The sequence below is a fragment of the Oncorhynchus keta genome, chromosome 19, assembly GCF_023373465.1.
Source record: "Oncorhynchus keta strain PuntledgeMale-10-30-2019 chromosome 19, Oket_V2, whole genome shotgun sequence".
Lineage (NCBI taxonomy): Eukaryota > Metazoa > Chordata > Actinopteri > Salmoniformes > Salmonidae > Oncorhynchus > Oncorhynchus keta.
The window spans coordinates 85,059,870-85,131,958 of record NC_068439.1 but is presented as its reverse complement, the minus strand read 5'-3'; the positions used below and the strand labels follow the sequence as shown (position 1 = coordinate 85,131,958).

The 72,089-nt window shown below is 43.0% G+C and overlaps 2 protein-coding genes across 3 annotated transcripts in view; one reads left to right on the top strand and one right to left on the bottom strand.

The window, feature by feature from the left end:
- The window catches only part of LOC118374790 (kinesin-like protein KIF3C), a 32,728-nt gene extending 20,915 nt beyond the window's left edge, over positions 1-11,813 (bottom strand). The window contains exon 1 of one of the 2 annotated variants that reach the window (XM_052471680.1): positions 9,335-11,813. In XM_052471680.1, the coding sequence (XP_052327640.1) occupies positions 9,335-10,762 (1,428 nt within the window). In that variant the 5' untranslated portion in view covers positions 10,763-11,813. The remainder of the gene's footprint in view (positions 1-9,334) is intronic. The other variant, XM_052471679.1, reaches the window with a different exon arrangement.
- Positions 11,814-22,304: 10,491 nt separating this feature from the next.
- Positions 22,305-67,928, top strand: LOC118397922 (ras-related protein Rab-10). The gene is made up of 6 exons (XM_052471681.1): positions 22,305-23,122; positions 44,589-44,649; positions 57,384-57,522; positions 58,006-58,095; positions 66,743-66,844; positions 66,930-67,928. Exons 1-6 carry the CDS (start codon positions 22,996-22,998, stop codon positions 67,014-67,016), a joined length of 606 nt encoding a protein of 201 aa, XP_052327641.1. The 5' UTR covers positions 22,305-22,995; the 3' UTR covers positions 67,017-67,928.
- Positions 67,929-72,089: the final 4,161 nt, after the last annotated feature.

Below are 72,089 nucleotides of genomic sequence, written 5' to 3'. Positions count from 1 at the left end.
CTGACCCCTACATTCTAAATACTGACCCCTACATTCTACATACTGACCCCTACATTCTACATACTGACCCCTACATACTGAGCCATATATTCCATCTACTGACCCCTACATTCTACATACTGACCCCTACATTATATTTTCTGACCCCTACATTATCTATACTGACCCCTACATTCTACATACAGACCCCTACATTCTACATACTGACCCCTACATTCTAAATACTGACCCCTACATACTACATACTGACCCCTACATTCTACATACTGACCCCTACATTCTATGTACTGACCCCTACATACTGACCCCTACATTCTATAAACTGACCCCTACATTCTACATACTGACCCCTACATACTACATACTGACCCCTACATTCTATGTACTGACCCCTACATACTGACCCCTACATTCTACATACTGACCCCTACATTCTACATACTGACCCCAGCATTCTACATACTGACCCCTACATTCTGACCCCTACATTCTGACCCCTACATACTGAACCATATATTCCATCTACTGACCCCTACATTCTAATATAATAATAATAATATATGCCATTTAGCAGACGCTTTTATCCAAAGCGACTTACAGTCATGTGTGCATACATTCTATGTATGGGTGGTCCCGGGAATCGAACCCACTACCCTGGCGTTACAAGCGCCATGCTCTACCAACTGAGCTACAGGACACTGAGCCCTACATACTGACCCCTACATTCCATATACTGACCCCTACATTCTACATACTGACCCCAGCATTCTACATACTGACCCCTACATTCTATATACTGACCCCTATATTCTACATACTAACCCTTACATTCTACATACTGACCCCACCATACTGAACCCTACATTCTACATACTGACCCCTACATTCCATATACTGACCCCTACATTCTACATACTGACCCCAGCATTCTACATACTGACCCCTACATTCCATATACTGACACCTACATTCTACATACTGACCCCTACATTCTACATACTGACCCCTACATACTGACCCCTACAGTCTATATACTGACCCCTACATTCTACATACTGACCCCAGCATTCTACATACTGACCCCTACATTCTATATACTGACCCCTATATTCTACATACCAACCCTTACATTCTACATACTGACCCCAACATACTGAACCCTACATTCTACATACTGACGCCTACATACTACATACTGACCCCTACATACTGACCCCTACAGTCTATATACTGACCCCTACATTCTACATACTGACCCCAGCATTCTACATACTGACCCCTACATTCTATATACTGACCCCTATATTCCATATACTGACCCCTACATTCTACATACTGACCCCTACATACTGAACCCTACATTCTACATACTGACCCCAACATACTGAACCCTACATTCTACATACTGACCCCTACATTCTACATACCAACCCTTACATTCTACATACTGACCCCAACATACTGAACCCTACATTCTACATACTGACCCCTACATTCTACATACTGACCCATACATTCTACGTACTGACCCCTACATTCTACATACTGACCCCTACATTCCATATACTGACACCTACATTCTACATACTGACCCATACATTCTACGTACTGACCCCTACATTCTACATACTGACCCCTACATTCTACATACTGACCCCTACATTCTACATACTGACCCCTACATACTGAACCCTACATTCTACATACTGACCCCAACATACTGAACCCTACATTCTACATACTGACCCCTACATTCTACATACTGACCCCTACATACTACATACTGACCCCTACATTCTACATACTGACCCCTACATTCTACATACTGACCCCTACATTCTACATACTGACACCTATATTCTAAATTCTGACCCCTACATTCTAAATTTTGACCCCTACATTCTAAATTCTGACCCCTACATTCCATATACAGACCCCTACATTCCATATACTGACCCCTACATACTGACTCCTACATTCTATATACTGACCCCTACATTATATATACTGACCCCTACATTCTACATACTGACTCCTACATTCTATATACTGACCCCTACATTCTATATACTGACTCCTACGTTCTATATACTGACCACTACAGTCTATATACTGACCCCTACATTCTATATACTGACCACTACAGTCTACATACTGACCCCTACATTCCATATACTGACACCTACATTCTACATACTGACCCCTACATTCTACATACTGACCCATACATTCTACGTACTGACCCCTACATTCTACATACTGACCCCTACATTCTACATACTGACCCCTACATTCTACATACTGACCCCTACATACTGAACCCTACATTCTACATACTGACCCCAACATACTGACCCCTACATTCTACATACTGACCCCTACATACTACATACTGACCCCTACATTCTACATATTGACCCCTAATACTATATACTGACCCCTACATTCTACATAATGACCCCTACATTCTACATACTGACCCCTACATTCTACATACTGACCCCTACATTCCATATACTGACCCCTACATTCTACATACTGACCCCAGCATTCTACATACTGACCCCAGCATTCTATATACTGACCCCTACATTCTACATACTGACCCCTACATTTTACATACTGACCCCTACATTCCATATACTGACACCTACATTCTACATACTGACCCCTACATTCTACATACTGACCCATACATTCTACGTAATGACCCCTACATTCTAAATTCTGACCCCTACATTCCATATACTGACACCTACATTCTACATACTGACCCATACATTCTACGTACTGACCCCTACATTCTACATACTGACACCTACATTCTAAATTCTGACCCCTACATTCTAAATTCTGACCCCTACATTCTAAATTCTGACCCCTACATTCCATATACTGACCCCTACATACTACATACTGACTCCTACATTCTATATACTGACCCCTACATTCTATATACTGACCACTACAGTCTATATACTGACCCCTACATTCTACATACTGACCCCTACAGTCTATATACTGACCCCTACATTCTATATACTGACTCCTACATTCTATATACTGACACCTACATTCTAAATTCTGACCCCTACATTCTAAATTCTGACCCCTACATTTTAAATTCTGACCCCTACATTCTAAAGTCTGACCCCTACATTCCATATACTGACTCCTACATTCTATATACTGACCACTACATTCTATATACTGACCACTACAGTCTATAAACTGACCCCTACATTCTACATACTGACCCCTACAGTCTATATACTGACCCCTACATTCTATATACTGACTCCTACATTCTATATACTGACCACTACAGTCTATATACTGACCCCTACATTCTACATACTGACCCCTACAGTCAATATACTGACCCCTACATTCTATAAACTGACCCCTAAGTTATATATACTGACCCCTACATTCTATATACTGACCCCTACAGTCTATATACTGACCCCCAATAACACACACACACAAACACACACACACACTGTACTCTGCCTGACAACCTCTCTCCACGCTACTGCCAGCGAGCCTGTTATAGCTAGTTATAGCCAGTTATAGTCTGTTATATCCTGTTATAGTCTGTCTGTTATAGCCTGTTATAACCAGTTATAACCAGTTAGTCTGTTATAGTCTGTTAGTCTGTTATAGCCTGTTATAACCAGTTATAGTCTGTTATATCCTGTTATAACCAGTTATAGTCTGTTATATCCTGATATAGTCTGTTACAGCCTGTTATAACCTGTTACAACATGTTATAGCCTGTTGCAGTCTGTTATAGCCTGTTATATCCTGTTACAGCCTGTTATAGACTGTTACAGTCTGTATAGCCTGGCATAGTCTGTTATAGCCTGGCATAGTCTGTTATAGCCTGTTGCCGTCTGTTATAGCCTGTTACAACCTGTTATGGTCTGTTATAGACCGTTACAGTCTGTTATAGCCTGTTACAACCTGTTATGGTCTGTTATAGACCGTTACAGTCTGTTATAGCCTGTTACAACCTGTTATGGTCTGTTATAGACTGTTACAGTCTGTTATAGACTGTTACAGTCTGTTATAGCCTGTTATAGCCTGTTATGGTCTGTTATAGACTGTTACAGTCTGTTATAGCCTGTTACAGTCTGTATAGCCTGGTATAGTCTGTTACAGCCTGTTATAGTCTGTTACAGTCTGTATAGCCTGGCATAGTCTGTTACAGCCTGTTATAGCCTGTTACAGCCTGTTATAGACTGTTACAGCCTGTTATAGCCTGTTACAGCCTGTTATAGTCTGTTACAGCCGGTTACAGTCTGTATAGCCTGGCATAGTCTGTTACAGCCTGTTATAGACTGTTACAGTCTGTATAGCCTGGCATAGTCTGTTACAGCCTGTTATAGACTGTTACAGTCTGTTATAGCCTGTTACAGCCTGTTATAGCCTGTTATAGACTGTTACAGCCTGTTATAGTCTGTTACAGCCGGTTACAGTCTGTATAGCCTGGCATAGTCTGTTACAGCCTGTTATAGACTGTTACAGTCTGTATAGCCTGGCATAGTCTGTTACAGCCTGTTATAGCCTGTTATAGACTGTTACAGTCTGTTATAGCCTGTTACAGCCTGTTATAGTCTGTTATAGACTGTTATAGCCTGTTACAGCCGGTTATAGTCTGTTACAGCCGGTTACAGTCTGTATAGCCTGGCATAGTCTGTTACAGTCTGTTATAGCCTGTTATAGACTGTTATAGCCTGTACTAATGTTACCTGTTATATCCTGTTACAGTCTGTTATAGCCTGTTATAGACTGTTATAGCCTGTACTAATGTTACCTGTTATATCCTGTTACAGTCTGTTATAGCCTGTTATAGCCTGTTATAGACTGTTATAGCCTGTTACAGCCTGTACTAATGTTACCTGTTATATCCTGTTACAGTCTGTTATAGCCTGGCATAGTCTGTTACAGTCTGTTACAGCCTGTTATAGACTGTTACAGTCTGTTATAGCCTGGCATAGTCTGTTATAGCCTGTTATAACCTATTATATCCTTTTATAGTCTGTTACAGCCTGTACTAATGTTACCTGTTATATCCTGTTACAGTCTGTTATAGCCTGGCATAGTCTGTTACAGTCTGTTACAGCCTGTTATAGACTGTTACAGTCTGTTATAGCCTGGCATAGTCTGTTACAGTCTGTTATAGCCTGTTACAACCTGTTATGGTCTGTTATAGAACGTTACAGTCTGTTATAGCCTGTTACAACCTGTTATGGTCTGTTATAGACCGTTACAGTCTGTTATAGACTGTTATAGTCTGTTACAACCTGTTATGGTCTGTTATAGACTGTTACAGTCTGTTATAGACTGTTATAGTCTGTTATAGCCTGTTATGGTCTGTTATAGACTGTTACAGTCTGTATAGCCTGGTATAGAATGTTACAGCCTGTTATAGCCTAGTATAGTCTGTTACAGCCTGTTACAGCCTGTTACAGCCGGTTACAGTCTGTATAGCCTGGCATAGTCTGTTACAGCCTGTTATAGACTGTTACAGTCTGTTATAGCCTGGAATAGTCTGTTACAGCCTGTTATATATAGCCTGTTATAGACTGTTACAGTCTGTTATAGCCTGGAATAGTCTGTTACAGCCTGTTACAGCCTGTTATAGACTGTTACAGCCTGTTATAGCCTGGAATAGTCTGTTACAGCCTGTTACAGCCTGTTATAGACTGTTATAGACTGTTACAGTCTGTATAGCCTGGCATAGCCTGTTATAGACTGTTACAGTCTGTTATAGCCTGTTACAGCCTGTTATAGCCTGTTATAGACTGTTATAGCCTGTTGTAGTCTGTTACAGCCTGTTTTAGCCTATTACAGCCTGTTATAGACTGTTACAGCCTGTACTAATGTTACCTGTTATATCCTGTTATAGTCTGTTATAGCCTGTTATAACCTATTATATCCTGTTATAGCCTGTTACAGTCTGTTACAGCCTGTTATAGACTGTTACAGCCTGTTATGGTCTGTTATAGCCTGGCATAGTCTGTTACAGCCTGTTATAGCCTGTTATAGCCTGTTACAGTCTGTATAGCCTGGCATAGTCTTTTATAGCCTGGTATAGACTGTTACAGCCTGTTATAGCCTGTTATAGCCTGTTACAGTCTTTTATAGCCTGGCATAGTCTGTTATAGCCTGTTATAGCCTGTTACAGTCTGTTAAATCCTGTTACAGCCTGCTATAGCCTGTTACAGCCTGTTATAGCCAGTTATAGTCTGTTATATCCCGTTATAGTCTGTTAGTCTGTTATAGCCTGTTATAACCTGTTATAACCAGTTATAGCCTGTTACAGTCTAAATCCTGTTACAGCCTGTTTTTCTTTGCCATTCTCAGTGCTGGAGGGACATAGATCCCTGAAATCCTAAGATCAGAGAAAACCTGCAGCTCCTGATCTTCTGGATCCCTGATTTTCAATAAATCTGGCAGCTGATTTCATAGCTGAACGAACCACTTACATATCTGTTCAATCTAACCCTGGAATGTAATGAAAATACCACTTTTAAAGGGCAGAGAGCCAACTCTATTGAAGGCTATTGAAGGCTGGTCCTTCTGTAGCTCAGTTGGTAGAGCATGGCGCTTGTAACGCCAGGGTAGTGGGTTTGATTCCCGGGACCACCCATACGTAGAATGTATGCACACATGACTGTAAGTCGCTTTGGATAAAAGCGTCTGCTAAATGGCATATATATATTTATAGGCCAATCTCAAAGCTGTCAACACTGGCGAAAATACTTGAAACCCTTGTTAGTCAACAGCTAAAAGAGTTTTTATATACTAACTCTATTTTATCAATTTACTAATCGGGCTTCGGGAAGAAGCATAGCACAATTACAGCAAACATGAAGGTTTTAAATGATATCACTGAAGCCCTTGACAAAAAACAGCACTGTGTCTCACTTTTTATTGATCTCTCTAAGGCTTTTGATACAGTTGATCATGCTAAACTGAGGCAGAGATTGTCGAGTGTAGGTCTTTCGGAGCATGCAGTTGCATGGTTTGCTAACTATCTGTCTGATAGGACTCAGTGCACTCAATTTGATGGGCTCATGTCTGTTAAATTGTCTGTCTGTTATGGTGTGCCCCAGGGCTCTGTACTGGGTCCCATCTTATTCACTATTTATATAAATAATTTAGACAAAAATGTGCAAAATGCGTAACTTCACTTTTATGCTGATGATACTGTTATTTATTGTTGTGCCTCATCTCTCACAAAAGCTTTCCAGAACTTGCAAACTGCTTTTTATACTGTTCAACATACCTTGTGTCAATTGAAGCTTATCCTCAATACTAATTGCATTTTCAACAATTTACAAAAGAATTGAAGCTGAAGTTGTGATTATATTTTAGGAATAAGGCTCGCTTTTCTATTGAAGCCAGAAGGAGGCTAGTATCAGCTACATTTCTGCCTATACTAGACTCTAACGATGCACACTGAGAGTCGGAAAGCAAGTTCAGGGAGTGAATACATTTAATTAATTAATTAACAAAACAATAAACACAAACAGCGGACTGACATGAAACAGCAACAATGATGACTTAGGGAGAGACACATAAAGAGCAGGTAATCAAGGAGGTGATGGAGTCCAGGTGAGTGTCATTATGCGCGTAACACTGGTGACAGGTGTGCGCCCTAACGAGCAGCCTGGTGACCTAGAGGCCGGAGAGGGAGCACATGTGACAAGACAATGGGGATATTTTCAATATAAATGCTTACGATCAGTGTTTGAGATCAATTGACATCCTTTAGCATGGAGCATTGAAATGTAGTTTAAACCCTTACACACCACTGCACTTTGTATACCAGGGTTGGCTGGCCTTCTCTAGTCACTCATAGGCTCAGGCACTGGTATACTTTTATTTACAAAGCCATTTGGGGTTTACTACCATTTTATTTGGCCATTTTTATCGTTCAGAAATGTGGTGGGTACTCTCTTCGTTCTCAGGACTTTATCCTGCTAACTGTTACAAATGTCTGAACTGAATTTGGTTAAAGGGCTTTTATGTACTCTACCATTCAAAAGTTTGGGGTCACTTAGAAATGTCCTTGTTTTTGTCGATTAAAATGACGTCAAATTGATCAGAAATACAGTGTAGACATTGTTAATGTTGTAAATAACTACTGTAGCTGTAAACGGCTGAATTTTAATGGAATATCTATATAGGCGTACAGAGGCCCATTATCAGCAACCATCACTCCTGTGTTCCAATGGCACGTTGTGTTAGCTAATCAAAGTTTATCATTTTAAAAGTCTAATTGATAATTAGAAAACCCTTTTACAATTATGTTAGCACAGCTGAAAACTTTTTCTGATTAAAAAAGCAATAAAACTGGCCTTCATTAGACTAGTTGAGTATCTGGAGCATCAGCGTTTGTGGGTTCGTTTACAGGCTCAAAATGGCCAGCATCAAAGAACTTTTCTAAAACACATCAATCTATCCTTGTTCTAAGAAAGAAATGCGAGAAATTGCCAAGAAACTGAAGATTTCGTACAACGCTGTGTACCACTCCCGTCACAGAACAGCGTAAACTGGCTCTAACCAGAATAGAAAGAGGAGTGGGAGGCCCCGGTGCACAACTGAGCAAGAGGACAAGTACATTAGAGTGTTTAGTTTGAGAAACAGACACCTCACAAGTCCTCAACTGGCAGCTTCATTAAATAGTACCCACAAAACACCAGTCTCAACATCAACAGCAAAGAGGCAACTCCGGGGTGCTGGCCTTCAAGGCAGAGTTCCTCTGTCCAGTGTCTGTGTTCTTTTGCCCATCTTAATCTTGAATTTTTATTGGCCAGTCTGAGATATGGCTTTTTCTTTGCAACTCAACACACACAGCCACACACACACAGCTGATTGTGTAGAGCATGATTGCAGTAGAGCATGCTGAGAGATGAGTCTATTACTCTCACATCCCTCTCTCTCTCTCTCTCTCTCTCTCTCTCTCTCTCTCTCTCTCTCTCTCTCTCTCTCTCTCTCTCTCTCTCTCTCTGTTTACATTTACAAAGCAAGGGAAATAATAAACAAAAGTGAAATAGACAATCACATACTAAAGGGTTGGTTGGGGCTGAGGGAAGGGGGTAATGTTTCGGTTCTGCGATATGATAGACTAAAATCCAGCTGGCAGGAAGGAAGCATCATCCCCCACAGGAAACAGCAGGAAGGGAGGAGGGTGGGGGGTAGAGGAGGAGGGGGAGAGAGGAAAGGGAAAGAGTAGGGGGAGACGAGCAGGGCAGGAGGAGAGGAGGGAGGGATAAATACTCCTAAAGATTCCTCTCTATATATGTGTGTGTGTATGTACCTTGTACTTGGCAGTCAACTGCTCGGTGGTGTCCCGCTCCTTCCTCAGATCTCCCATCATTATCTCCTTCTCTCCCAGAAGCCTCTGCTTCTCCACAGCCAATAGTGATCCATCTTCTCTGATGGCCTTATTCTCCTCCTCCAGCCTCTCCTTCTGCAGCTTCCTCTCCTTCTCCACCTCCTCTTCTCCCTCCTCATCCCCTTCTCTGTCCCAGCCCTCCTCCCCTTCCTCCTTCCTGTGTTTGCCCCTCCCTTCCCTGTGGCTGAGCTGTGCGCGGAGCCGTGCAATCTCCTTCTGGAACTCTCTGAGCAGGGCGTCTTTAGGGTCTTCGTTAACTCTTGGCTGGTTCTTGATGTTCTTAGCTCTGTTAGCATAGCGGAGAGTGGTGAGGGTCTCCTCGTAGTGTTGGGGGGCGGGGCCTAGTGTAGCCACCATCACCGTCTTGGCGTTCCCTCCCAGAGAGTCCTGTAATAACCGGGTCAGTTTAGAGTCCCGATAGGGAACATGGCCGCTACGCCCGTCTGCCAGGGCTGAGATCACGTTTCCTAGCGCTGACAGAGACAGGTTGATCTTAGCGGCTTCCTTCAGGCGTTCTCCGCGGACGCCCGTCTTTGCCTGCCGCTCGCTGCCCGCCAGGTCAACCAGGTTGAGCCGGCCCACCCTGATGTGCTGCCGTCCATCCGGCCCCGTCTGGGAACACTCCACCGTGATGAGGAACAGGGTGTGGGAACGGGAAGAGTGTTCGTTCATGTCTGTCGCTCCCACCGAGCGCACCTGGTTCCCTAAGTTCATCAGCTCCTCTATCTCCTTCACGCTCTTACACACGCACGACGTCAGGTCACGCACATACACCCCGCTCTCCGGGCTCTCTCTCAGCTCCAGGGTGTGGGGGGACTGGGTGTGCACGTTGGGGACATGAGGGGTGTGCACGTTAGGATCCAGTAGATCCCTGATCTCCTCTCGGTAGATCTCCAGGTAAGAGGCTCTGACCAGGTACTGGCGGTCGGCGGGAGAGCGGGAGATCTGGGTGAAGACGTGTTCGAAGGCGTTGGGGATGACGCCCCGCCTCTCTGGCTCTAACCACGCTCCCTGCATGGTGTAGGTCTTTCCGGTGCCCGTCTGGCCGTAGGCAAAGATGGTTCCATTAAACCCGTCCAGGACTGAGTGGATCAGCGGGCGTACCGTCTCATCGTACAGATCACGTTGTCTAGATGATGCGTCATACACAGAGTCGAAGGTAAATGTCTTCTGCGGCTCGCCGGGCAGAGCGCGAGGGTTCCGTAAGACCACCTGACCCCGATGTACATCCATCTCTACGATCCCGCCCCTTCCTCCTGGTGTCCCGGTAACACCAGCTGCCTCTTTCCGGTTTAACGGTCGACAGCGAACCACAACCTTCACAGTCTCACTACTCTTTACCTTAGACATCTGAAGTGGCTATCAGGTAACTATTATTAGAGATTTATAGAAATTAACATGTGTTATTATCAGTTGATCTCTTTCTCCTTACTGGACACTGTTCTTGCAAGTATTTACCAGGTAATGATCCAACTGGGAAATTGTAGCTTGCTATATCTCTTGGTGGCCTAGTACTGAATTTAACACAATGGTGCTAAAGAAACATATTCATAGGCCTACCATGTTATTATCAGGTCATTATTAATGAATTTACTAGGTCTTTGTGTAGTCAAACAGTAAAATATAGAGCAGGTAACAGAGTAATACATGAGTCCTATCTGACTGGATGATAACAGCGTCACACTGAACACCAGGCCTCTAGTCCTTCCATGCTAATGACAAATTAGCTTGTTAACAAATAACATTAAATTAGCCTATTTACCAATAATAATAATAATCATAATTGGTTTTTGGTCCCACAGTTAAAATATTAGTGCATGTATTGGTCTGTCGAATATCATTCTGTCTCTATCTATTTTCATCTACAATCTCTCTTTCAGAATCCCCACTGGGCCACATCTCATGTAGATTATTATGCAATCATTTTGTAGATATTATATTCACATTCTTTAACCAATCCATCCGCGTGTTTCTCACCGTCAACAATATGATTTAATCCGCGTTAACTAGCGGTATTAAACACACTTCACGGTGTGCTCAGTGATCACGACGGTTCCCGTTGAGGTCCCGGTGCATTCTGTCCATTCGTCTGTCTGTCCGTTAACAGGGGTTCATTCGATAATAAAGCCAGCTCCACCTTCACCAGTCCCGGTCAATCAAAAGATTTACCAACGGTTTTTCATCCTGCCTCGGTACCCTAATGCTCTCGTGCTGCAGAGGAGATGCTGCGGCTCCATTAAAGTACTGAGAGCGAGTTTCAGGATGCACAGAGAGGAGATACACACACACACACACACATCATTACCTCATTAAGCCACACCCACTGCAGAACGCAATGACGGGCCCATAGGAAATTGAGTTATACACCATTATTAAGTCAAATCAAGTTTACTGATTTGCATACATTATCAGGGAAAAGAAACCTTGACTTTTTACGCATTTTGTTACGTTACAGCCTCATCACTCAGATCACAGCGTAGCCTAGTGGTTAGAGCGTTGGACTCGTAACCGGAAGGTTGCGAGTTCAAACCCCCGAGCTGACAAGGTACAAATCTGTCGTTCTGCCCCTGAACAGGCAGTTAACCCACTGTTCCTAGGCCATCATTGAAAATAAGAATATGTTCTTAACTGACTTGCCTGGTTAAATAAAGGTAAAAAAAATCAATCTACATACAATAACCCATAATTACAAAGAAAAAAACAGGTTTTTATAAATGTTAGCTAATTTATTAAAAATAAACTGACATATAACATTTACGTAAGTATTTAGACCCTTTACTTTGTTGAAGCACCAGTGATTACAGTCTCCAGTCTTCATGGGTATGACACTACAAGCTTGGCACACCTGTATTTTTGGAGTTTCTCCCATTCTTCTCTGCAGATCCTCTCTAGCTCTGTCAGGTTGGATGGGGAGCGTTGCTGCACAGCTCTCCATAGATGTTTGATCGGGTTCAAGTCCGGGCTCTGGCTGGGCCACACAATAACATTCAGAGACTTGTCCAGAAGCCACTCCTGCATTGGCTTGGCTGTGTGCTTAGGGTCATTGTCCTGTTGGAAGGTGACCCTTCGCCCCAGTCTGAGGTCCTGAGCGGTTTGGAGCAGGTTTTCATCAAGGATCTCTGTACTTTGCTCCATTTATCTTTGCCTTGATCCCGACTAGTCTCCTAGTGCCTGCCGCCAAAAAACTCCACAGCATGATGCTGCCACCACCATGCTTCACCGTAGGGATGGTGCCAGTGTCACACCCTGACCATAATTTACTTTGTATGTTCTATGTTTTGTTTGGTCAGGGTGTGATCTGAGTGGGCATTCTATGTTGGATGTCTAGTTTGTCTGTTTCTGTGTTTGGGCCTGATATGGTTCTCAATCAGAGGCAGGTATTAGTCATTGTCTCTGATTGGGAGCCATATTTAGGTAGCCTGTTTTGTGTTGGGTTTTGTGGGTGATTGTTCCTATCTTTGTTACACTAATTTACAGTATCTATTACAGTGAAAAAATACCATGTTATTGTTAAAGTAGAGTGCACAACAGCAACAACACTTTTATCATGGCAACTGGTTTGATGCATTCACCTCTGAAGGTAAATAATGTACTTACATTTAGTAATCTTGCTCTGATTTGTCATTATGAGGGTCCCAGAGATAACATGTAGCAAAGTTTTGTTTGATAAATATATTTTTATATTCAAATGTAGGAACTGGGTTCTACAGTGTGAACCCCTGCTGTGTCATTTTACAGTCCCTGATGTCTCTCTGAAATGAGATCCACACCCTGAGCTCATCTACTTTATTGTCTAGTGACTGAACATTAGCGAGAAAAATACTCAGAAGCGATGGATGGTATGCACATCACCTGAGTCTAGGGCAACACTCATACTTCCTCTTCTCCTGCATTGGTGTTTTGGTGTAGACCCTGGGATGAATAGAGCTGCCTCGGGAAGTTCAAACAATGGATCCAGGTTAGGGAAGATGAATTTCAGCTCTGCTTTGTGGTGAGTGTCCGCCGATCTAATGTCCAAAAGTTATTTTCGGCTCTAGGTAATAATACAAGAAACGTTCTGAGTAAATAATGAAATATATAAACCACACAAAAAAATGACTGCAAAGGTTGGCTAGGAGCTAGAAACAGGGTTACCGTGTCTGTCAGCGCCATCTTGTTCAAACATTATTATCCTGCATCCCTATTGGCCCCAGCCAGCAGCATACCACCCTACATCCCTATTGGCCTCAGGCAGCAGCATACCACCCTGCATCCCCATTGGCCCCAGCCAGGGGTGGATCCCAAAATAAATTACGTTTACAGGGGTGGATCCCAAAATAAATGATGTTTACAGGGGTGGATCCCAAAATAAATGACGTGTACAGGGGTGGATCCCAAAATAAATTACATTTAAAGGGGTGGATCCCATAATAAATTATGTTTACAGAGGTGGATCCCAAAATAAATGACGTGTAATATATAATAATAATAATAATATATGCCATTTAGCAGACGCTTTTATCCAAAGCGACTTACAGTCATGTGTGCATACATTCTACGTATGGGTGGTCCCGGGAATCGAACACACTACCCTGGCGTTACAAGCGCCATGCTCTACCAACTGAGCTACAGAAGGACCAGGGGTGGATCCCAAAATAAATGACGTTTACAGGGGTGGATCCCAAAATAAATGACGTTTACAGGGGTGGATCCCAAAATAAATGACGTTTACAGGGGTGGATCCCAAAATAAATGACGTGTACAGGGGTGGATCCCAAAATAAATGACATGTACGGGGTGGATCCCAAAATAAATTACGTTTAAAGGGGTGGATCCCAAAATAAATGACGTGTACAGGGGTGGATCCCAAAATAAATGACGTTTAAAGGGGTGGATCCCAAAATAAATGACGTTAACAGGGGTGGATCCCAAAATACATTACGTTTACAGGGGTGGATCCCAAAATAAATGACGCTTACAGGGGTGGATCCCAAAATACATTACGTTTACAGGGGTGGATCCCAAAATACATTACGTTTACAGGGGTGGATCCCAAAATAAATGACGTTTACAGGGGTGGATCCCAAAATAAATGGCGTTTACAGGGGTGGATCCCAAAATAAATGACGTTTACAGGGGTGGATCCCAAAATACATTACGCTTACAGGGGTGGATCCCAAAATAAATGACGTTTACAGGGGTGGATCCCAAAATACATTACGTTTACAGGGGTGGATCCCAAAATACATTACGTTTACAGGGGTGGATCCCAAAATACATTACGCTTACAGGGGTGGATCCCAAAATAAATGGCGTTTACAGGGGTGGATCCCAAAATAAATGGCGTTTACAGGGGTGGATCCCAAAATAAATGGCGTTTACAGGGGTGGATCCCAAAATAAATGACGTTTAAAGGGGTGGATCCCAAAATAAATTAAGTTTACAGGGGTGGATCCCAAAATAAATTAAGTTTACAGGGGTGGATCCCAAAATAAATTACGTGTACGGGGTGGATCCCAAAATAAATGACGTGTACAGGGGTGGATCCCAAAATAAATTACGTGTACAGGGGTGGATCCCAAAATAAAACGTGTACAGGGGTGGATCCCAAAATAAATGACGTGTACAGAGGTGGATCCCAAAATAAATGACGTTTAAAGGGGTGGATCCCAAAATAAATGACGTTTAAAGGGGTGGATCCCAAAATAAATGACGTGTACAGGGGTGGATCCCAAAATAAATGACGTTTAAAGGGGTGGATCCCAAAATAAATGACGTGTACAGGGGTGGATCCCAAAATAAATTACGTTTACAGGGGTGGATCCCAAAATAAATGACGTTTACAGGGGTGGATCCCAAAATAAATGACGTTTACAGGGGTGGATCCCAAAATAAATGACGTTAACAGGGGTGGATCCCAAAATAAATGACGTTTAAAGGGGTGGATCCCAAAATAAATTACGTTTACAGGGGTGGATCCCAAAATAAATTACGTTTACAGGGGTGGATCCCAAAATAAATTACGTTTAAAGGGGTGGATCCAAAAATAAATGACGTGTACAGGGGTGGATCCCAAAATAAATTACGTGTACAGGGGTGGATCCCAAAATAAATGACGTGTACTGGGGTGGATCCCAAAATAAATGACGTGTACAGGGGTTGATCCCAAAATAAATGACGTTTACAGGGGTGGATCCCATAATAAATGATGTTTACAGGGGTGGATCCCAAAATAAATGACGTGTACAGAGGTGGATCCCAAAATAAATGACGTTAACAGGGGTGGATCCCATAATAAATGATGTTTACAGGGGTGGATCCCAAAATACATTACGTTTACAGGGGTGGATCCCATAATAAATTACATTTACAGGGGTGGATCCCAAAATAAATGACGTTTAAAGGGGTGGATCCCAAAATAAATTACGTTTACAGGGGTGGATCCCAAAATAAATGACGTTTACAGGGGTGGATCCCAAAATAAATGACGTTTACAGGGGTGGATCCCAAAATAAATTACGTTAACAGGGGTGGATCCCATAATAAATTACATTTACAGGGGTGGATCCCAAAATAAATGACGTTTAAAGGGGTGGATCCCAAAATAAATTACGTTTACAGGGGTGGATCCCAAAATAAATGACGTTAACAGGGGTGGATCCCATAATAAATAGTAAATTTATAAAAACAAATGAAGTTAGTTAAAACATTTTATCGATAAAATAATAAGTATCATATTGTTTTTAAAAGCTGATTTAAAGGGGGTGTGGAAGATCTCAAAACTCTTCAGCTGTAAAGTACACAGGATGCACATATTCTCCATTAAAATCATTTTCAGCAGATGTTATTGGTCACATACACATTTTCAATAGATGTTATTGGTCACATACACATTTTCAATAGATGTTATTGGTCACATATACATTTTCAGCAGATGTTATTGGTCACATTTTCAGCCGATGTTATTGCGGTGTAGCAAAATGCCTGTGTTCCTAGCTCCGACGGTGCAGTAATATCTAACAATTCATAACAAGACACAGAAATCTAAAAGTTAAATAATGCAATTAAGACATATATAAATATTAGATTGAGAAATGTAGGAGTGGCATTGACTAAAATAGTCTAATAGAATACAGTATATACATATGAGATGAGTAAAGCAGTATGTAAACGTTATTAAAGTGACAAGTGTTCCGTTATTAAAGTGACCAGTGATTCCAAGTCTATGTATACAGGACAGCAGCCTCTAAGTTACAGGGTTGAGTAACTTGGTGGTAGCTGGCTAGTGATGGCTGTTTAACAGTCTGATGGCCTTGAGATAGAAGTGATTCCAAGTCTATGTATACAGGACAGCAGCCTCTAAGTTACAGGATTCAGTAACTTGGTGGTAGCTGGCTAGTGATGGCTGTTTAACAGTCTGATGGCCTTGAGATAGAAGCCGTTTTTCAGTCTCTTGGTCCCAGCTTTGATGCACCTGTACTGACCTCGCCTTGTGGATGATAATGAGGTGAACAGGCCGTGGCTCAGGTGGTTGATGTCCTTGATGATCTTTTTGGCCTTCCGGTGACATTGTGCATCTGTAAAAGTATGTGAGGGTTTTAGGGGCTAGGCCAAATTTCTTCAGCCTCCTGGGGTTGAAGAGGCACTGTTGTGCCTTCTTCACCACACTGTCTGTGTGGGTGGACCATTTCAGATCGTCAGTGATGTGTACACCGAGGAACTTGAAACTTTCCACCTTATCCACTGCGTTCCCATCAATGTGGATGGGGGGATGCTCCCTCTGCTAATTCCTGAAGTCCACGATCAGCTCCTTTGTTTTGTTGACGGTGAGGGAAAGGTTATTTTTCTGGCACCACTCTCCCAGGGCCCTCACCTCCTCCCTGTAGGCTGTCTCGTCATTGTTGGTAATCAGGCCTACTATGGTCATGTCGTCTGCAAACTTGATGATTGAGTTGGAGACGTGCATGGCCACGCAGTCATGAGTGAACAGGGAGTACAGGAGGGAGCTGAGAACGCACCCTTGTGGGGCCCCAGTGTTGAGGATCAGCGGAGTAGAGATGTTGTTACCTACCTTCACCACCTCGGGGCGGCCAGTCAGGAAGTTCAGGACCCAGTTGCACAGGGCGGGTTTCAGACCCAGGGCCCCGAGCTTGATGATGAGCTTGGAGGGTACTATGGTGTTGTATGCTGAGCTATAGACAATGAACAGCATTCTTACATGCTGACCAGACTTCATGACTCCTGTCTGAGCCGTTGAATTGCGACTATACTTTGTCCCTGTACTGATGTTTTGCCTGTTTGATTGCCTTACAGATGGAATAACTACACTTTTTGTACTCAACGATATTCCCAGTCACCTTTCCATGGTTAAAAGCAGTGGTTCACGCTTTCAGAAAAGTGGCTATCGAGAGGGGAGGACAGTCTTCCATTTGCCTACTAACGAATTGACACTACTCGACCACTTATCGGTTTCCGGCACAAAGGAGAGAGGATGGTCTTTTTCACAAACGAGAAAACCCCAATGTCGACTATTGAGATGGAGCTAGGTGATGAAATATGAAGCAACAGTACCACCTGCTGGTTCTTAGTGATAATGCAGTGCCTGCAGTTCACCATCTCACCAGCAGTGGCAGCAGAGGGTCTGGTTCAGAACATGTAGAGGGATGTCCTGTTTGTACTGCGTGTGTCTGTGTGTACTTGGCTGAAGGGCTTGAGAGCATATCCTGGTTGATTGATTCCCTTCAGAAACACTGGTTTAGCAGTAGTGTACACATATCTGGATAGGTTGTAGTTAGATACTAGACACACACACACACACACACACACACAGACACACACACACTCTGCTGGTCAGTAAAGGTGATGTTCAGTTCACAAAAAATGCAGTATTTTCAAAGGACTCTTTTTACCGACTTGAGAGTCATGATTAATTTTTCTGAGTGACTCGTTCATTTTAATAGTTTGTTTGACGTGCTCGTGCTGTCCGCAATGAGTCCTACAGCAGGATTAATACCAGCTCCTTGGCTCAGCGGATCCAGAGATGTCATCCGACCACCTGTCTGTCTGTCAAATGCACACAGGGAAATAGATCATGAGCATAGACAAGAACAATACATGTTTATAACTAATCATTGATCACATGGTGCAAAAATGAATGCAATGAATGCATTATTGAATGTTATGATGGACACAGTTTTGTGGAACCAAGACATACACAGCCTCTGCTCAACAAACTCCATCCAGTAAAAATTGTTTGGGGGGGCTGCAGTTCGTGAATGACATTGTAGCTTATCACCCGTGAGGCAGTCAAGCAATGCTTTCTGTCAAGAGTCGTTCACAATCTAGTCCGGTTTCGGCCACAACTGGAACTCAATTCAAATGCATCTAGAAATAATCTTATTTGGATGCCTAGCAATCAACAAATTGAACTTCCCATCACTAGTCAGTAAGTGAAGACTGAACTTCCCATCACTAGTCAGTAAGTGAAGACTGAACTACCCATCACTAGTCAGTAAGTGAAGACTGAACTTCCCATCACTAGTCAGTAAGTGAAGACTGAACTTCCCATCACTAGTCAGTAAGTGAAGACTGAACTCCCATCACTAGTCAGTAAGTGAAGACTGAACTTCCCATCACCAGTCAGTAAGTGAAGACTGAACTTCCCATCACCAGTCAGTAAGTGAAGACTGAACTTCCCATCACTAGTCAGTAAGTGAAGACTGAACTTCCCATCACTAGTCAGTAAGTGAAGACTGAACTTCCCATCACTAGTCAGTAAGTGAAGACTGAACTTCCCATCACCAGTCAGTAAGTGAAGACTGAACTCCCATCACTAGTCAGTGAAGACTGAACTTCCCATCACTAGACTGAACTTCCCATCACTAGTCAGTAAGTGAAGACTGAACTTCCCATCACTAGTCAGTAAGTGAAGACTGAACTCCCATCACTAGTCAGTAAGTGAAGACTGAACTTCCCATCACTAGTCAGTAAGTGAAGACTGAACTTCCCATCACTAGTCAGTAAGTGAAGACTGAACTTCCCATCACTAGTCAGTAAGTGAAGACTGAACTTCCCATCACCAGTCAGTAAGTGAAGACTGAACTCCCATCACTAGTCAGTAAGTGAAGACTGAACTTCCCATCACTAGTCAGTAAGTGAAGACTGAACTTCCCATCACTAGTCAGTAAGTGAAGACTGAACTTCCCATCACTAGTCAGTAAGTGAAGACTGAACTTCCCATCACTCGTCAGTAAGTGAAGACTGAACTTCCCATCACCAGTCAGTAAGTGAAGACTGAACTTCCCATCACTAGTCAGTAAGTGAAGACTGAACTTCCCATCACCAGTCAGTAAGTGAAGACTGAACTTCCCATCACTAGTCAGTAAGTGAAGACTGAACTTCCCATCACTAGTCAGTAAGTGAAGACTGAACTTCCCATCACTAGTCAGTAAGTGAAGACTGAACTTCCCATCACTAGTCAGTAAGTGAAGACTGAACTTCCCATCACTAGTCAGTAAGTGAAGACTGAACTTCCCATCACTAGTCAGTAAGTGAAGACTGAACTTCCCATCACTAGTCAGTAAGTGAAGACTGAACTTCCCATCACTAGTCAGTAAGTGAAGACTGAACTCCCATCACTAGTCAGTAAGTGAAGACTGAACTTCCCATCACTAGTCAGTAAGTGAAGACTGAACTTCCCATCACTAGTCAGTAAGTGAAGACTGAACTTCCCATCACTAGTCAGTAAGTGAAGACTGAACTTCCCATCACTAGTCAGTAAGTGAAGACTGAACTTCCCATCACTAGTCAGTAAGTGAAGACTGAACTTCCCATCACTAGTCAGTAAGTGAAGACTGAACTTCCCATCACTAGTCAGTAAGTGAAGACTGAACTTCCCATCACTAGTCAGTAAGTGAAGACTGAACTTCCCATCACTAGTCAGTAAGTGAAGACTGAACTTCCCATCACTAGTCAGTAAGTGAAGACTGAACTTCCCATCACTAGTCAGTAAGTGAAGACTGAACTTCCCATCACTAGTCAGTAAGTGAAGACTGAACTTCCAATCACCAGTCAGTAAGTGAAGACTGAACTTCCCATCACTAGTCAGTAAGTGAAGACTGAACTTCCCATCACTAGTCAGTAAGTGAAGACTGAACTTCCCATCACTAGTCAGTAAGTGAAGACTGAACTTCCAATCACCAGTCAGTAAGTGAAGACTGAACTTCCCATCACTAGTCAGTAAGTGAAGACTGAACTTCCAATCACCAGTCAGTAAGTGAAGACTGAACTTCCCATCACTAGTCAGTAAGTGAAGACTGAACTTCCCATCACTAGTCAGTAAGTGAAGACTGAACTTCCAATCACCAGTCAGTAAGTGAAGACTGAACTTCCCATCACCAGTCAGTAAGTGAAGACTGAACTTCCCATCACTAGTCAGTAAGTGAAGACTGAACTTCCCATCACTAGTCAGTAAGTGAAGACTGAACTTCCCATCACCAGTCAGTAAGTGAAGACTGAACTACCCATCACTCAGAGAGGAAGAGGCAAAGTGAGAGGGATAACATGGCCCAAAATCTGTCTTCTCCAGTAGGTGTTGTTCTTTTTGGCTCAACAAGCGAAGAGTTTTTGAATGGAGGTCAATGAAAACGTAGACCTTGGTTAACAGAAATGTGTATGGCTTATTTGCTACGTATGGTGTATTTGATCAAATATATGTTTCATAGTGTTTAGGTTGTTTTGAGTGAATTGATACGTAGCACACATGACATCCTGGCAATTTTGAGAAAAAACACTTTACATTGGAGTTGTGCCTGTTGTTCACACGCATATCTGCCCTCTCATTGGTTAGATTGGCCCCACCTGATCTTGCCTCCTCCCATTTATTTTATTTGTTAGAGTGGCTACTTGAGTATCTGGTCAATATAATGGATCTGCTGAAATTAAGTCTACTTCCTGTCGTCAGAGTGATGAGTTGGTCAGGATGGAACAAACCAAAAGAGACAGTTCTGTTTTTTTATATGGCATTCTTGTGTTGAAACAAGGCACCCCAGACACTGTCAGTTTAGAAGAGGGAAATTACTAAATATTATTGTTATGTTTGATGTGTTAATAATAATAAAAGTCACTACCCCATGGAAAGTACTGAAATGGTACTAAAGTAGCAGAATTTAGAGTGAATGGTAACACCCACTACATGAACATGAGAATTTATGACATCATTCAGCTTGACTCATCGCTGGGATCGTCAAACCTCTGGCCAGACACCAACCAGCAAACACACCCCGACCAGCACGGACGGGAACCGGTGGCCATTTTGGATTTAAAAAAAAGTTAAATTTCCACCAGTGGTACCAAAGATGTTTATAAATAACCCAAGATAGACCACAGCCTGTTGTTTCCAACGGGAGCAAATTAATCATAGTGGGCAGAACAAGCAAGGAGGTGGGCAGAGCCAAGGACGAGTTAGCGAGAACCCATTGGCGCATTCTACCATGTATTTACATATTTCCGTTAGGGAACGCCTACTCCGCGAAGCGTTCGTGTCCAATAATTCAATTCACCTTTGCACTCCTTCTAAACAACGCAATTTTTAAGAAACTTTTGAAAATAATAAAGTCTAGAAAACTCTGTCCACTCTGTGCGTAACAAATGTTAATTATAGAAACAGAAAACGCTATTGAGATCAAATGGTCCATCGATGAGAAAATGAGCAGAATCTCGGCCAAAATTCATCTCGCCCCATCTTCTCCAACTGCCGGTCACTAGGCTTCCATTGGGCTTCCTCTCACCACCATATTTGGTAGAGGGGAAACCCTAACCGGATGCTTCACATTTATACATCCGGTAAAATATATGTTTCATTGTTCTATCTGTAGTGGAACGGAGAGTCCGAGCCTGGGATTGTTCCGGAATGGTCATGGAGAAAAACATTTGCCCTTTCTACAAGTCAACCTAAATTACGCCTTTTTACTCCTTGACAATCTGACCAATCGGGTTCAGCTGTATATTTGGAAAGCAGTGATGTGAGCCAATCACCGAGCGAGATTTTGACAGAAGGGGCGGAAAACAGACGTATGGCTAGGGTGTCGCGGTGGTGCATGCATTTGAAGGCGACGTCACGGCTGTCGTTTGTTTCGGGGTCTAATCATCGACAAAACAAATAATTGTAACAAGATCGTTAATTTACACACTTTTTAACCTACGGAAATTTATAATTCTTCTCGATCGCAAGTCCCGAGGCGGTTGTAATGACGGGGAATGCCAATAATTTTAATGAGCTCGCTGGTAGTTTGAAGAAAGAGTAAGTCGGGGAGGGGAGCCATTTTGTCCCGACAGTGCGAGAGAAAGAGAGTGGAAAAGGGGGAATCACACGGGATACCATTTTTTTTTGTGGTTTTTAATTCAAATGCTGTAAGAAAGCCCGTCTTGGTTACTCTTCGGTTACTGTTGCGACACGCTACCCCCGGTGGTATATAGCTAACTAGCCAACTAGATATCAACATAACTCCAATATTACAGACCGTTCCTCTGCTTGTAACTCAGGCTGGCTCTAGACCTGCGGGAGATAGTTTCTGCTCTGTCCGGCGAACACAACTTGTCTATCGATGGCGAAGAAGACCTACGACCTGCTCTTCAAGCTCCTGCTGATCGGGGACTCGGGCGTGGGGAAGACCTGCGTGCTGTTCCGCTTCTCAGACGACGCCTTCAACACCACCTTCATCTCCACCATAGGTGAGTTACCGGGACAGGGGTGTCAACACTACTGGGGGGACCACAACTGTATGGATTCTGCGGGGGCAAATTCTCGCTAATAAATCGCCACCTGTAGCTTCGTTGACGTAGATATTTCACATGTCACGATGACTGACGCTCCCTAAATAGCAGCTAACAAAAAGGCCCATGGCGCAAGTTTGCTGAACTCTCCAAACTAGCTAGTTAGTGTACTAAATGGTTCGTTTTTAAAAAACGTTTTAAAATGACCAAACTAACCAGTTTGTTCTGGTACATTATGCCTGTCTTATTTCTACATTTCACTTATTTGTTCGCTAACATTAGCTAGCTGACGAGCTGGTTGGGTAACATACATGTACAATGTGTAGACTTAACTTATGTTACCTAGCTATCTGGTGGCCCTGAGTTGTCAACTAACTAGTCTAGTTTCAGAGAAACCAAGTAGTATAACCGGTTATGTATTTTGAAATGCTGGCTTGCCAGGCCACCAGACTGTGCCAGCTTTCATGTAGAATGGGCCGTTAGCTGGCTAATGATATACATTCGTACACTATATAAACATTTTTAGTCATAGTTGTCAGTCAAGGGGCTTTGATAGCTAGCTTTCACGCATCTCTGTATGTCTTGGTATGTGAGGAAGATTCTAAAAACATCTACGTTTTACTCTTCTGAAATCATAAACAATTCATGATGATGGCGTCACTGTCTTTTGTCGCTTTTGCTGCCGTGTTCAAACTGGGAAATTGAGGTGGAAAACGAGCTCCGACTGGGAAAAATAGGTTTGAAAGGTCAACCAACTCGAAATTTCAAATTGACCTCAGACCTCTTGCTAGAGCTCTGACCTGAAGATCACTGATATCATGATTTGATCTAATATTTTTCAGAGTTTCCAGTTGTCTTCAAAGCACCATAAAACTCATGGTAGGCCGTATCTGTGTGATGCTGGATTCAGTGCTCTCATCTGCATTAAAACCAAATATCAATTTAGGTTGGATGGGATAGCAGCTATGAGAACACTGAACCCAGCTTCACACAGATATGAGCTGGAAAATGGTTTTATGGTGCTTTCAAGACAACTGGTAACCTGTCAGTGATCTTCAGGTCGGAGCGCTAGAAGATGCCAGAGTTCTCAACTTATAGGACTGAGTTGGATGACCATTCAAAACAATTTTTTTCCCTGTCTGAGCTCATTTTTTCTTGAGTTCCCAGGTGGAGGCTGGGTCTAGATGGCTGTGTCTACACTTGAAACTTATATGCAACTTTTCAGAATATGAAGAGTGCGTTGACAAGACTGGTCTAGCTGCACAGCGTTCAGATTGTGTTGAGATCTGTCTGACCACTTCAGGAGGTGGTCAGGGGCGTATTGTGAGGTTTCGTCCTCAGTCTGGAGGAATTCAGGCTACTGAAACCACATACAGGGGGTGACGTCATCACCAGGGGGTGACAGTCACCACCAGACTATACCAGACCCAAGACAGCCTACAGACTACAGTCACCACCAGACTGTACCAGACCCAAGACAGGCTACAGTCACCACCAGACTGTACCAGACCCAAGACAGGCTACAGACTACAGTCACCACCAGACTGTACCAGACCCAAGACAGGCTACAGACTACAGTCACCACCAGACTGTACCAGACCCAATACAGGCTACAGTCACCACCAGACTGTACCAGAACCAAGACAGGCTACAGGCTACAGTCACCACCAGACTGTACCAGACCCAAGACAGGCTACAGACTACAGTCACCACCAGACTGTACCAGACCCAAGACAGGCTACAGGCTACAGTCACCACCAGACTGTACCAGACCCAAGACAGGCTACAGGCTACAGTCACCACCAGACTGTACCAGACCCAAGACGGGCTACAGTCACCACCAGACTGTACCAGACCCAATACAGGCTACAGTCACCACCAGACTGTACCAGACCCAAGACAGCCTACAGGCTACAGTCACCACCAGACTGTACCAGACCCAAGACAGGCTACAGTCACCACCAGACTGTACCAGACCCAAGACAGGCTACAGTCACCACCAGACTGTACCAGACCCAAGACAGGCTACAGTCACCACCAGACTGTACCAGACCCAAGACAGGCTACAGGCTACAGTCACCACCAGACTGTACCAGACCCAATACAGGCTACAGTCACCACCAGACTGTACCAGACCCAAGACAGGCTACAGGCTACAGTCACCACCAGACTGTACCAGACCCAATACAGGCTACAGTCACCACCAGACTGTACCAGACCCTATGGAGGGCTGCCCTATGTCCCGTAATGGATGGAGACCCATCTGTACAAAAGCGCACCATTCCATCCCAAGGAATCTGTTTTTTATCAATATAGCAACTCACTGAACATCTCATATTTCATTTCATGCTCTGTAATCATGAGAAAGAACAATATGTCCCCATGAACAGCATCCCCCCAACATGTTTATCCAACAAAAGTCAAAGCATGGGCATCTCGGTCCTCACAGCTGACGTCCATTTGCAGAGCATAATCTGGGGAGTTCTTGAGTCATTCATCAGAGTATAAATTCTTAGTTTAATGGTGTTATCTGACACAGGCATTGATGTGAGTTTCTGTGCCTTTGTCTCCCCACACATTTTTTCACCATATTAATTGCGTCCGGTAATATCAAAGTCCCTGCAATAGTGTAGCTAGTCATTCACCGTAGGAATGATTCATAGTGTAGCTAGTCATTCACCGTAGGAATGTTTCATAGTGTAGCTCGTCATTCACCGTAGGAATGTTTCATAGTGTAGCTAGTCATTCACCGTAGGAATGTTTCATAGTGTAGCTCGTCATTCACCGTAGGAATGTTTCATAGTGTAGCTAGTCATTCACCGTAGGAATGTTTCATAGTGTAGCTAGTCATTCACCGTAGGAATGATTCATAGTGTAGCTAGTCATTCACCGTAGGAATGTTTCATAGTGTAGCTAGTCATTCACCGTAGGAATGTTTCATAGTGTAGCTAGTCATTCACCGTAGGAATGTTTCATAGTGTAGCTAGTCATTCACCGTAGGAATGTTTCATAGTGTAGCTAGTCATTCACCGTAGGAATGTTTCATAGTGTAGCTAGTCATTCACCGTAGGAATGTTTCATAGTGTAGCTAGTCATTCACCGTAGGAATGTTTCATAGTGTAGCTAGTCATTCACCGTAGGAATGATTCATAGTGTAGCTCGTCATTCACCGTAGGAATGTTTCATAGTGTAGCTAGTCATTCACCGTAGGAATGTTTCATAGTGTAGCTAGTCATTCACCGTAGGAATGTTTCATAGTGTAGCTAGTCATTCACCGTAGGAATGATTCATAGTGTATCTAGTCATTCACCGTAGGAATGTTTCATAGTGTAGCTCGTCATTCACCGTAGGAATGTTTCATAGTGTAGCTAGTCATTCACCGTAGGAATGTTTCATAGTGTAGCTAGTCATTCACCGTAGGAATGTTTCATAGTGTAGCTAGTCATTCGCCGTAGGAATGTTTCATAGTGTAGCTAGTCATTCACCGTAGGAATGTTTCATAGTGTAGCTAGTCATTCGCCGTAGGAATGTTTCATAGTGTAGCTAGTCATTCGCCGTAGGAATGTTTCATAGTGTAGCTAGTCATTCGCCGTAGGAATGTTTCATAGTGTAGCTAGTCATTCACCGTAGGAATGTTTCATAGTGTAGCTAGTCATTCACCGTAGGAATGATTCATAGTGTAGCTAGTCATTCACCGTAGGAATGTTTCATAGTGTAGCTAGTCATTCACCGTAGGAATGTTTCATAGTGTAGCTAGTCATTCGCCGTAGGAATGTTTCATAGTGTAGCTAGTCATTGCCGTAGGAATGTTTCATAGTGTAGCTAGTCATTCACCGTAGGAATGTTTTATAGTGTAGCTAGTCATTCACCGTAGGAATGATTCATAGTGTAGCTAGTCATTCAGCGTAGGAATGTTTCATAGTGTAGCTCGTCATTCACCGTAGGAATGTTTTATAGTGTAGCTAGTCATTCACCGTAGGAATGATTCATAGTGTAGCTAGTCATTCACCGTAGGAATGATTCATAGTGTAACTCGTCATTCTCCGTAGGGGTGTTTCATAGTGTAGCTCGTCATTCACCGTAGGAATGTTTCATAGTGTAGCTAGTCATTCACCGTAGGAATGTTTCATAGTGTAGCTCGTCATTCACCGTAGGAATGATTCATAGTGTAGCTCGTCATTCACCGTAGGAATGATTCATAGTGTAGCTAGTCATTCACCGTAGGAATGATTCATAGTGTAGCTAGTCATTCACCGTAGGAATGTTTCATAGTGTAGCTCGTCATTCACCGTAGGAATGTTTCATAGTGAAGCTCGTCATTCACCGTAGGAATGTTTCATAGTGTAGCTCGTCATTCACCGTAGGAATGTTTCATAGTGTAGCTAGTCATTCACCGTAGGAATGTTTCATAGTGTAGCTAGTCATTCACCGTAGGAATGTTTCATAGTGTAGCTAGTCGTTCACCGTAGGAATGATTCATAGTGTAGCTAGTCATTCACCGTAGGAATGATTCATAGTGTAGCTCGTCATTCACCGTAGGAATGTTTCATAGTGTAGCTCGTCATTCACCATGGGAATGATTCAAGTACAACGGTGAAGTGCTGCCTTTTCCCGCTCTCTCGTTGAATTGTATCTCTTAGATTATAATCATTTATTTAGATTAATGTTAATCACACTACAATCATTTTGACATAGATGATATTAGAGTAGTATATATATTTTATTTTTCTTTGGGGTTTTGGAAATTCTCCCGCGACCTTATTTTCGTATCAGGCGATCCCTAGTTTGTAAACCGCTGTCATTTAGGTTACTATTCAAATGGTAAACCAAACTACAACAATTCAGCCAAAATGTATTTTGTTTAGAAGTAATAACTAGTGATTCCAGGCTATTGTGAAATGGAGGAACATGCTCTATGTAGCCTGCTCTTCTCCATTACCAAAACATGATCTATTTTTAGCCGATATTGGAATTAATACACACGCACTATATTAAACAGGGATAATGTTGTAGGTTACACCAGCAAGTAGAACAATATTTCCAGGGCTTGTGTTTTTATTATACATCTGATTATTTGACATGAAGGTGTGGTAAGCTAAAACGTTTAGCTAGCTTGCTATTTTCTTAGCCACCTAGCCAGACTACCAGCTAGCTACTACTAGCAAGGGAAGGTGTCTCTTCCTTGTTTTAACTAAATTAAATGACACAAGAAAAACGTTGCAATCACCCCCTTGTTAATGGTAGTGGGACTAGGGAGGATATCATGGCTCCAAAAGGTGTCTGTGGCTCAAATCCCACTCCACCCACAGAGCAACAGAGTGGTGCTTGCAGTAACCTTTACTGGCCACAGTTGGGCAGTGTGTACATCAGTATAGCCCAATAGGTGTGTGCGTGCAGTGTAATAGGAGTGTTCCCCCTTCTCTGACGCAGCAGTCATACCTTCAGAGACATGCAGCTTCTTCTCAAAATACACCACCGGAAACCCCCTATTCTCTCTCGCCCTCTCGCTCTCCTCTCGATACTCTCCTTTCCTTTCTCTCTCTCTCTCCTCTCTATCCTCTTTTGCCACTCTCCTCTCTATCCTCTTTTGCCACTCTCCTCTCTCTCCTTTCCTATCTAACCTTTCCTATCTAACCTTTCCTATCTAACCTTTCCTATCTAACCTTTCCTATCTCTCCTTTCCTATCTCTCCTTTCCTATCTCTCCTTTCCTATCTCTCCTTTCCTATCTCTCCTTTCCTATCTCTCCTTTCCTATCTCTCCTTTCCTATCTCTCCTTTCCTATCTCTCCTTTCCTATCTCTCCTTTCCTATCTCTCCTTTCCTATCTCTCCTTTCCTATCTCTCCTTTCCTATCTCTCCTTTCCTATCTCTCCTTTCCCATCTCTCTCTCCTTTCCCATCTCTCTCTCCTTTCCCATCTCTCTCTCCTTTCCCATCTCTCTCTCCTTTCCCATCTCTCTCTCTCCTTTCCCATCTCTCTCTCTCCTTTCCTCTCTCTCTCTCTCCTTTCCCCTCTCTCTCTCTCCTTTCCCCTCTCTCTCTCTTTCCTTTCCCCTCTCTCTCTCTCCTTTCCCCTCTCTCTCTCTCCTTTCCCCTCTCTCTCTCTCCTTTCCCCTCTCTCTCTCTCCTTTCCCTCTCTCTCTCTCCTTTCCCCTCTCTCTCTCTCCTTTCCCCTCTCGTCCTCCTGTCTTTCTTCTGGCTCCCAAGTGGATCAGCGGTCTAAGGCACTGCATCTCAGTCCGAGGCATCACTACAGACCATGGTTCGATTCCAGGCTGTATCACATCTGGACGTAATTGGGAGTCCCATATGGCGGCCCACAATTGGCCCGGCGTCGTTAGGGTTTGGCTGGTGTAGGCCGTCATTAATTGAAAATGTGTTCTTAATTGACTTGCCTAGTTAAATAAAAAATGAACACACCTTTCCTCTGTCGCCTCTCCTTAACCAGAAGCAGTTTGAACCTAGAATCTGTTTTCAGTCAGTAACTCTTGTGTCATAGTACTTATCTAGCAGTCGTTTTTTTAGCGTTCTTCATCATAACTATTGGATTGATAGTGAAAGTTAGGGAGTATCTCCTAGTGTGTGTGTGTGTGCGTCAGGGTATCCGTTAGCCAGTAATAGCTGGCTTTTGGCTGGTCAATAAAATTGGCCCTGGTTAATTGTCTGGGAGAAGGTGGAAAAAAATCCCACTGCAAAATAATGCTTTTTAGCCTATTCATTGATGGAAATACCAGTTGGTGGAAATATATTTCACCAGTCATGCATATGTCTATAGGTTCATTTGCATAATTTAGTGGAATTAAATTTAGTTAGCCCGGTTAGCCAATGTGCAGGACTATCTGCATTGTGTCCCACCACCTGCCAACCCCTCTTACGCTACTGCTACTCTGTTCATCATATATGCATAGTCACTTTAACCATATCTACATGTACATACTACCTCAATCAGTCTGACTAACCGGTGTCTGTATGTAGCCTCGCTACTGTATGTAGCCTGTCTTTTTACTGTTTTATTTCTTTACTTACCTATTGTTCACATCTTTTTTGCACTATTGTTTAGAGCCTGTAAGTAAGCATTTCACTGTAAGGTCTACCTACACCTGTTGTATTCGGCGCACGTGACAAATACATTTTGATTTGATTAGTCGTTATGTAGTCTATATCATACATAGACTGTCTGCTGCTGCACCTCCTCGCTCAGCTCCTGTGTCCTCCTCCTCCTCCTCATGTTCTTTTGGTTTTCAAATCAACTTTCTGCCGTTGTCCAGTAGCCAAACTTCAAACCTAGTCATATGCTAGTTGATGATAATCCTAGTCATATTAGCATTAGCAAGCCATGCTAGTTGATGATAATCCTAATCATATTAGCATTAGCAAGGCATGCTGGTTGATGATAATCCTAATCATATTAGCATTAGCAAGGCATGCTAGTTGATGATAATCCTAATCATATTAGCATTAGCAAGCCATGCTAGTTGATGATAATCCTAGTCATATTAGCATTAGCAAGCCATGCTAGTTGATGATAATCCTAGTCATATTAGCAAACCATACTAGTTGATGATAATCCTAGTCATATTAGCATTAGCAAGCCATGTTGTTGCTAGTTGTTGATAATCCTAGTCATATTAGCAAACCATACTAGTTGATGATAATCCTAGTCATATTAGCATTAGCAAGCCATGCCAGTTGTCGCGTCTTTAGATCTCCTCTTTCAACATTTCTAACAGATGTTGCAATAGTCGCATGATACCACTTATGTGCGGTGTGCTTTCGACATACAGAAACTCAAATCCTTCTGTTCACCTGATTTAGAATTCCTCACAATCAAATGTCGACCGCATTATCTACCAAGAGAATTCTCTTCGATTATAATCACAGCTGTATATATTCCCCCCCCCCCAAGCAGACACATCGATGGCTCTGAACGAACTTTATTTGACTCTTTGCAAACTGGAATCCATACATCCTGAGGCTGCATTCATTGTAGCTGGGGATTTTAACAAGGCTAATCTGAAAACAAGACTCCCTAAATTGTATCAGCATATCGATTGCGCAACCAGGGTTGGACAAACCTGGGATCATTGTTACTCTAACTTCCGTGACGCATATAAGGCCCTGCCCCGCCCTCCTTTTGGAAAAGCTGACCACGACTCCATTTTGTTGATCCCTGCCTACAGACAGAAACTAAAACAAGAGGCTCCCACGCTGAGGTCTGTCCAACGCTGGTCCGACCAAGCTGATTCCACACTCCAAGACTGCTTCCACCACGTGGACTGGGATATGTTTCGTATTGCGTCAGATAACAACATTGACGAATACGCTGATTTGGTGTGAGAGTTCATTAGAACGTGCGTTGAAGATGTCGTTCCCATAGCAACGATTAAAACATTCCCTAACCAGAAACCGTGGATTGATGGCAGCATCCGCGTGAAACTGAAAGCGCGAACCACTGCTTTTAATTAATCAGGGCAAGGTGACTGGTAACATGACCGAATACAAACAGTGCAGCTATTCCCTGCGCAAGGCTATCAAACAAGCTAAGCGTCAGTACAGAGACAAAGTAGAATCTCAATTCAACGGCTCAGACACAAGAGGTATGTGGCAGGGTCTACAGTCAATCACGGACTACAAGAAGAAAACCAGCCCAGTCACGGACCAGGATGTCTTGCTCCCAGGCAGACTAAATAACTTTTTTGCCCGCATTGAGGACAATAGTGCCACTGACACGACCTGCAACGAAAACATGCGGACTCTCCTTCACTGCAGCCGAGGTGAGTAAAACATTTAAACGTGTTAACCCTCGCAAGGCTGCAGGCCCAGACGGCATCCCCAGCCGCACCCTCAGAGCATGCGCAGACCAGCTGGCCGGTGTGTTTACGGACATATTCAATCAATCCTTATCCCAGTCTGCTGTTCCAACATGCTTCAAGAGGGCCACCATTGTTCCGGTTCCCAAGAAAGCTAAGGTCACTGAGCTAAACGACAACCACCCCGTAGCACTCACTTCCGTCATCATGAAGTGCTTTGAGAGACTAGTCAAGGACCATATCACCTCCACCCTACCTGACACCCTAGACCACATATGTCAGAGTCAAGGCCCATGGGCCACATCCGGCCCATATTAGCGAGAAGGTTTTACGGCCCCTGGGATGATCTTGATTTATTATTAGAACCGGCCCGCAGACCGCAGCAAGCCGGCAGCCCGCAGATCTTTTACACGCACCAATACTACATTTCCCACAATGCAACGGTGACGCACCGAGCAGTAGGCTGCTTCATTTCAATATTTATTGGCACAGCAGTTGTCAGCATCACAGTAAAATTAACTTTCAGATACCCATCAAAAATGGCAAAACGGAAGGTGGACACTGAGAACCGGGGTTTCAAACAAGGTGGGAGTCGGCGTATTTGTTCACGGAGGTAGCTGGAAAACCTGTGTGTCTTCTGTGTGGAGAAAGTGTGGCGGTACTGAAAGAGTATAATCTGAGACGACATTATGAAACGAAACACGCGGACAAAAACAAGAATATGGACATGGAACAAAGGCTACAAAAGGCAGAGGAATTAAAACGAGGCCTCAAATCTCGACAGGCTCTGTTCAAAAAAGCCAAATCACAAGGCCAGGCTGCTGTCAAGGCCAGTTTTATTTTGGCAGAAGAGATCGCTAAATCAGCCCGGCCATTTACGGAGGGGGATTTCATCAAAAACTGCATGATTAAAGTTTGTGACGAAGTTTGCCCAGAAAAAAGGCAACTCTTTTTAAATGTGAGTCTGAGCAGAAACACCATTGCCGAGAGAGTAGACCAGTTGTCCATCAATCTAAAAGAGCAGCTTGTGAAAAAGGGAAAGATTTCATTGCATATTCCTTGGCTGTGGATGAGAGCACCGACATTTCTGACATTGCCCAGTTGTCAATTTTCATCCGCGGAGTGGACTCCAGCCTAAGCGTGACAGAGGAGTTTTGGGCTTTACGTCCTATGCATGGCACAACTACGGGGCATGATTTGTATGAAGAGGTGTCAAGATGTGTAAATGAGATGGAGCTGCCTTGGGAAAAACTCGTGGGTTTGACAACCGACGGAGCACCTGCGATGTGTGGACACAGGAGCGGACTGGTGGCGAAGATACGGGAAAAGATGCAAGAGGAAAACGCGACAGGTGAGCTGACAGCTTATCATTGTATCATACACCAGGAAGCGTTGTGCGGTAAAGCCTTGAAAATGGAGCATGTAATGAGCATCATCACGCGCACAGTTAACTTTATCAGAGCCAAAGGTTTGAATCACCGCCAGTTCAAGGCATTTCTGACGGAGTTAGAAACGGAGCATGGTGATTTGCCTTATCACACAGAGGTGCGATGGCTAAGCCAGGGAAAGGTGCTTCAAAGACGCTGAGGAGATTTGTCTGTTCTTGGACAGCAAAGGGAAAGACACAACACAACTCCGAGACGAAATGTTTCTGTGTGAAATGGCTTTTCTGTGTGACATTACGAGTCATCTGAATGCAATGAACTTGCAGCTGCAGGGTCGGGATCGTGTCATCTCTGATATGTACAGTACAGTGAAGGCATTTAAAACCAAACTGACTCTGTGGGAGACGCAGATGCGGAAAGAAAATTTGAGCCACTTTCCCAGCTGCCAGACCATGAAAGAGAAGCTCTCTACCAGTGCGTTCCCGAGCGCACAGTTGGCTGATAAAATAGGTATGCTTGCCGCTGACTTTCGACGCCGATTTGCTGACTTTGAAGCACAAAAAAGCAGGTTGGAACTGCTCGGTAACCCATTTGCTGTTGACGTGGAAAGCTCACCACCAAACCTCCAAATGGAGTTGATTGACCTCCAATGCAATGATGCACTGAGGGCAAAATATGCGGCAGTGGGTGCTGCGGAGTTCGCCCGTTTCCTCCCGACACAATGCCCCAGCTGCGCATCCAGGCTGCTCAAACGTTGTCTATGTTTGGCAGCACATACCTGTGTGAACAACTGTTTTCTTTGATGAACTTGAACAAAACATCACACAGAAGTCGACTTACTGCTGAACACCTCCACTCAATTCTGAGGATTTCCTCAGCTCAGAGCCTTACCCCGAACATTGATGAACTTGTGGAAAAGATGGGACACCACCAAGTATCACCCTCAACCTCAAACAAGTGAACATTACTGTGCAATCACATATTTAGAGTTTTTACTCAGTTCAAGTTTAAAAGTTAAAGTTTAATATTTGTTTTCACTGCATGTTACTTCTCCTTAAACAAAGTGTTGTTTTTGATTAATAGATTTTTGCACTTTATTTTATTGTATTTCAATCCAATTATATTTTTTAATATTTCAGTTGAGTGGATGATAGAAAATTGCTATTATTGTTTTTTTCTTTGAAGTAAATTTAGCCCACTTTTGCTAAAATAGAAAATATAGGCTACTGATGGTGCCTTGAATACCGGTTTCTTTCATTTAATGTTCATGTTATGGGGATTTTTATATAAAGGAAATTTGTCTTTTGTGTCTGTTGAAAATTAAAGATTACTGACAGAGCCATAAGAAAATATTGCTTTATTTATCTGATCATATTGGAATATATTTGTTAGGTTTTCAGTAGGTTCAATTAGGTTCACTAGACTATATGCGTCATTTAAACATTTTTCAATGAACATTCGAACAGTCCGGCTTTCGGCTTGTAGCTAAATTTTTTATTTGGCCCTCCGTCCATTTGACTTTGACACCCCTGCCCTAGACCCACTCCAATTTGCTTACCGCCCAAATATGTCCACAGATGATGCAATCTCAACCACACTGCACACCGCCCTAACCCATCTGGACAAGAGGAATACCTATGTGAGAATGCTGTTCATCGACTACAGCTCGGCATTCAACACCATAGTACCCTCCAAGCTCGTCATCAAGCTCGAGACCCTGGGTCTCGACCCCGCCCTGTGCAACTGGGTACTGGACTTCCTGATGGGCCGCCCCCAGGTGGTGAGGGTAGGTAACAACATCTCCACCCCGCTGATCCTCAACACTGGGGCCCCACAAGGGTGCGTTCTGAGCCCTCTCCTGTACTCCCTGTTCACCCACGACTGCGTGGCCACGCACGCCTCCAACTCAATCATCAAGTTTGAGGATGACACAACAGTGGTAGGCTTGATTATCAACAACGACGAGACTGCCTACAGGGAGGAGGTGAGGGCCCTCTGAGTGTGGTGTCAGGAAAATAACCTCCCACTCAACGTCTACAAAACTAAGGAGATGATTGTGGACTTCAGGAAACAGCAGAGGGAGCACCCCCCTATCCACATCGATGGAACAGTAGTGGAGAGGGTAGTAAGTTTTAAGTTCATCGGCGTACACATCACAGACAAACTGAATTGGTCCACTCACACTGACAGCATCGTGGAGAAGGCGCAGCAGCGCCTCTTCAACCTCAGGAGGCTGAAGAAATTCGGCTTGTCACCAAAAGCACTCACAAACTTCTACAGATGCACAATCGAGAGCATCCTGGCGGGCTGTATCACCGCCTGGTACGGCAACTGCTCCGCCCACAAACGTAAGGCTCTCCAGAGGGTAGTGAGGTCTGCACAACGCATCACCGGGAGCAAACTACCTGCCCTCCAGGACACCTACACCACCCGATGTTACAGGAAGGCCATGAAGATAATCAAGGACAACAACCACCCGAGCCACTGCCTGTTCACCCCGCTATCATCCAGAAGGTGAGGTCAGTACAGGTGCATCAAAGCTGGGACCGAGAGACTGAAAAACAGCTTCTATCTCAAGGCCATCAGATTGTTAAACAGACACCACTAACATTGAGTGGCTGCTGCCAACACACTGACTCAACTCCAGCCACTTTAATAATGGGAATTGATGGGAAATGATGTAAAATATATCACTAGCCACTTTAAACAATTCTACCTAATATAATGTTTACATACCCTACATTATTCATCTCATATGCATACATATATACTGTACTCTATACTCGATACCATCTACTGTATCTTGCCTATGCTGCTCTGTACCATCACTCATTCATATATCCATGTGTATGTGACAAATACAATGTGATTTGAAGTGTTTTCCCTCTAATTGCATTATGGAAGGACCAGTCATGCTGTGACGGCCCTGTATTTTTCTGAACCGTCTCAGTGCAGCTCCTTCCAATAGGGCGCTTTCCCTTTAATTCCCAATTAAATAGCCAGCATTAGCTGCGCAAAAGTGGGGTTGTGATGGAGACGTGACTGAGGATGTGTTCAACCCTCAGCTCCCGAAGCTTCTCTATTCCGTTTGTTTTGTTGCCGTTAAACGTGTGTTTTGTAGCCTAAGAGAGTTTACCCAGGATCGGATCCACTCTTTGCTTCGTGGCCTTTCTCCGCTGGAGATCTATTGGCGGATTGGATTGTCTGACTGACCGACTGACTACCACCTTTTTGTATACGGTATTTCATTTGTTTTGATGTGATGTATACTGTGATGATTTATGTAGTTAGTTGTAGTTGAGGACTTAATAAGAGTTGATACGCTTTAAGTTCTGTGGTAAAATAATTGTTATATTGATGGTATGTTTAAATACTGGGTTTACGCTACACTGAATGAACGGACAAACATTGCGTGACAAAAGTCACTTGAGTTCACTGAACTCCTTTACCGGGCTGGACTCTTTTTAGGCCCGAGGTACAGGACATTTCTGGAGGAACCAGCACTCATTGTGATATTATTATATGTGTGTGTGTAATCATTGTTGTCGCTAATACAACCCACGCAAAATAATATAGTTGTTTTGAAGTTCTTCCCAATGTTTTAAGGGTTTATGAAAAGTTTATTTCCATCCTGACTTTTACATAAGTCCTTTGTATTGGTGTAGACTTGACGGACCAGATGGGACTCAATCCCACCCAAACTAAAAAGAGAAACCAATGTTTTCTCTGGTAGGCACGAACTACCTGGCACCCCTATAAATGATAACCTCAAGTCAAAACAGTTACAATGCGCAGTTTACTACCTTGTGCACATTTCTGCACTTATGTGAATAAATAATAGTTGATCAACGTTCTAAGCTAAACATTCTGATCTATTGCATTAGACTCATTGCTTTTTGAAGTTGTTTGTTTTATGTAGCCCGGGCCTACTGGTTGTATGAATTTGAGATCTGTTGTCCCAGAGTCTCTCTTTTGACATTAATGCTTGTCGTCTTGTCCACTATGGGGGGGTAGTACAGGGCTCGACATTAACCCTTGTCCACTATGGGGGGTAGTACAGGGCTCGACATGAACCCTTGTCGTCTTGTCCACTATGGGGGGTAGTACAGGGCTCGACATTAACCCTTGTCCACTATGGGGGGTAGTACAGGGCTCGACATGAACCCTTGTCGTCTTGTCCACTATGGGGGTAGTACAGGGCTCGACATTAACCCTTGTCCACTATGGGGGGTAGTACAGGGCTCGACATGAACCCTTGTCGTCTTGTCCACTATGGGGGGTAGTACAGGGCTCGACATGAACTCTTGTCCACTATGGGGGGTAGTACAGGGCTCGACATTAACCCTTGTCGTCTTGTCCACTATGGGGGTAGTACAGGGCTCGACATTAACCCTTGTCGTCTTGTCCACTATGGGGGGTAGTACAGGGCTCGACATTAACCCTTGTCGTCTTGTCCACTATGGGGGGTAGTACAGGGCTCGACATTAACCCTTGTCGTCTTGTCCACTATGGGGGGTAGTACAGGGCTCGACATGAACCCTTGTCGTCTTGTCCACTATGGGGGGTAGTACAGGGCTCGACATTAACCCTTGTCGTCTTGTCCACTATGGGGGGGAAGTACAGGGCTCGACATGAACCCTTGTCGTCTTGTCCACTATGGGGGGAAGTACAGGGCTCGACATGAACCCTTGTCGTCTTGTCCACTATGGGGGGTAGTACAGGGCTCGACATGAACCCTTGTCGTCTTGTCCACTATGGGGGGTAGTACAGGGCTCGACATGAACCCTTGTCGTCTTGTCCACTATGGGGGGTAGTACAGGGCTCGACATGAACCCTTGTCGTCTTGTCCACTATGGGGGGTAGTACAGGGCTCGACATGAACCCTTGTCGTCTTGTCCACTATGGGGAGTAGTACAGGGCTCGACATTAATGCTCGTCTTAAGACAAAACAATCTTGACAGACTTTCTCAAGTTGTGCACGACCCCTCTGACCACATACTGACCACAACCCCTCTGACCACCACCCCATTGACCACATCCTCTCTATAGAGGTGTCTGTGTATTTACTGTTGAGATTGACCACAACCCCTCTGACCACCACCCCATTGACCACATCCTCTCTATAGAGGTGTCTGTGTATTTACTGTTGAGATTGACCACAACCCCTCTGACCACCACCCCATTGACCACATCCTCTCTATAGAGGTGTCTGTGTATTTACTGTTGAGATTGACCACAACCCCTCTGACCACCACCCCATTGACCACATCCTCTCTATAGAGGTGTCTGTGTATTTACTGTTGAGATTGACCACAACCCCTCTGACCACCACCCCATTGACCACATCCTCTCTATAGAGGTGTCTGTGTATTTACTGTTGAGATTGACCACAACCCCTCTGACCACCACCCCATTGACCACATCCTCTCTATAGAGGTGTCTTGTGTATTTACTGTTGAGATTGACCACAACCCCTCTGACCACCACCCCATTGACCACATCCTCTCTATAGAGGTGTCTGTGTATTTACTGTTGAGATTGACCACAACCCCTCTGACCACCACCCCATTGACCACATCCTCTCTATAGAGGTGTCTGTGTATTTACTGTTGAGATTGCGTGTGTAGTCGGCGTTACGTACACTAAATAATGTGTGTGAAATTAGTTTTACAATGATATGATGGCGCCGGAAGATATGGCTGCCGTTTTATGGGATTCTAACCAATTGTGCTATTGTGTGTGTGTTTTTGTGCTATTGTGTGTGCGTTTTTGTAACTTATACATTGTACATAATCTTTCTGCCACCGCCTCTTTTGACTGAAGAGATTCTGGAAATCAGCACAGCGATTACTCACCTCGTACTAGATCAAGATGTTTTATTTAACGAGTCGGACGTGAAGGATTTACTTCAGACACTCAACAAGGCCCAAATCCCCGTCATTCGCATGAAGAAGAGATGGCGATATCGGGGAAGTAGGTCGGGGTGCCTTGTAAGGATCCGACGGCATGGGTGTAATCCCCCTCTACCATCAGAACTATTAGCCAACGTGCTTCGATCAAGACTATCCTACCAATGGGACATTAAGCTGTAATATCTTGTTTCACTGAGTTGTGGCTGAATAATGACACGGATAACATACAGCTGGCTGGGTGTTTGGTCCATCTGCAAGATAGAACAGCTGCCTCCGGTGAGACAAGTGGTGTCTTTTTGTAAATAAATGGTGCATACAATCTAATATTAAGAAAGTCTCAATGTTTTGCTCGTCTGAGGTAGAGTATCTCATGATAAGCTGTAGACCACACTATTTACCAAAAGTTTTCATCTATATTCTTCATGGGTGTCTATTTACAACCACAAACTGATGCTGGCACCAATATGGCACTCAATGAGCTGTATAAGACCATAAGCAAACAGGAAAACGCTCATCCAGAGGTGCTCCTAGTGGCCGGGTACTTTAATGCAGGCAAACTTACATCACTTTACCTAATTTCTACTAGAATGTTGACTTGCCTAGTTAAGGTTAAAGGTTAAATAAAATAAACAATGTGCAACCATAGGAAAAAAATCTGTAGACCACTTTTACTCCACACACAGAGACGCACAACTCTATCCTGAATCCTGCTTACAAGCAAAAACTAAAGCAGGAAGTACTTGCTCAATAAGGAAGTGGTCAGATGACGCAGATGCTAAGCTACAGGGCAGTTTTGCTAGCACAGACTGGAATATGTTCTGGGATTCTTCCGATGGCATTGAGAAGTACACCACATTGATGAGAAGTACATAAGTTCATCGACGACGTAGTCCCCACAGTGACTCTACATACATACCCCAACCAGAATGCCATGGATTACAGGCAACATCCGCACTGAGCTAAAGTATAGCGCTGCCGCTTTCAAGGTGCGGGACTCTAACCCGGAAGCTTATAAGAAATCCTGATATGCCCTCCGACAAACCATCAAACAGGCAAAGGGTCAATACAGGACTAAGATCGAATCGTACTACACCGGCTCTGACGCTCGTCTTATGTGTAATACCAACATGTTTTAAGCAGACCACCATAGTCCCTGTGCCCAATAACACCAAGGTAACCTGCCTAAATGACTACCGACACGTAGCACTCACGTCCGTAATGACTACCCGTACCATTCACTTCTGTAGCCATGAAGTGCTTTGAAAGGCTAGTTATGGCTCACAACACCATTATCCCAGAAACCCTAGATGACCTCCAATTTACATACCGCCTTAACAGATCCACAGATGATGCAATCTCTATTGCACTCCACACTGCCCTTTTTTATTTTACCTTTTATTTAACTAGGCAAGTCAGTTAAGAACAAATTCCTATTTTCAATGGGAATTTTAGGAACCTTGTCAGCTCAGGGGTTTGAACTCGCAACCTTCCGGTTACTAGTCACACGCTCTAACCACTAGGCTACCCTGCCGCCCCCTTTTCCACATGTACAAAAGGAACACCTATGTGAGAATGCCGTTCATTGACTACAGCTCAGCATTCAACACCATAGTGCTCTCAAAGCTCATCACTAAGCTAAGAACCCTGTGACTAAACACCTCCCTCTGCAAATGGATCCTGGACTTGCTGACTGGCTGCCCCCTGGTGGTAAGGGTAGGTAACAACACATCCGCCACGCTGATCCTCAACACAGGTGCCCTTAAGGGGTGCATGCTCAGTCCCTTCCTGTACTCCCTGTTCACTCATGACTGCACGGCCAGGCACGCCTCCAACACCATTTTTATTTTATTTTTTATTTAACCTTTATTTAATTAGGCAAGTCAGTTAAGAACAAATTGTTATTTTCAATGACTGCCTATGAACAGTGGGTTAACTGCCTTGTTCAGGGTCAGAACGACAGATTAAGTTTGCTGATGACACAGCAGTGGTAGGCCTAATCGCTGACAGCGACAAGACAGCCTATAGGGAGGAGATCAGAGACCTGGCCCTGTGGTGCCAGGACAACAACCTCTCCCTCAACGTGATCAAGGCAAAGGGGCTGATTGTGGACTACAGGAAAAGGTGGACCGTGCATGTCCCCATTCTCAACGATGGGGCTGCAGTGGAGCAGGTTGAGAGTTTCAAGTTCCTTGCTGTCCACATCACCAACAAACTAACATGATCCAAGCACACCAAGACAGTTGTGAAGAGGCCACGACAAAACCTATTCCCCTTTAGAAGACTGAAAAGATTTGGCATGGGTCCTCAGATCCCCAAAAGGTTATACAGCTGCACTGTTGAGAGCATCCATACTGGTTGCATCACTGCCTGAAATGGCAACAGCTCGACCTCTGACCGCAAGGCACTACAGAGGGTAGTGCGTACGGCCCAGTACATCACTGGGGTCAAGCTATACCAGGCGGTGTCAGAGGAAGGCCCTAAAAATGGTCAAAGACTCCTGCCACCCTAGTCTTAGACTGTTCTCCCTGCTACCGCACGTCAAGTCTAGGTCCAAGAGGCTTCTAAATAGCTTCTATCGCCAAGCCATAAGACTCCTGAACATCTAATCAAATGGCCACTATTAGCATTGCCCCCCCTCTTTTACACCACTGCTACTCTGCTTATCTATGCATAGTCATTTTAACTCTACCTGCATGTACATATTACCTAGACTAACTGGTGCCCCCGCACATTGACTCTGTACCGGTACCCCCTGTATATAGTCTCCACATTGACTCTGTACCGTAATACCCTGTATATAGCCTCCACATTGACTCTGTACCAGTACCCCCCTGTATATAGTCTCGCTATTGTTATTTTACTGCTGCTCTTTAACCTAATGGGTAAGGTGTTCCGCTAGCGGAACCCCACAACATCATTCCGCTGAAAAGGCAGAGCATGAAATTCAACTATTTTTTTTTTTTTAGAAATATGTAACTTTCACCCATTAACAAGTCCCAATACAGCAAATAAAATATGAACATCTTGTTAATCTACCCATGGTGTCTGATTTCAAAAATGATTTATAACGAAAGCACAACATATGATTATGTTAGCTCATAGCCAACTCAAAAAAACAGCAATTTTTCCAGACAAAGATAGGAGTCACACAAAGCAGAAATATAGATAAAATGAATCACTAACTTTTGATCTTCATCAGATGACACTCATAGGACATCATGTTACACAATACATGTATGTTTTGTTCGATAATAATGTTCATATTTATATCCAAAAATCTCAGTTTACATTTGCGCCTTACGTGCAGTAATGTTTTGATTCCAAAACATCTGGTGATTTTCCCAGAAATACTCATTATAAACATTGATAAAAAATACAAGTGTTATTCACAGAATTAATCATAGACTGATCCTCTATGCAACCGCTGTGCCAGATAATAAAAAATAAAAAAACTTTACCTGAAAAGCATAATCTGAGAACGGCGCTCGGCACCCCAAAACGGCCAAAGAAAGAAGGCACTCCCAGGAATCCCAGTTCAACAATAAATTACTGATTTGTTCCATAAAGCCCATCATTTAGCCACTTTTGCGTGTTCAGCCCAGTAATCCATCTTCATGAGGCGTGACCGTTTCCTCCATGACGACAACTCAAAATGTTCCGTTACAGGTCGTAGAAACAAGTCAAAACATGTCTGCAATCAATATTTAGGATGTTTTTAACATATATCATCAATAAGGTTCCAACCGGAGAATTTCATTGTCTGGAGAAAAGCATTGGAACGGGAGCAAGCTGTCGGGAGTGCGCGTCATGAGACAGAGTTTCTCTGCCAGACCACTCACTCAAATAGCTCCTATGAACCCTCCTTTATAATAGAATCCTCAAAACAGGTTCTAAAGACGGTGACATCTAGTGGAAGCCCTAGGAAGTGCAAGCACATCCATAACTATCAGGGATTTAAATAGGCACTGTTTTGAAATTTGACTTCTCACTTCCTGTTTGGATTTCTTCTCAGGGTTTTGCCTACCATATGAGTTCTGTTATACTCACAGACATCATTCAAACAGTTTTAGAAACTTCAGTGTTTGCTATCCAATAATAATATGCATATATTAGCATCTGGGACAGAGGAGGCCTTTCAGTTTGGGCACGCAATTCATCCAAAAGTGAAAATGCTGCACCCTACCTCAAAGGTTAACTACCTGTTACTCTTATCTTATTCATATTTTTATACGCAGTTGTTGTTTAGGGGCTTGTAAGTAAGCATTTCACTGTAAGGTCTACACTTGTTTTCGGTGCATGTGACTAATACAATTTTATACCTGTTGTATTCGGTGACAATTTCAATGGACCACTATCAGGCACCTGTCTCATTCCATTGGTGTTCGATGGGCTTGAGTTCAGAGCTCTGTGCTGGCCAGTCAAGTTCTTTCACAACGATCTCGCCAAACCATTTACATTTTTTTGTGCCTTTTTCACACCGCTTGATATATAGGTCCTGGATGGCAAAGAGCTCGGCCCCAGTGATATACGGTCCGCACAACCCTCTAGCTCAATTTGATCTAAGGCGGTGCTATTGTCAGTGGTACAGCTGTTTAACCTTTTCAGGATTTGACGGCCCGAAGGCAGTGTTTCGCCGCCTTCACGACTGTGTGTGTATTTGGACCATTTAAGTCTAGTCATTTGGACACCGAGGAACTTGAAGATCTCCATATACTCCACTGCCGCCGCTTCAACATTGATGGGGCGTGCTGTCACTTCCTGGTTTCTGAAATTAAAATATTTTCTGCTCTTTGAAGTTTATGTACAAAACCCAAACTAAACAAATTGTAGAAACATTGAATGGATTTAACCCTTATTAGACTTGCTTTAAATTAGAATGAAAGATCTACACTGAGTGTAAAAAATAAAATAAAAACATTAAGAAAAGCTTCCTAATTTTGAGTTGCATCCCATTTTTCCCTCAACAGCCTCAATTTTTCAGGGCATGGACTCTACAAGGTGTCGAAAGCGTTCCACAGGGATGCTGGCCCATGTTGATTCCAATACTTCCCAGAGTTGTCTCAAGCTGGATGTCCTTTGAGTGATGGACCATTTCTTTTTTTTCTCCTTTTATTTAACCAGGTAGGCCAGTTGAGAACAAGTTCTCATTTACAACTGTGACCTGGCCAAGGCAAAGCAGTGTGACAAAAACAACAGTTACACATTGTGAAGGTGTAGGCTATATAACATGGATTTATTCGACTTTCTAATGCGTTTCTCTGTAGAGGTCACTACTCTAAAGGAGGTCTGTATTGATGTGTTTCTTTGTGTTTTCCAGGAATAGACTTCAAGATCAAAACTGTTGAACTCCAGGGAAAGAAGATCAAACTACAGATATGGTGAGTGGAGGAGGTGTTTGTACAGGGTCAAATGGTATCTTTGTTTCTACTGGCCCGGACATGGTGTCGTTTTTAAAGACATTGGGGGATGCAGGGACCATTCAGCAGGGCCTATTCATGGGTTGTATGTTTCGTCACTATTGGTTTGAACTTTAGTTAAGACTAATGCCTGACTGCGTTCTACTCAATGCATCGTCAATAATTGCTGATGAAGATTTGGTTTATAGTGCAGTACTGTGACTTGGAAAACACGATGACATTTAAAAAAGAGGCAAATAATTAGTAGGAAACCCTTTGCCATCTTTGTGATGTCGCCATATTTACTTTGGATGTAGTATAACTTAAGCTAGCTAAGATTGAGGGGACACCATCTCGCAGCCTTTTCAGAGCAAGGGGAACAACTACTCCAAGTCTCTGAGCGAGTGACGTCATCGATTGAAACTCTATTAGCGTGCACCCCGCTAACTAGCTAGCCATTTCACATCGGTTACACCAGCCTAATCTCGAGAGTTGATCGGTTTGAAGTCATAAACAGCGCAATGCTTGAAGCATTGCAAAGGGCTGCTGGTAAAACGCGCAAAAGTGCTGTTTGAATGAATGCGTACGAGCCTGCTGGTGCCTACCATCGCTCAGTCAGACTGCTCTATCAAATATCAAATCATAGACTTAATTATAACATAACACACAGAAATACGAGCCATTGGTCATTTAATATGGTCGAATCCGGAAACTATAATTTCGAAAACAAATCGTTTATTCTTTCAGTGAAATACGGAACCGTTCCGTATTTTATCTAACGGGTGGCATCCGTCAGTCTAAATATTGCTGTTACATTGTACAACCTTCAATGTTATGTCATAATTACGTACAATTCTGGGAAATTAGTTCACAACGAGCCAGGCGGCCCAAACTGTTGCATAAACCCTGACTCTGCGTGCAATGAACGCAAGAGAAGTGACACAATTTCACCTGGTTAATATTGCCTGCTAACCTGGATTTCTTTTAGCTAAATATGCAGGTTTAAAAATACACTGCTCAAAAAAATAAAGGGAACACTAAAATAACACATCCTAGATCTGAATGAATGAAATATTCTACATAGTTGAATGTGCTGACAAAATCACACAAATTATCAATGGAAATCAAATTTATCAACCCATGGAAGTCTGGATTTGGAGTCACACTCAAAATTAAAGTGGAAAACCACACTACAAGCCGATCCAACTTTGATGTAATGTCCTTTAAAACAAGTCAAAATGAGGCTCAGTAGTGTGTGTGGCCTCCACGTGCCAGTTTGACCTCCCTACAACGCCTGGGCATGCTCCTGATGAGGTGATCTCCTCCCAGACCTGGACTAAAGCATCTGCCAACTCCTGGACAGTCTGTGGTGCAATGTGGCGTTGGTGGATGGAGCGAGACATGATGTCCCAGATGTGCTCAATTGGATTCAGGTCTGTGCAACGGGCGGGCCAGTCCATAGCATCAGTGCCTTCCTCTTGCAGGAACTGCTGACACACTCCAGCCATATGGGGTCTAGCATTGTCTTGCATTAGGAGGAACCCAGGGCCAACTGCACCAGCATATAGTCTCACAAGGGGTCTGAGGATCTCATCTCGGTACCTAATGGCAGTCAGGCTACCTCTGGCAAGCACATGGAGGGCTGTGCGGCCACCCCACACCATGACTGACCCACCGCCAAACCGGTCATGCTGGAGGATGCTGCAGGCAGCAGAACGTTCTCCACGGCGTCTCCAGACTCTGTCACGTCTGTCACATGTGCTCAGTGTGAACTTGCTTTCATCTGTGAAGAGCACAGCGTGCCAGTGGCGAATTTGCCAATCTTGGTGTTCTCTGGCAAATGCCAAATGTCCTGCACGGTTTTGGGCTGTAAGTACAACCCCCACCTGTGGACGTCGGGCCCTCATACCACCCTCATGGAGTCTGTTTCTGACAGTTTGAGCAGACACATGCACATTTGTGGCCTGCTGGAGGTCATTTTGCAGGGCTCCGGCAGTGCTCCTCCTTGCACAAAGGCGGAGGTAGCTTGCCTGCTGCTGGGTTGTTGCCCTCCTACGGCCTCCTCCACATCTCCTGATGTACTGGCCTGTCTCCTGGTAGCACCTCCATGCTCTGGAAACTACGCTGACTGACACAGCAAACCTTCTTGCCACAGCTCGCATTGATGTGCCATCCTGGATGAGCTGCACTACCTGAGCCACTTGTGTGGGTTGTTGACTCCGTCTCATGCTACCACTAGAGTGAAAGCACCGCCAGCATTTAAAAGTGACCGAAACATCAGCCAGGAAGCATAGGAACTGAGAAGTGGTCTGTAGTCACCACCTGTAGAACCACTCCTTTTTTGGGGGTGTCTTGCTAAATGCCTATAATTTCCACCTGTGACTATTCCATTTGCACAACAGCATGTGAAATTTATTGTCAATCAGTGTTGCTTCCTAAGTGGACATTTAGATTTCACAGAAGTGTGATTGACCAGGAGTTACATTGTGTTGTTGCCTTTATTTTTTTGAGCAGTGTATATACTTCTGTGTATTGATTTTAAGGCATTGATGTTTATGGTTAGGTACAGTCGTGCAACGATTGTGCTTTCTTCGCAAATGCGCTTTTAAATCATCCCCGGTTTGGCGAAGTTGGCTGTTCTTTTTAGACAGAAATAGTCTTCGCACAGTTCGCAACGAGCCAGGCGGCCCAAACTGTTGTACATACCCTGACTCTGTTGCAAGAGAAGTGACACAATTTCCCTAGTTAAAATAAATTCATGTTAGCAGGCAATATTAACTAAATATGCAGGTTTAAAAAATATATGCTTGTGTATAGATTAAGAAAGGCATTAATGTTTATGGTTAGGTATATGTTGGAGCAACGACAGTCCTTTCTCGCGAATGCGCTCCGCATTGATTATGTGTAACGCAGGACACTAGATAAACTAGTAATATCATCCAGGTGTAGTTAACTTCTTACGGCTGAAATCCCGTTTATGGGATCTATTTGACAACAGCCAGTGAATGTGCAGGGCGCCAAATTCAAACAAATCTCATAATTAAAGTTTCTCAAACATACAAGTATTTTACACCATTTTAAAGATTAACTTGTTGTTAATCCCACCAGTGTCTGATTTCAAAAAGGCTTTACGACGAAAGCATATTATGTGATTTGTTAGGTTATGTTAGCCAAGTCACAGAAAAAAACAGCAATTTTTCTAGCCGAAGAGGAGTGACAAAAAGCAGAAATGGAGAAAATTAATCACTAACCTGATCACTGATCTTCATCAGATAACACTCATAGGACTTCATGTTACACAATACATGTATGTTTTGTTCGATAAAGTTGATATATCCAAAAATCTGTTTACATTGGTGTGTTATGTCCTGTAATGTTTTGCAGAGAGCCACATCAATTTACATTAATTCAATCAACATTTATGATGAGTATTTAAGATATACTTCTCCTTAATGCAACTGCTGTGTCTGATTTCAAAGCTTTATGGAAAAAGCAAACCATGCAATAATCTTGAGTACAGTGCTCAGGCACCAAAACATGCCATACATGCCACCCACCATGTTGTGGAGTCAACAGAAGTCAGAAATAGCATTATAAATATTCACTTACCTTTGATCTTCATCAGAATGCACTCCCAGGAATCCCAGTTCCACAATAATTGTTTGTTTTGTTCGATAGTCCATTTATGTCCAAATACCTCCTTTTTGTTCGCACGTTTGGTTCACAAATCCAAATTCACGAGGCGCAGGCACTTAGTCCAGACAGAGTCAAAAAGTTCCTTTACAGTTCGTAGAAACATGTCAAACGATGAATAGAATCAATCTTTAGGATGTTTTTATCATTAAACTTCAATAATATTCCAACCGGACAATTCCTTTGTCTTTAGAAATGAAAAGGAATGCAGCTAACTCTCACAGCTGCACGTATGACTTTGCTCATGGCATTCTGCCAGACCCCTTAGTCAAACAGCTCTTATTCGCTCCCCCTTCACAGTAGAAGCCTGAAACAAGGTTCTAAAGACTTGAAATCTAGTGGAAGCCTTAGGAAGTGCAATCGGACAAATTTTACACTGTATATTGGATAGGCAAAGACTTGAAAACCTACAAACCTCAGATGTCCCACCTCCTGGTTGGATTTTTTTTCAGGTTTTTGCCTGCCATATGAGTTCTGTTATACTCAGACATCATTCAAACAATTTTTGAAACTTCAGTGTTTTCTATCCAACTCTTCTGGGCCTGAGTAGCAGGCAGTTTACTCTGGGCACCTTTATTCATCAAAGCTACTCAATACTGCCCCCCAGCCATAAAAAGTTAACTAGTGATTTTGTTTTTTTAGAAGATAAGTTTAATGCTAGCTAGCAACTTACCTTGGCTTCTTACTGCATTCGCGTAACGGGCAGGCTCCTCATGGAGTGCAATGTAAGGTAGGTGGTTAGAGCGTTGGACTAGTTAACCGTAAGGTTGCAAGATTGAATCCCCGAGCTGACAAGTTAAAAAATATTTCGTTCTTCCCCCGAACAAGGCAGTTAACCCACTGTTCTTAGGCAGTCATTGAAAATAAGAATGTGTTCTTAACTGACTTGCCTAGTTAAATAAAGGTGTAAAAAATCGTCCACATCGGTGTCCAATAATACCGATTTCCGATTGTTATGAAAACTTGAAATCGGCCCTAATTTAATCGACCATTCCGATTAATCGGTCGACCTCTATACTGTTGTCTGTAGACAGAGTCATTAGCCCCTGTTCTACTGCACAGCTAACGGAAGCGTTGTAATGTGACGACCAGGACTGTCCCCCCAAAAATGTAATAAAAAATGTTGTCAACCGAGAGTCGTCCTGTTATTTCGACCAATCGATTGGTCTAAATGTTACAACTTATTTTTCCATACATAGAAACCCTTTGTGTTTGAATAAATCAACAACATAGGCACTGAGCTTTTCTGATGCTTCCAGCACACTGTTTGATTAAATAATTAAGACACAAATGGATGAAGAGCCTGATGGTCACACTGTGTTTAAAACAATGACAGCACAGTGCCTGTGTGACTGGCGCACGTTGTCCCTGTCTCCTCCGTACTACAGAGAAAAGGCACCACAGTAGAGCAGTGTTTATCACGCTGTCCATGGTGTAGCTGCAACATCATTTCAGCCATTCAGTTCCTTGTTTCTGACTGCAAAGTTCTGTTACTGAAATCCCTAATTTTTTTCGGAAAAACATTCCCTCAACTCTCGCTCTCTTTATGTGAAACGTGTGAGTGTCGGTATCAATAAATTGGTTCTAACAAACTCTGAACACATGACAGCAAAATGGATGTGGAGGATGTGAAAAATAAACTGGGAACAGGGAATGTTGACTGGTTGTTCAGGGGGGGACGTCAGATCTGTGGAAGACATTTGACTTAGTTGTGGAAATGAGATCCAGACAAAGGAGGACCAAGAGTTGCATGAGTATTATGCCAAACAGTCAGTTAGATTACACTATTATTTGTTTTGACCATGTGGAACGGTGTAAACAACACTAAATAATTATAAAAATAAATACAGCAGGCTAAAAAGTTGCATGCGTTTGTGAATTGCGGATGATTTATTCTTTAGGATAATTATTCAAAGCTCCCTTTGTTATTTAATTTTAAAAAATGATTGATTGCATTAATGTCTCATGCTGTGTGATGACATGAACGAATGAAATATTTGATTTATCTGGTAGCCTATATATTGAGATATAGGCCTAAGTAACCGCATCAAGACTGAACAGGACACGCTCTTAGGCCTGAAGCTCCATGGTGGTTATACAAGGGTGTTATACAAAGCCTACTAATGATAATGACATTACTTATTGTTATAATGGTGATGATAACATGAACAAGGAGATGAATAGAAAGGAGGGTCCCCAGATCTGTGCCTCTACACAATCCTGTCTCTGAGCTTTACGGACAATTATTTCGACCTCCTGGCTTGGTTTTTGCTTTGATATGCACTGTCAACTGTGGGACCTTATGTCGACAGGTGTGCTTTTCCAAATCATGTCTAATCGAGTCCACATGTGGACTCCGATCAAGTTGAAAAACATCTCAAGGATGACCAATGTTAACAGGATGCAACTGAGCTAAATTTCGCGTTAAGTAAATAAGCTATTTCTGTTCATTTTTTAAAATTAATTTACTGATGTAAATTCACCGGTTTTCATTTGTTTTATTGAGGGGGAAAAATGTATTCAATCCATTTTAGAATAAGGTGTCAGGATACTTTCTGAATACACTGCACAGTCGTGGCCAAAAGGTGAATGACACAAATATTAATTTTCAAAGTCTGCTGCCTCATTTTGTATGATGGCAATTTGCATATATACTCCAGAATGTTATGAAGAGTGATCAGATGATTAATTGCAAAGTCCCTCTTTGCCATGCAAATGAACGGAGTCCCCCAAAAACATTTCCACTGCATTTCAGCCCTGCCACAAAAGGACCAGCTGACATCATATCAGTGATTCTCTTGTTAACACAGGGGTGAGTGTTGACAAGGACAAGGCTGGAGATCACACTGTCATTACTGATTGAGTTCTAGTAACAGACTGGAAGCTTCAAAGGGACAGTGGTGCTTGGAATCATTGTTCTTTCTCTGTCAACCATGGTTACTTGCAAGGAAACACGTGCTGTCATCATTGCTTTGCACAAAGGGCTTCACAGACAAGGATATTGCTGCCAGTAAGATTGCACCTAAATCAGCCATTTATCAGATCATCAAGAACTTCGAGAGCTGTTCAATTGTTGTGAAGAAGGCTTCAGGGTGCCCAAGAAAGTCCAGCTAGCGCCAGGACCGTCTCCTAAAGTTGATTCAGCTGCGGGATCAGGGCACAACCAGTACAGCGCTTGCTCAGGAATGGCAGCAGGCAGGTGTGAGTGCATCTGCACGCACAGTGAGGCGAAGACTTTTGGAGGATGGCCTGGTGTCAAGAAGGGCAGCAAAGAAGCCACTTCTCTCCAGGCAAAATATCAGGGACAGACTGATATTCTGCAAAAGGTACAGGGATTGGACTCCTGAGGACTGGGGTAAAGTAATTTTCTCTGAATCCCCTTTCTGATTGTTTGGGGCATCCGGAAAAAAGCTTGTCCTGAGAAGACAAGGTGAGCGCTACCATCAGTCCGGTGTCATGTCAACAGTAAAGCATCCTGAGACAATTCATGTGTGGGGTTGCTTCTCAGCCAAGGGTGTGGGCTCACTCACAATTTTGCCCAAGAACACAGCCATGAATAAGGAATGGTACCAACACATCCTCTGAGAGCAACTTCTCCCAACCATCCAGGAACAGTTTGGTGACGAACAATGTATTTTCCAGCATGATGGAGCACCTTGCCTTATATGCAAAAGTGATAACTAAGTGGCTCAGGGAACAAAACATCGATATTTTGGTTCCATAGCCAGGAAACTCCCCAGACCTTAATCCCATTAAGAACTTGTGGTCAATCCTCAACACACACATCCTGACAAACTGCACACATTGATTATGCAAGAATGGGCTGCCATCAGTCAGGATATGGCCCAGAAGTTGATTGACAGCATGCCAGGGCGGATTGCAGATGTCTTAAAAAAGAAGGGTCAACACTGCAAATATTGACTCTGCGTCAACTTCATGTAATTGTCAATAAAAGCCTTTGACACTTATGAAATTCTTTCTTATTATACTTCAGTATTCCATAGTAACATCTGACAAAATTAGCTAAAGACACTGAAGCAGCAAACCATTGTGGATATTCATATTTGTGTCATTCTCAACTTTTGGCCACGACTGTATATAATATACAGTTTGAAGTCGGAAGTTTACATGCACTTAGGCTGGAGTCAATAAAACTTGTTTTTCAACCACTCCACAAATTTCTTGTTAACACACTATAGTTTTGGCAAGTCGGTTAGGACATCTTCTTTGTATGACACAAGTGATTTTTTTTTTCCCCAACAATTGTTTACAGACATTATTTAACTTATAATTCACTATTACAATTCCAGTGGTTCAGATGTTTACATACACTAAGCTGACTGTGCCTTTAAACAGCTTGGAAAATTCCAGGAAATGTCATGGCTTTAGAAGCTTCTGATAGGCTAATTGACATCATTTGAGTCAATTGGAGAGGTGTACCCGTGGATGTATTTAAAGGCCTACCTTCATACTCAGTGCCTCTCTGCTTGACGTCATGGGAAGATCATAAGAAATCAGCCAAGACCTCAGAAAAATAATTGTAGACCTCCACAAGTCTGGTTCATCCTTGGGAGCAATTTCCAAAAGCCTGAAGGTACCACGTTCATCTGTACAAACAATAGTACGCAAGTATAAACACCATGGGACCACGCAGCCATCATACTGCTCAGGAAGGAGACTCGTTCTGTTTCCTAGAGATGAACGTACTTTGGTGCAAAAAGTGCAAATCAATCCCAGAGCAACAGCAAAGGACCTTGTGAAGATGCTGGAGGAAACCGGTACAAAAGTATCTATATCCACAGTAAAACGAGTCCTATATCGTCATCACCTGAAAGGCCGCTCTGCAAGGAAGAAGCCACTGCTCCAAAACCGCCACAAAAAGCCAGACTACGGTTTGCAACTGCACACAACTGGGACAAAGATCGTACTTTTTGGAGAAATGTCCTTTGGTCTGATGAATCAAAAATAGACCTGTTTGGCCATAATGCCCATCATTATGTTTGGAGGAAAAAGGGGGAGGCTTGCAGCCGAAGAACACCATCCCAACTATGAAGAATGTGGGTGGCAGCATCATGATGTGGGGGTGCTTTGCTGTAGGAGGGACTGGTGCACTTCACAAAATAGATGGCATCATGAGAAAATAGAAGTATGTGGATATATTGAAGCAACATCTCAAGACATCAGTCAGGAAGTCAAAACTTGCTCGCGAATGGGTCTTCCAAATGGACAATGACCCCAAGCATACTTCCAAAGTTGTGGCAAAATGGCTTAAGGACAACTAAGTCAAGTGGCCATCAAAGCCCTGACATCAATCCTATAGAACTGAAAAAGCATGTGCGAGCAAGGAGGCCTAGAAACCCGACTCTGTTACACCAGCTCTGTCAGGAGGAATGGGACAAAATTCACCCAACTTATTGTGGGAAGCTTGTGGAAGGCTACCCAAAACGTTTGACCCAAGTTGAACAATTTAAAAGCAATGCTGCCAAATACTAATTCAGTGTATGTCAACTTCTGACCCACTGGGAATGTGATGAAAGAAATAAAATCTGAAATAAATAATTCTTTACTATTATTCTGACATTTCACATTCTTAAAATAAAGTGGTGATCCTAACTGACTTAAGAGGCATTTAAACAAGGGGACAGCTGGTCAGGAGTAGTTTCTATTTAATGTGTTTAACAGGGGGACAGCTGGTCAAAGCTGTTTATATATGTGTTTAACCTCTAGGGTTATGTGGGACGCTCCCATCTGGCCAACATCCAGTGAGATTGCAGAGCGCCAAATTCAAATACAGAAATAGTCATTATAAAAATTCAGAAAACAAAACATATTTTACATAGGTTTAAAGATTAACTTCTTGTGAATACAACCACTGTCAGATTTTTAAAATGCTTTTACGTCGAAAGCATACCTTACGATTATTTGAGAACACAGCCCAGCAGACAAATTATTACAAACAGTAGCCAGCCAAGTGGAAGTTACACAATTCAGAAATAGAGAGAAAATTAATCCCTTATCTTTGATCTTCATATGGTTGCAATCAGAAGACATTCATTTACTCAAATGTTCCTTTTGTTCGATAGTCTCTATATATCCAAAAACCTCTTTTGTTCGTCTTTTCTTCAGTAATCCCAGCGAAAGCACCACAAACAATTGTTAGGTCACCACCTAGCCACAGAAACACAGCCATTTTTTTCAGCCAAAGTGGAGTTTCAAAAAGCACAAATGGAGATCAAATTAATCACTAACTTTTGATCTTCATCAGATGACACTCATAGGACTTCATGTTACACAATACATGTTTGTTTGATAAAGTTCATATTTATCAAAATGAGTTTACATTGGCTCATTACATTCACTAGTTCCAAAAACATCCAGTGATTTTGCATAGCCACATCAATTCAACAAATACTCATCATAAATGTGGATGGTAATACAAGTTAAACACATGGAATTATAGATATACCTCTCCTTAATGCAAGCGCTGTGTCTGATAAAAGAAAAAAAATGTTACGGAATAAGCAAACCATGCAATAATCTGAGACTGCGCTCAGAAGCAAAAGTCACAATAGCCGCAATGATGGCGTCAACATAAACAAGAAATTACATGATAAATATTCCCTTACCTTTGATCTACATCAGAAAGCACTCCAGGAATCCCAGGTCCACAATAAATGTTTGTTTTGTTCGATAATGTCGGTTAATTATGTCCAAATACCTTCTTTTGTTAGCGTGTTTGGTGTACATATCCAAACGCTCATTCTGGTCGGCGTTATGTCGGGCAAAAACTTCAAAAAGTTATATTACAGATCGAAGAAACATTTCAAACTAAGTACAGAATCAATAATTAGGATGTTTTTAACATATAGCTTCAATAAAGTTCCAACCGGAGTATTCCTTTGTCTTCATGATCAATGGAATACAAGTGGATACCATGAGGAATGCGCGTGGTCAGAAAATGGCTGACAGCCAGACACCTGTTCATTCTGTTCTTATTCAGTCCCACAACAAAGTAGAAGTCTCATTCAAATTTCTATAGATGGTTGACATCTAGTGGAACCCCTAGACAGTGCAACATTAATATCTCAAGGGGATTTCATTGGGAACTGTGGTGGAATACATACAAAGCTCAGATTTCTCACTTCCTGCCTTGATTTCTCCTCAGGATTTCGCCTGCCATTCTGTAATACACAGACATCATTCAAACAGTTTTAGAAACTTAAGTGTTTTCTATCCAATACTACTAATCATATGCATATATTAGCAACTGTGACTGAGGAGCAGGCTGTTTTACTTTGGGCAACTTATTCATCCAAGCTACTCAATATTGCCCCCCAGCCATAAGAAGTTAACAGGGACACAGCTGGTCAGGAGAGGTTTATATATCATGTGTTTAACAGGGACACTGCTGGTCAGGAGAGGTTTATATATCATGTGTTTAACCTGTTAGGCCGCCCCATCCCGGATCCGGGATTGTGACTACAGCCTCAAGCTCATTACCATAACGCAACATTAGCGATTTCTGAAAATTGCAAAATAAATGAAATAAATATGCCTGTCCTCAAGCTTATCCTTTTCTTAACAATCCTGTCGTCTCAGATTTTCAAAATATGCTTTAGAACCAGAGAAAATCAATAATTTGTGTAAGAGTGGTGATAGCTAGCGTAGCATTTAGCGTTAGCATTTAGCACGCAACATTCACAAAAACCAGCAAAGGGATCAAATAAAATAATTTACCTTTGAAGAACTTCAGATGTTTCAATGAGGAGACTCTCAGTTACATAGCAGATGTCCAGTTTTTCCTGAAAGATGCTTGTGTAGGACACAACGTTCCGTTTTGTTACTATGCATTTGGCTACCGAAACTAACCGAAAATTCAGTCACCTAAACGTCGAACTTTTTTCCGAATTAACTCCATAATATCGACTGAAACATGGAAAACGTTGTTTGAATCAATCCTCAAGGTGTTTGGTCATATATCTCTTCATTGAAATGCCAGTCCTAGACACGTGCATTCTTCTCTGATTCGGATGGAAAAATACTGGGACCTGACTTTTGCGCACCAATTTCCACGCAGACACCATGCGGGACACTTGGTAATTGTAGGCTCTTATGGCCAATCTTCCAATGATATGCCTACAAATACGTCACAATGCTGCAGACACCTGGGGAAACGATAGGAAGTGTCCGTTGATTCCTGTGCCATTCACAGCCATATAAGGAGATCATGGAAAACGTGCCTTCAAAAAATCCTGTTGATTTCCTGGTCACTCAAACATCTTGGTTTTGCCTGTAGATATTGTTCTATGGCACTCACAGTGAAAATCTTTGCAGTTCTGGAAACGTCAGTGTCTTCTTTCCAAAACTATCAATTCCAAGCATAGTCGAGCATCTTTTCGTGACAAAATATCGCGCTAAAAACGGCACGTCTTTTTATCCAAAAATGAAATACTGCCCCTAGAGTTCTAACAGGTTAACAGGGACACTGCTGGTCAGGAGAGGTTTATATACAATGTGTTTAACAGGGACACTGCTGGTCAGGAGAGGTTTATATATCATGTGTTTAACAGGGACACTGCTGGTCAGGAGAGGTTTCTATATATAATGTGTTTAACAGGGACACTGCTGGTCAGGAGAGGTTTATATATAATGTGTTTAACAGGGACACAGCCTGGTCATGAGAGCTTTATATATAATGTGTTTAACAGGGACACTGCTGGTCAGGAGAGGTTTATATATAATGTGTTTAACAGGGACACAGCTGGTCAGGAGAGGTTTATATATCATGTGTTTAACAGGGACACAGCTGGTCAGGAGAGGTTTATATATCATGTGTTTAACAGGGACACTGCTGGTCAGGAGAGGTTTATATATCATGTGTTTAACAGGGACACTGCTGGTCAGGAGAGGTTTATATATACTGTGTTTAACAGGGACACTGCTGTTCAGGAGAGGTTTATATATAATGTGTTTAACAAGAACACAGCCGGTCATGAGAGGTTTATATATACTGTGTTTAACAGGGACACAGCTGGTCAGGAGAGGTTCCACACCATCACCACGTCCTACTACCGAGGCGCCATGGGCATCATGCTGGTCTATGACATCACCAACGCCAAGAGCTTCGAGAACATCAGCAAGTGGCTCCGCAACATCGACGAGGTACACATACATACATACACACACGGACATTATACACACCAATGTTTGAGACCACCTAAAGAGAGACTGGAGAAAATGGCGACAGAGTCAAGACCCAGACCGGGAGGGGGAAATGCCAGTCCAATTCAAGACCATTATTGTAATTTTGTCAAATCACCACCATAATAAGAGTTAAAAATGGCCAGTATTTTTTTGTTCATATTTCAGAACAACATATGGATTCTATATAGACATTGATTAATGAAAACATACACACTGAGGGAAAATAGAGCCACTCTACAAATTATAACTAACCCAAACACAGTGGGGAACAATGGGCCTTCTAAGCCTTCAGAGAAGGGCTAAAGAATTATGAAATAATAATTATAGAAATTATATTATTTATTTAGTTAATCTTTTCTTAACTGCATTGTTGGTTAAGGGCCTGTAAGTAAGCATTTCACGGTAAGGGTTCGAGTTAGTCTGTAATATGATGTTTTTCAGCATGCCAATGAGGACGTGGAGAGAATGCTGCTAGGCAACAAGTGTGACATGGAGGACAAGAGGGTGGTACCAAAAGCCAAGGGAGAGCAGGTGAGACACAACCCCCACACAGCAGGGTTTCCGTTATGAAAATGGACATACAGACCGGCAGCATCTACATTTTTCTGACATTTGAGAAACGTATGGGATCAATATGCATTGGGTCCTTAACCTGATTAGGGCGTCCACCCACGTTGCTCAGAATTAAAGAAAACACATTTAGGTTATGGTAATTAATTTTAACAGAACATGCAAGTCGAGGATGGTTGTCCCTACTGGGCACTTTGAAGATATTAGAATAACTGTCCACATTTCAAATCAAATTTATTTATATAGCCCTTCGTACATCAGCTGATATCTCAAAGTGCTGTATAGAAACCCAGCCTAAAACCCCAAAGGTGTAGAAGAACGGTGGCCAGGAAGAACTCCCTAGAAAGGCAAAAACCTAGAGAGAAACCTAGAGAGGAACCAGGCTATGTGGAGTGGCCAGTCCTCTTCTGGCTGTGCCGGGTGGAGATTATAACAGAACATGGCCAAGATGTTCAAATGTTCATAAATTTACATTTACATTTTTACATTTAAGTCATTTAGCAGACGCTCTTATCCAGAGCGACTTACAAATTGGTGCATTCACCTTATGACATCCAGTGGAACAGCCACTTTACAATAGTGCATCTAAATCTTTTAAGGGGGGTGAGAAGGATTACTTTATCCTATCCTAGGTATTCCTTAAAGAGGTGGGGTTTCAGGTGTCTCCGGAAGGTGGTGATTGACTCCGCTGTCCTGGCGTCGTGAGGGAGTTTGTTCCACCATTGGGGGGCCAGAGCAGCGAACAGTTTTGACTGACCATGCTTGGTCAAATAATAATAATCACAGGCAGAACAGTTGAAACTGGAGCAGCAGCAAGAAGTCATCATGTCAGGTAGTCCTAAGGCATGGTCCTAGGGCTCAGGTCCTCCGAGAGAGAGAGTTAGAGAGAGCAAACTTAAATTCACACAGGGCACTGGATAGGACAGGAGAAGTACTCCAGATATAACAAACTGACCCTAGCCCCCCGACACATAAACTACTGCAGCATAAATACTGGAGGCTGAGACCGGAGGGGTCAGGAAACACTGTGGCCCCATCTGACAATACCCCCGGAGAGGGCCAAACAGGAAGGATATAACCCCACCCACTTTTCCAAAGCACAGCCCCCACACCACTAGAGGGATATCTTCAACCACCAACTTACCATCTTGAGACCAGGCCGAGTATAGCCCACAAAGATCTCCGCCACGGCACAACCCAGGTGGGGGGGTGCCAACCCAGACAGGAAGATCACATCAGTGACTCAACCCACTCAAGTGACGCACCCCTCCTAGGCCCCTGTAATCGGGTTAGAGGCAGAGAATCCCAGTGGAAAGAGGGGAACCAGCCAGGCAAAGACAACAAGGGTGGTTCGTTGCTCCGGAGCCTTTCCGTTCACCTTCACACTCCTGGGCCAGACAACACTCAATCATATGACCCACTGAAGAGATGAGTCTTCAGTAAAGACTTAAATGTTGAGACCGAGTTTGCGTCTCTCACATGGGTAGGCAGACCATTCCATAAAAATGGAGCTCTATAGGAGAAAGCCCTGCCTCCAGCTGTTTGCTTAGAAATTCTAGGGACAATTAGGAGGCCTGTGTCTTGTGAACGTAGTGTAGGTGTAGGTATGTACGGCAGGACCAAATCAGAGAGATGGGTAGGAGCAAGCCCATGTAATGCTTTAGGTTAGCAGTAAAACCTTGAAATCAGCCCTTGCCTTGACAGGAAGCCAGTTTAGGGAGGCTAGCACTGGACTAATATGATCAAATTTTTTATAATAATAATAATAATATATGCCATTTAGCAGACGCTTTTATCCAAAGCGACTTACAGTCATGTGTGCATACATTCTACGTATGGGTGGTCCCGGGAATCGAACCCACTACCCTGGCGTTACAAGCGCCATGCTCTACCAACTGAGCTACAGAACCAGTCAGTCAGGATTCTAGCAGCCGTATTTAGCACTAACTGAAGTTTATTTAGTGCTTTGTCCGGGTAGCCGGAAAGTAGAGCATTGCAGTAGTCTAACCTAGAAGTGACAATCATGGATGAATTTTTCGGCATTATTTTTGGACAAAGTTTCTGATTTTTGCAATGTTACGTAGATGGAAAAAATCTTTCCTTGAAACAGTCTTGATATATTCTTCAAAAGAGAGATCAGGGTCCAGAGTAGTGCTGAGGTCCTTCAGTTTTATTTGAGACGACTGTACTACCATTAAGATTAATTGTCAGATTCAACAGAAGATCTCTAGAACAAGCATCTCTGTTTTGTCCGAGTTTAAAAGTAGAAAGTTTGCAGCCATCCACTTCCTTATGTCTGAAACACATGCTTCTAGCGAGGGCAATTTTGGGGCTTCACCATGTTTCATTGAAATGTACAGCTTGTGTGTCATCCGCATAGCAGTGAAAGTTAACATTGTGTTTTCGAATGACATCCCCAAGATGTAAAATATATAGTGAAAACAATAGTGGTCCTAAAACGGAACCTTGAGGAACACCAAAATGTACAGTTGATTTGTCAGAGGACAAACCATTCAGAGACAAACTGATATCTTTCCGACAAATAAGATCTAAACCAGGCCAGAACTTGTCCGTGTAGACCAATTTGGGTTTCCAATCTCTCCGAAAGAATGTGGTGATCGATGGTATCAAAAGCAGCACTAAGGTCTAGGAGCACAAGGACAGATGCAGAGCCTCGGTCTGATGCCATTAAAAGGTAATTTACCACCTTCACAAGTACAGTCTCAGTGCTATGATGGGGTCTAAAACCAGACAAGCGTTTCGTATACATTGTTTGTCTTCAGGAAGGCAGTGAGTTGCTGCGCAACAGCCTTTTCTAAAAAATTTGAGAGGAACAGAAGATTCGATATAGGCCGATTTATTTTATTTTTTTATTATATAGTTTAAAAAATATTTTTGGCTTTTTCAAGAGAGGCTTTATTACTGCCACTTGTAGTGAGTTTGGTACACATCCGGTGGATAGAGAGCCGTTAATTATGTTCAACATAGGAGGGCCAAGCACAAGAAACAGCTCTTTCAGTAGTTTAGTTGGAATAGGGTCCAGTGCCGTTTGAAGGTTTAGATGCCCGGATTATTTTCATCATTGTGTCAAGAGATATAGTACTAAAACACTTGAGCGTCTCTCTTTATCCTAGGTCCTGGCAGAGTTGTGCAGACTCAGGACAACCGAGCTTTGAAGGAATACGCAGATTTAAAGAGGAGTCTTTAATTTGCTTTCTAATAATCATGATCTTTTCCTCAAAGAAGTTCATGAATTTATCACTGCTGAAGTGAAAGCCATCCTCTCTTGGGGAATGCTGCTTTTTAGTTAGTTTTGCGACAATATCTAAAAGGAATTTCGGACTGCTCTTATTTTCCTCAATTAAGTTGGAAAAATAGGATGATCGAGCAGCAGTAAGGGCTCTTCGATACTGCACGGTACTGTCTTTCCAAGCTAGTCGGAAGACCTCCAGTTTGGTGTGGCGCCATTTCCGTTCCAATTTTCTGGAAGCTTGCTTCAGAACTCTGGTATTTTCTGTGTACCAGGGAGCAAGTTTCTTATGAGAAATGTTTTTAGGGGTGCAACTGCATCTAGGGTATTGCGCAAGGTTAAATTGAGTTCCTCAGTTAGGTGGTTAACTGATTTTTGTCCTCTGTCGTCCTTGGGTAGACAGAGGGAATCTGGAAGGACATCAAGGAATCTTTGTGTTGTCTGTGAATTTATAGCACGACTTTTGATGTTCCTTGATTGTGTTCTGAGCAGATTATTTGTTACAATTGCAAACGTTATAAAGTGTACCTTCAGTCAACAATACGAGTAATGACCAGCTCAATCACTAGCCTATGTATAGGCAGTGAGTTTCAAGTTAGGGGAAGCAAATTTTCAAAATAATGCACATTTTATAATAAAGCATTCCAGGCATCATCACATTTGCAGACTAGACTACTATTCATAGTCATCTTGTTTATGTTGTCCACATAATAGACCAATGAGAAGGGAAGACACTAATATGATGTGGTCCATATAATAGACCAATGAGAAGGGAAGACACTAATATGATGTGGTCCATATAATAGACCAATGAGAAGGAGAGACACTGTCGTCCATATATTAGACCAATGACAACGGGAGACACCATGATGTTGTCCATATAATAGACCAATGAGAAGGGGAGACACTATGATGTCCACATAATAGACCAATGAGAAGGGGAGACACTATGATGTCCATATAATAGACCAATGGGAAGGAGAGACACTAATCTAATATGACGTTCATCTATACGTTTCAGCGTCACTGACTCAACAGTGATGGCGTGAATATGACTGGTTTCAGGAAACTAGGCGTATGTCTTGCGTCACTACTTCACAAGCGAGACATTTGAACGTTAACGTTAATTTGAACCTAGTTGGTTTAGCCACAGAAAAAGTCAGCAACCTTCCCGCTAGCCATGACTGGCTGAGATAATGAGTGGGCTGGACATGCCGATAGATGAGTTCTGATTGGTCTGCCATGTAGCTGCCTTCTGTCTATAATAATATGAGCTGCTCAGTATGTATAGGTAATCCTTTCTAACGCAGCTGTTTGAAAGATATCACGTAGTACAGGGGTGTCAAAGTCAAATGGACGGAGGGCCAAATAAAAATTTAGCTACAAGCCGAGGGCCGGACTGTTCGAATGTTCATTGAAAAATGTTTAAATGACGCATATAGTCTAGTGAACCTAATTGAACCTACTGAAAACCTAACAAATATATTCCAATATGATCAGATAAATAAAGCAATATTTTCTTATGGCTCTGTCAGTAATCTTTAATTTTCAACAGACACAAAAGACAAATTTCCTTTATATAAAAATCCCCATAACATGAACATTAAATGAAAGAAACCGGTATTCAAGGCACCATCAGTAGCCTATATTTTCTATTTTAGCAAAAGTGGGCTAAATTTACTTCAAAGAAAAAAACAATAATAGCAATTTTCTATCATCCACTCAACTGAAATATTTAAAAAATATAATTGGATTGAAATACAATAAAATAAAGTGCAAAAATCTATTAATCAAAAACAACACTTTGTTTAAGGAGAAGTAACATGCAGTGAAAACAAATATTAAACTTTAACTTTTAAACTTGAACTGAGTAAAAACTCTAAATATGTGATTGCACAGTAATGTTCACTTGTTTGAGGTTGAGGGTGATACTTGGTGGTGTCCCATCTTTTCCACAAGTTCATCAATGTTCGGGGTAAGGCTCTGAGCTGAGGAAATCCTCAGAATTGAGTGGAGGTGTTCAGCAGTAAGTCGACTTCTGTGTGATGTTTTGTTCAAGTTCATCAAAGAAAACAGTTGTTCACACAGGTATGTGCTGCCAAACATAGACAACGTTTGAGCAGCCTGGATGCGCAGCTGGGGCATTGTGTCGGGAGGAAACGGGCGAACTCCGCAGCACCCACTGCCGCATATTTTGCCCTCAGTGCATCATTGCATTGGAGGTCAATCAACTCCATTTGGAGGTTTGGTGGTGAGCTTTCCACGTCAACAGCAAATGGGTTACCGAGCAGTTCCAACCTGCTTTTTGTGCTTCAAAGTCAGCAAATCGGCGTCGAAAGTCAGCGGCAAGCATACCTATTTTATCAGCCAACTGTGCGCTCGGGAACGCACTGGTAGAGAGCTTCTCTTTCATGGTCTGGCAGCTGGGAAAGTGGCTCAAATTTTCTTTCCGCATCTGCGTCTCCCACAGAGTCAGTTTGGTTTTAAATGCCTTCACTGTACTGTACATATCAGAGATGACACGATCCCGACCCTGCAGCTGCAAGTTCATTGCATTCAGATGACTCGTAATGTCACACAGAAAAGCCATTTCACACAGAAACATTTCGTCTCGGAGTTGTGTTGTGTCTTTCCCTTTGCTGTCCAAGAACAGACAAATCTCCTCACGGCTCGAAACATCTTTGAAGCACCTTTCCCTGGCTTAGCCATCGCACCTCTGTGTGATAAGGCAAATCACCATGCTCCGTTTCTAACTCCGTCAGAAATGCCTTGAACTGGCGGTGATTCAAACCTTTGGCTCTGATAAAGTTAACTGTGCGCGTGATGATGCTCATTACATGCTCCATTTTCAAGGCTTTACCGCACAACGCTTCCTGGTGTATGATACAATGATAAGCTGTCAGCTCACCTGTCGCGTTTTCCTCTTGCATCTTTTCCCGTATCTTCGCCACCAGTCCGCTCCTGTGTCCACACATCGCAGGTGCTCCGTCGGTTGTCAAACCCACGAGTTTTTCCCAAGGCAGCTCCATCTCATTTACACATCTTGACACCTCTTCATACAAATCATGCCCCGTAGTTGTGCCATGCATAGGACGTAAAGCCAAAAACTCCTCTGTCACGCTTAGGCTGGAGTCCACTCCGCGGATGAAAATTGACAACTGGGCAATGTCAGAAATGTCGGTGCTCTCATCCACAGCCAAGGAATATGCAATGAAATCTTTTCCCTTTTTCACAAGCTGCTCTTTTAGATTGATGGACAACTGGTCTACTCTCTCGGCAATGGTGTTTCTGCTCAGACTCACATTTAAAAGAGTTGCCTTTTTTCTGGGCAAACTTCGTCACAAACTTTAATCATGCAGTTTTTGATGAAATCCCCCTCCGTAAATGGCCGGGCTGATTTAGCGATCTCTTCTGCCAAAATAAAACTGGCCTTGACAGCAGCCTGGCCTTGTGATTTGGCTTTTTTGAACAGAGCCTGTCGAGATTTGAGGCCTCGTTTTAATTCCTCTGCCTTTTGTAGCCTTTGTTCCATGTCCATATTCTTGTTTTTGTCCGCGTGTTTCGTTTCATAATGTCGTCTCAGATTATACTCTTTCAGTACCGCCACACTTTCTCCACACAGAAGACACACAGGTTTTCCAGCTACCTCCGTGAACAAATACTCCGACTCCCACCTTGTTTGAAACCCCGGTTCTCAGTGTCCACCTTCCGTTTTGCCATTTTTGATGGGTATCTGAAAGTTAATTTTACTGTGATGCTGACAACTGCTGTGCCAATAAATATTGAAATGAAGCAGCCTACTGCTCGGTGCGTCACCGTTGCATTGTGGGAAATGTAGTATTGGTGCGTGTAAAAGATCTGCGGGCTGCCGGCTTGCTGCGGTCTGCGGGCCGGTTCTAATAATAAATCAAGATCATCCCAGGGGCCGTAAAAACCTTCTCGCGGGCCGGATGTGGCCCGCGGGCCTTGACTCTGACATATGTGACGTAGTAGAACTGAAAAGGTGTTGCTCCTCCAGAAAGTGGAGAACGAGTTTTGAAATCAGTGGAATTTGAGTAGGATAACTAAGGTGATGGAGAGAATTCTGGCATTTGATTTGCAAATATGCAGACAGAGTTGAAAAAAGATCACACAGAAGGCTGTGGTATAAAACACCTGTCCGGATTACATATTCAGTCTCAGGCAACCGTGACAGAGAGGGAGAAGCATCCATTCATATGGGTAAGAGTAGCTCGCTACATTTTCAGATATTACGCATTTCAATATTTTATCAAAGTAGTTTTCATTTCAAGTTAGTGTACTGTTAGCTAGCTATTTAATGTTGGCTAGCTAGCTAATGTTACATGTATGATGTAATATCTGTTCACCTACTCTGCGTCTCACAAACCAAAAATCTCACATTTGGACTCATCAGACCAAAAGACAGATTTCCACTGATCTGCTTGTTTCTTGGCCCAATCAAGTCTCATTGATGTCCTTTAGTAGTGGTTTCTTTGCAGCAATTTGACCATGAAGGCCTGATTCACACAGTTGATGTCTGTTACCTGAACTCTTATGCGTTTATTTGGGCTGCAATTTCTGAGGCTGGTAACTCTAATGAACTTATCCTCTGCGACAGAGGTAACCCTGGGTCTTCCTTCCCTGTGACAATCCTCACGAGAGCCAGTTTAAGCATAGCGCTTGGTTTTGGCAACTGCATTCGAAGAATCTTTCAAAGTTCTTGAAATTTTCTAGATTGACTAACCTTCATGTCTTAAAGTAATGATGGACTGTCGTTTCTCTTTGCTTATTTGAGCTGTTCTTGCCATCATATGGAGTTGGTCTTTGGCCAAATATGGCTATCTTCTGTATACCACCCCTACCTTGACACAACACAACTGGAAAAACACATTAAGAAGGAAATATATTCCACAAAATAACTTTTAACAAGTCACACCAGTTATTTGAAATACATTCCAGGTGACTACCTGATAAAGCTGGTTGAGAGAATGCCAAGAGTATGCAAAGCTGTCAAGGCAAAGGGTGGCTACTTTGAAAAATCTAAAATGTATTTTGATTTGTTTAACACTTTGTTTGGTTACTACATGATTCCATATGTTATTTCATAGTTTTGATGTCTTCACTATTATTCTACAATGTAAAACCCTGGAAATAGTAGGTGTCAACTTTTGACTGGTACTGTGTATACACATGCATACATACAGCATGGATTACACTAGCTTGATCTTGTGCAACACAAGAACACACACACAGTTAAAGGTTGTAAGGAAACCTGATTCCTGTCTCACAGGAGACTTGCCTTATTTTGGGACCAACCCTCTAATATTTTAATTGAATCTCTTTCTCTCGCTCTCGCAGATTGCCAGAGAACATGGTATTAGGTTTTTTGAGACGAGTGCCAAGGCCAACATCAGCATCGAGAAGGCTTTCCTCACGCTAGCAGAAGACATCCTCAGGAAGGTGTGTGTAATAATGGTGTCGATGGAATGTTTCTATGCATAGTGTGTGTATGTGTATATATATATAACGTGGGTGTGTGTTGCAGACGCCCGTCAAAGAGCCCAACAGTGAAAACGTGGACATCAGCGGTGGGAGTGGAGTCACAGGATGGAAGAGCAAGTGCTGCAGTTAGAACAGCCCTGTCTGTCCCTCCCTCACACACACTAACGCACGGAAGCACACACACACTCTCTCTAACCGCTAACTCAGTCTCTCTAACACTCGTCCCCTCTATCTGTTCTCTCTCTATCTCCATCTGTTCTCACTGACAATAAACCACTTCAGTCTTCTGTTCCCACCCCCATGGTCTCCCCCCTCATGGTCTGATGTCATCTTTCTGAAAATCAATTTTGGTAATAAGAGATCATGTTTCCTGTTTATTTTAAAGGTTGCAAAACGCGAGTCAAAAAGTCAGTCACCTTTTTAATCTTTTCTTTGCCTGAGTCCACCGGGTCCCCTCACCGTCGGTCAGGAAAATACATAAAATAAAAAAAAATAAAAAGACAAATGTAGGACTAACATTTTGTACACTAGTGGGTTTCTGAGACGTGTTGGGTCATTTTGAGTTTTGTAACTGAGGGTTTATTTTGTCCTGTGCCTTATATGGAAGACGGGGGCGGAGCCACATCCACCCAATAAAATTTGTTTAATCTTCTTGCTCCTCCCATAGTGAGGCCCAGCAGAAAGGTTTGAATTTCTGCTCCAACCAGAGAACAGCTTGTTAGGATGTCTGCTCCAACCAGAGAACAGCTTGTTAGGATGTCTGCTCCAACCAGAGAACAGCTTGTTAGGATGTCTGCTCCAACCAGAGAACAGCTTGTTAGGATGTCTGCTTAACGATGGGGGATTGTTTTACATTTGGATTTATTTTCCTTTATTTTGTGTTTAATTTTTCATGCATGCAGATGTTTGGGTTGGAAGCGTTTGTAATACGTGGTTTCTGTAATGTTGGAACTCTCTCTCGGTTGTATGGAAGGAGATTGAACGTTCTCAAGAAAATTCAAACAGTTTTGCAGATCCATTAAAAATAAGCTTGTTTAAGTTACTGGACTCGCTGGTGTGTTTCTGTTCATTACCGTGCTCCTTAGTGTGTCTGACAAAGCATGTTAGCTTGGTGCTACCGGCCTGTTCATTGGGTTCAACATTGTGTTTTACCATGGATGAAGTGAAGGGAATGGTAAACACAGTGATCACGCTGGTTCCACCAGGCTAAAGGAGAATCCCAATTGTTTTTTCTTCCCTCTCCTCTGCTTCCCTTCTGTCCTCTGCTTCCCCTCTGTCCTCTGTTTGCCCTCTGTCCTCTGCTTGCCCTCTGTCCTCTGCTTGCCCTCTGCTTGCCCTCTGTCCTCTGCTTGCCCTCTGCTTGCCCTCTGCTTGCCCTCTGCTTGCCCTCTGCTTGCCCTCTGCTTGTCCTCTGCTTGCCCTCTGCTTGCCCTCTGCTTGCCCTCTGTCCTCTGCTTGTCCTCTGTCCTCTGCTTGTCCTCTGTCCTCTGCTTGTCCTCTGTCCTCTGCTTGTCCTCTGTCCTCTGCTTGTCCTCTGTCCTCTGCTTGCCCTCTGTCCTCTGCTTGCCCTCTGTCCTCTGCTTGCCCTCTGCTTGCCCTCTGCTTGCCCTCTGCTTGCCTCTTTGGGGGGGAAAACAAGTGAAAGGTAATCAAGGAGAGGAAACATTGAAACAAATGCCCTTCTATGAAATTACTCCTCCACTCTTGGGGGCAATGCAAATGGTCTAGGTGGTCATTTGATTAGATGTTCAGGGGTCTTATGACCTGGGGTTAGAAGCTGTTTCGAACCCTCTTGGACCTAGACTTGGTGCTCCGGTACCGCTTGCCGTACGGTAGCAGAGAACAGTCTATGACTAGGGTGGCTGGAGTCCATGACAATTTTTAGGGCCTTCCTCTGACACTGCCTGGTATAGGTCCTGGATGGCCAGAAGCTTAGCCCAGGTGATGTACAGGGCCGTATGCACTTCCCTCTGTAGAGCCTTGTGGTCGGAGGCTGAGCAGTTGCCACACCAGGCAGTGATGCAATTCACATAGGAATGTGTTGTAGATTGTCATTCTCATTGAAAGGAAGTCTAAGAAGTGGTAGATCTGTTCTATGTGTGTGTTTTCTATTTCAATTTGCATCTTATACTTTCGGTTTTGAACACAAGATTCAAACGTCTGAAAATATGATATTTTTGGTTATAGAAAATATATTTCACAGCTGTTTAGATGGTACAATGATAATCTACTCTATACTTGAATTTTAGCAACCAGGAAATGGCCATTTAAAAATAAATAAAATAACCCAAGATCGATCAGCATGGCATTACCAATAGGAGCAAATAAACCATAGTGCAGAACAAGCAAGGAGGTGGGTGGAGCCAAGCACGAGCTAGTGAGATCCTATTGGAACATTCTAGCATTTTTATTTTTTCCGTTCGGGAACGCCTACTCTGAAGGCACCAGCCAATCTTGGGGGTTGGGATCATAACATGGTTCAGCTCATCCCTGCAGCGAGAGAAGGCTAAAAAGGTGGAGATTAAAAGCTGGACTCCTGAATTCCTCCAGGACTGTTTTGAGTCCACTGACTGGATGACGGACAGCACCAATGACCTGGAAGAGGCAGCGGATACAGTCTCTGAGTACATCCGTTTCTCTGAGGATCTCGTTATTCCCAAAAAGAAAATGAACATCTTCCTCAATTATAAACAGTGGGTAACTCTGGAATTAAAAGAGCTCCTATACCAGAAAAAACGAGGAGTCTCAAAAAGCAAGGAGTGCAAGGCAAATTAAAGAACCTTTCACCTCTGGTAACAGCTTGTAGACTTGTTTACGTGCTGCTGTGTGGTTTGTTGCTACCTGCCAACTTTATGGTTTTTACTTTTTAATTACCATTTTATATTTTTCCCTCGCTCTACTTTTTTCATTAAACTTTTCCACCCCAGACGCTTTATCTGGCCGTGGTTCGTCACGACCTCCACCAGCCGATGCTAAGTCGGAACATTAACATGATGCCTTCTAATTGCAGTCGCTGTACTCATAATATACAGGAGAACGATCGCCTTACGGCGAGGATAGCCGTGCTGCATGCCCAGCTTCAGACGCAATCTTTAGGCAAGGGTAATTTAACTCTAGGAAGGATGAAACAGCGTCTGTGCCACCAGTAAGTACAGATAGTAGTATAAATCCTCTCACACAGTCCCCGCAGCCGGAGAACTTTCTCAAGGCTTCTGGAAGGAAATGCTGAAGGAATGCTCAACCGGTGTCGCTCATACAGCCGGCAGAAACTTTCAACCGGTTTTCCCCATTAAGCAATGAGTCGCAGTCAGAGGCCGAGCCTTCTCTTGTCTTCTCTTATCTCGACTCCTCCCATTACGGGGGCTTATACATCAAACAACTTCATTCGTTAGACTTAAAATGAATCATCCAGCGATCATACACTGTTTACCAGGGCTACGGACGTTAAGGCTAATCTGAAGATAGTGCTGGCTCAAGCTAAAATTGGTGAGTGTAAAGAGTATAGGGATATTGTTATCCACTTTGGCACCAACGATGTTAGGATGAAACCATCAGAGGTCACCAAGAGGTCACGTAGCTTCAGCGTGTAAATCAGTTAGAAAGACGTGTCGGCATTGAGTAATTGTCTCTGGCCCCCTCCCAGCTAGGGGGAGTGATGAGCTCTACAGCAGTCTCAACTCAATTTCTGGTTGAAAACTGTTTTCTGCCCCTCCCGAAAGATAACATTTGTCAATAATTGGCCCTCTTTCTGGGACTCGCCAGAAAGCCTGGCCTGTTGAGGAGTGACGGACTCCATCCTAGCTGGAGGAATGCTCTCATCTTTCTTATTTATGAACAAGACAGGGCTCTAACTCAACAATGAGATAGGGTGTAGGCCAGGCAGCAGGATGTTAGCCAGCCACTTTAATATTCACAGGGAAAAGTCCACAGACCCACTCCAAAAGGCTTTCGGAGCCGTCGTTGACTCAGTGGGTTTTGTCCAACATGTCTCTGGACCTACTGACTGCCACAGTTTTTCCAACTTAATTGAGGAGAATGAGAACAATCCAAAATATATTTTTGATACCGTTGCAAAGCTAACTAAGAAGCAACATTCCCCAACAGAGGATGGCTTTCACTTCAGCAGTAATAAATTCATTAACTTCTTTGAGGAAAAGATTATGATCATTAGAAAGCTAATTAAAGACTCCTCTTTAAATTAGCGTATTCCTTCAAAGCTCAGTTATCCTGACTCTGCACAACTCTGCCAGGACCTAGGATCAAGAGAGACACTGAAGTTTTTTAATACTATATCTCTTGACACATTGATGAAAATAATCATGGCCTCTAAACCTTCTGGACCCTATTCCAAATAAACTACTGAAAGAGCTGCTTCCTGTGCTTGGCCCTCCTATGTTGAACATAATAAACGTCTCTCTATCCACCGGATGTGTACCAAACTCACTAAAAGTGGCAGTAATAAAGCCTCTCTTGAAAAAGCCAAAAATATTTTAAAAACTATATATCGGCCTATATCGAATCTTCTGTTCCTCTCAACATTTTTAGAAAATTGTGCAGCAACTCACTGCCTTCCTGAAGACAAACAATGTATACGAAATGCTTCAGTCTGGTTTTAGACCCCATCATAGCACTGAGACGGCACTTGTGAAGGTGGTAAATTACCTTTTAATGGTGTCAGACCGAGGCTCTGCATCTGTCCTCGTTGCTCCTAGACCTTAGTGCTGCTTTTGACACCATCGATCACCACTGCAAACCTTCTACTTTTAAACTCGGACAAAACTGAGATGGTTTTGTCCCATCTTCTGTTGAATCTGACAATGAATCTTGATGGTTGTAGAGTCTCAAATAAAACTGTGAAGGACCTCGGGTGTTGCTCTGGACCCTGATCTCTCTTTTGACGAACATATCAAGACTATTTCAAGGACAGCATTTTTCCATCTTCGTAACATAAAAATCACTTGTAAGCACGTGTAGGTACACTACCATTCAAAAGTTTGGGGTCACTTAGAAATCTCCTTATTTTCTGAAGAAAATATTTTTTTGTCCATTAAAATAACATCAAATTGATGAGAAATACAGTGTAGACGTTGTTAATGTTGTAAATGACTATTGTAGCTGGAAACGGCAGAATAAGGAATAACTACATTTGCGTACAGAGGCCCATTATCAGCAACCATCACTCCTGTGTTCCAATGGCACTCTG

Coding starts and splice junctions, on each gene's coding strand:
- LOC118397922 (XM_052471681.1), top strand. CDS start 22,996: ATGGCGAAGAAGACCTACGACCTGCTCTTCAAGCTCCTGCTGATCGGG. Junction 23,123..44,588: donor CACCTTCATCTCCACCATAG/GTGAGTTACCGG, acceptor TGTGTTTTCCAG/GAATAGACTTCAAGATCAAA. Junction 58,096..66,742: donor CAAAAGCCAAGGGAGAGCAG/GTGAGACACAAC, acceptor TCGCTCTCGCAG/ATTGCCAGAGAACATGGTAT.